The 72089-nt window shown below is 37.9% G+C and overlaps 2 protein-coding genes and 1 pseudogene across 6 annotated transcripts in view; 2 read left to right on the top strand and 1 right to left on the bottom strand.

Annotated features, from left to right (window-relative positions):
• The first annotated feature begins 26613 nt into the window (after positions 1 to 26613).
• LOC132042599 (long-chain-alcohol oxidase FAO2-like) lies at positions 26614 to 30239 on the top strand. The gene is made up of 3 exons (XM_059433125.1): positions 26614 to 26919; positions 27606 to 27878; positions 28409 to 30239. The coding sequence occupies exons 1-3, from the start codon at positions 26722 to 26724 to the stop codon at positions 30161 to 30163; spliced, it is 2226 nt and encodes a 741-aa protein (XP_059289108.1). The 5' UTR covers positions 26614 to 26721; the 3' UTR covers positions 30164 to 30239.
• Positions 30240 to 43290: 13051 nt separating this feature from the next.
• LOC132042605 (succinate--CoA ligase [ADP-forming] subunit beta, mitochondrial-like) lies at positions 43291 to 50849 on the bottom strand (annotated as a pseudogene).
• A 15073-nt stretch (positions 50850 to 65922) lies between these two features.
• LOC132042607 (protein NPGR2-like) overlaps positions 65923 to 72089 on the top strand; it is a 6889-nt gene continuing 722 nt past the window's right edge. The window contains exons 1-6 of one of the 5 annotated variants that reach the window (XM_059433144.1): positions 65923 to 66548; positions 67296 to 67564; positions 68148 to 68400; positions 69090 to 70309; positions 71302 to 71455; positions 71967 to 72089. The exon at positions 71967 to 72089 is cut by the window's right edge and continues 248 nt beyond it. In XM_059433144.1, coding sequence (XP_059289127.1) covers positions 67373 to 67564; positions 68148 to 68400; positions 69090 to 70309; positions 71302 to 71455; positions 71967 to 72089 — 1942 coding nt within the window. In that variant the 5' untranslated portion in view covers positions 65923 to 66548; positions 67296 to 67372. The remainder of the gene's footprint in view (positions 66549 to 67295; positions 67565 to 68147; positions 68401 to 69089; positions 70310 to 71301; positions 71456 to 71966) is intronic. The other 4 variants (XM_059433145.1, XM_059433143.1, XM_059433142.1 and 1 more) reach the window with 4 other exon arrangements.

The following is a 72089-nucleotide window of genomic DNA, read 5'->3' as shown; positions in this document are numbered from 1 at the left end:
TCTCATACTCGGTCACAGACATCCCATGCTGCTTTACCTATCAAACTGCTTACGCCTCACATCCCTCAAGCTACAGGGAACCCACTTATCTAGAAACGCGCGAGAAAACTCAGCCCAAGTAAGTGGGGGCAACCCAGCTGGCCTAGTCTCTATAAAAACCCTCTACCACTACTTGGCAGGGCCATCCATCTGAAATGCTACGAAGTCAACTCCATTGGACTCAACCAACCCCAAATTATTCCATCACTCATGAAAACTAACCAAAAACTCATACACGTTATCATTAGGATGCCCATCATACTGTGGTGGCTTCATCTTCTCAAACTTGTCCCACATCTTCTACTCCTCAATGGTCATAGTGGGTTGGGCAACTGGGCGGATAGCAACATCCGAAACTGGCAACCCCTGAAGTTGAAGAGCCACAACAGCAGCTGGCTATGCCTCTGGGGTCTTATACCCTGCATAAAATATCGGATCGAGAGTCTAAGCTCCAACTCTGGTCTGAGAACCTTCTGGAGTATCTGATAGTACGCCTCCCTGGGCCATACCCTAAAAAAAGCTCAAGATACGCACCAAAGTATCCTGAAGAACATGACTAGCAATGAATCCAGTTGGTGCCTAGGCGGGTCTAAAATCATCCGCCCAAATTGGATCCTCCTTCGAAATTTTCTCTTGGTCCTGAGTCACATCTCTAGCATGGGCCTGAGTAGCAACTGGCGCTCGACTTCTGGATGGTGTAGCAATGCAGGCTCTAGCCCCGCCTCTCCCTCTACTACGTCTCATGCCTCTCCCACGAGCAACAACTGCAAGGAGTACAGGTGCGGGCTCGTAGTCTCCAACTGCAGCCAATCGTGTCGTCACCATCTGTGAGAGAGTGAAGGAAATAAACTCTTAGAATCTATTAGAATTAGGTACGCATGATAAGGAATGGAAGATTAGAGGTTTCCTAGATGTTCTATAGCTTCTCGAAGATAGGTAAGGAGCTCATCGTGCCGATCCGCAAGACTCTTGTTTTTGTACTTGTGAGACTAATGAACCTAAGGGCTTTGATACCAATTTGTCACGACCCAATTTACTAAGTTGTGAAGGCACCAACAACAATCCACAAACCATTTAGGATAGTTCAATAAGGAAATCATTGTGGAAAAGAAATCATACAAGTCATTTTAAAGTCTGATAATCATAAAATTATAGGGAAATTATTACCCACAATCTGGTGTCACTAGTACAAGAACAGACTAAAAGAAGTACAAGTTTGGGATACAACCCGAAATATTGTCTAGGAAGTAAAAGACATAAAGTAAAGGATAGAAGGAAAATTCGATGCTATGGATCCTCATGTATCTCACCTCAAATTCTCCAGATGCCCTCTTCAACTACCAAAGATAATATCAAGATTGACTATGTAACGACAAAACTTATAGTCTTTTTGGCATGTTTGCCCTTTTTCGATCATTGATTAGCTCATTTTTGAGCTGAGAGGACCGTTGGCATGCTTCCCAAGGTGTCTAGATCGGATTCGGGCAACTTTTGTGAAATATAGGCTTAAAGTGAAAAATAATTGACCCAAAGTTGACTTTTGGGTAAACGGACCTTTTTTGAAATTCTGTCAATTTCGAGAGGTCCGGATGGTCGTTTAAAACTTGTGTGTGTATTGGTTCGGTTCCCAATGCACTCGGATGCATTTTGGAACTTGGGTTGGGAAATTGGAATTAAGGCATCGGGGGTTGACTCGGCCAACGAGACCTCTGTTGGGAATTTCGAGGCCACGGACGCGTTCGTAGCATGTTTTTATATGCATCTATCTGTATGGTATGTGAGCAGATGACCTCGGAAACTAGTTGAAAAATCGGATCAATTGGCGAAACTTGGATAAGTTTTTGGTGTATGGTGCCCGCATTGGCGGCACCAGCACCGCTGGAGTGGTAGCCCTGCCGCTGGAGCGGCCCAAGGCTTTTTTCCTTGACCGCTGAAGCGGCACGGCTGGGGCGGTCCCAGCGCCGATAAAACGGGTGACGGGCAGTTTGTAAAATTAATGAAGTGTTAAAAGCTTTTAGACCCTCATTATTTCCCATTTCGAAATTTGAGCTTTGGAGAACAATTCTTGGAGATATTTTAGAGATATTCTTGGAGGTAAATCTTGCTTATTCATTACTCTTCCTTTATTCATAATCATCTTAGATTCCCCCTTCCCTTTAATAAGCCCTTAGTGATGAAAGTTGGAAGAGGGTTTTGATGAACATTGTCCCTAGGCTTATGAATGATAAATTAATGGTATTTATGTTAGATTTTGAGGAATCTAAGCTTGTTAATCATATATCTTCCATTTCTAGTGTTGAATTGTAGAATCAAAGAGTTATGGTTTATACCCAATTTGTGGGTTTTGCTTGAAATCAGAAATTAGGCTAATCCTTGAGTTAAATCAGCAATTAGTGGTTGGTTTATGATCACCTAGTACTTAATTTGGCATTTTGCTTTCGAATTTCCCGTTTTACCTTTGTGGGCCCGTTTTCCTAATTTCTAGGGTTAGAATAGCCCTAAATTGAATAATAGCAATATTAGTATCATTCTTCATGATTTCTAATCTAGAATTCGATTATGCTTAGACTACTTTAGTTCTGAGGTTCAACCGAAAGGCAAAGCAAAGGAGTGAGTTGTTGGTGTTGCGGTTCGGCTATCCAGGTAGGTTTTGGCTTACCTTTAATGAGACTTCGTATAGCGAAGCACATATTTAGATTATATTGTTGGAGATAGCATGTGAACCTTTGGCTATGAAGTCGGGTTAGATATTGCCTTAGGTTGGGCCCTGCTGTGTGTTTGGGGCTAGCCACCCCGTTATGTGTGGTTTGATTGTTCTATTGTGCCGGCTTGATGCCATGAGTCGTTGGTAGATATTGGATTCTATTTTATCCTCTTGATTATATATAGTTGGCATACCCACTGTTGGTATTTATACTTGGATACATTGTATTGGCATACCCACTGTTGGTACTTGTGATTCAGTTGTATTATTGGCATACCCATTGTTGGTATTTGTACTCGGATATATTGTTGTCATACCCATAATTAGTACTTGTGATATTGAGCATGATTATTGATGTTATTCATGAATTGCACGCACTCTCATTTTCATGATACACTGTTGAGGTATTGATGGTATTTGATGAAACACTTGATGAGCTGGGCTCAATTTTACTTGAGTGACGTGAGATGGCCGATGTTCATCTCGGAATCGTTGATTGAGTGAAATTGATACTTGATAAAATTATTTTACTTGAGTGACGTGAGATAGCCGATATCCGATGATTAATTCCGGAATCGTTGATTGCATGGTCGATATTCGATGTTAGTGCCTGAATCATTGATAGTGCATGGACTCCGCGGGTCCCCCAGAGTGGTGCCGGTGAGAACCCCCCGTGGGTAAAGATTCGGGATCCCGTCTGTCTGTTGGGCAAAGATGCGGGACGGGTGGCACTTACACTTCGCGAGTCACACTGGGTTGTACTGCTGAGACGTCAATATTTCCATCCGGAGTACTTGTGTATACCGCATTTGCATGGCATTGCATTGCATTCATACACTATTGCATTGCATTGCCTTATAGCTTGATTATGAGATGTTTGGTGATGTACTTGTGATGTTGGACTTGGACTTGATGTATTCGGACTTGGCACAATTGGGATTAGATGCTTACTTAGGTAATGACATGTACTTGGATTGATTACGTTTGGCTTATACTTGTTGGTTTATATGCTTATCTTCTTTATTATCTGGATTATGTTAGCTATGCTTAGTCGGCCGATGATGCCTACCGATCTTGTTGTTTTGTACCGACAGCATTCCTTTATGAATGCAGAGTATCAGGTCGGATCTACTTCCGTGACGTGTTGCTGATAGTCGCTTCAGCTCTATTCTCGAGTTTCCAGGGTAAGCATGGTCATCCACTGCCTTGAAAACTTTTCTATCTTTATGTCTTATTCTATTTAGAGACATAGACACTTTATGTATTAGTATTCTAGATTTGTATTATTCCCTTTTTAGATGCTCTAGTGTTATTCAGATTAGACCCTGGGGGTGTTGTTATTGTTCCACACTATTCTACTACTTATATATCTATATAGTGAGACTTACGTATTTATTTTTATTCCGTTGCTTTATTTCACTCTTTTATGTATTTATACATTGTTGGGTTGAGGGTTCGCTTATCGAGGTGAGAAGGTAAGTGCCCACACCTCTTAGGCAAAATAGGTCGTGACAAAGTTGGTATCAGAGCCGTAGGTTACCCGGTCTTTAATACAAGAGCGTGTCTAGTAGAGTCTCGTAGATCGGTACAATGAGCTCCGTACTTATCTGCGAGAGGCTACAGGACATTTAGGAAATCTCACTTTCTTTCTTTCTTTCTTTCGTGCCACTTTATTCAAATTAGTATCTGGAAAGATCAAATTGGTATCTGACTTTTATCTCTTCTCTCACACATGGTGAGGACTCGAGCTACTATAGCCCGAGGTTAGGTGCCGGAGCCCGCAGCTACCGCTGGCACCCGAGGGCGAGCGACAGCCAGAGGGCGCGGCAGAGCGAGAGGCAGCGAGGCTACCCTAGCTAGGGGCAGGGATCCTGCGGTAGGACAACGCCGAGAGAGATCGCCGTCTCCCAAACCCGAGGATGTGGCTCCAGCACAGACACAGCTTGAGGTTACTTCCGATCAGGTCATGCATGATACTATGGCCAGGGTCTTACTTTATCTTGGTGCCCAGCAGGTGGCAGCTGGTGTTACTACTCCCGACGGGACTTCACAGACTAGGGTAGGGGCGCAAACCCCTGAGCAGGGACCTACGCGAGTAGCATATCCTGCCACAGCTATGGCTCCTCGCATTGATGCGATACCTGCTCCTGGTGATGATATTAGGCCCATGGAGGGTGCTATTATGATTGCTTCTGATTAGGACCTTGTTGGGAGATTCAGGAAGTTAGAGCCGCCGAGGTTCTCTGGTACTTCGTCTGAGAATGCTTACGAGTTTATTCTTGATATGCATGAGTTGCTGCACCGTATGGGCATAGTGGAGACCCACGGCGTACCTGAGGGTTCCCCTCCTTTGACTTGGACTCAGTTCTACCGGGCCTTCCTTGTGAAGTATGTGCCCTGGTCTTTGCGAGAGGCGCGTGGGGAGGAGTTCTTGTATCTTGAGAAGTGTGTGACCCGTTTCCTTTATCTGGTCCGTTATTCTACTCCGTTGATCCCCACTGAAGCCGATAAAATCGGGCATTTTGTTGGGGGACTAGTGGTCTCTCTACAGATTCCTTGTCTTCAGATGGAGTCAATGGGGGCTTCCTTCTAGTCCATTATCGAGCATTCTTCTATGGTTGAGGGCGCTAAGGCCCGTGCTTTTGGTGGTGGTGATAAGAGGCCACGTCAGACTGGCAGTTTTGGGGGTTCTGGTTTGAGGGGCGGTCAGTTTTCGAGGCGCATCAGCCATATTTTGATCGTCCCGTGCATTCGGCATTACGGGGGATTCCCCAATGAGCCACCCAGGCAGAGAGCTCCTGAGAGTTCGTTCTCCAGACCAGTGGATAGGGGTGCTTCATCCGGGTCTTCAGCTTTCGTGTTTCAGCATTCGACACCTCTTACCTGTTATTTTTGTGGAGAGGTTGGGCATGTTACTAGGAGATATCCGCGACCCAGGCGGGATTATCGGCCGCCGAGGACTCTTATATCATCTAGTGGTCGTGGTGGGACTTCTCAGAAGGGCGGTACTCAGTCAGGCCATGGTACTTCTCATAGTTCTAGAGGTGGTTCCCAGCCAGCAAGAGGTGGTTCCCAGCCATCAAGAGGTAGTTCTCAGAGTACGAAAGGGGGATCCCAGACTAGGCGTGGTGGATCCCATTGTTACTCATTTCCTAGTAGGCCCGAGGTAGAGGCCTCAGATGCTGTGATTTCAGGTACCATTTATGTCCGTCATAGAGCAGCATCTGTGTTATTTGATCCTGGATCCACCTATTCGTATGTATCTGCATTTCATGCCATTGGTTGGGATTTGCCTTGTGATTATATAGATATACCTATTCATATGTCTACTCCGGTCAGAGATTCTGTGATTGTTGGTCGAGTCTACCGGTCTTGTTTGGTTACTTTTATGGGGTATGACACTTGGTAGATTTAATGATTCTTGATATGGTCGACTTTGATATTATATTAGGGATGTCCTAGCTTTCTCTTTATCATGCGATCTTGGACTGTCACGCCAAGACAGTTACCTTAGCCATGCCGGGCATTCCTAGGCTTGAGTGGAGAGGTACTCCTAGTCCCGCTCCGAAGAAGATCATTTTCTTTTTTCGGGCGAAGAAGTTAGTAAGTAAGGGGTGTCTAGCTTACTTGGCTCATGTTCGTGACACGACTATTGCATCTTTACCCCTTCAGTCTATCCCTATTAGGAGAGAGTTCGCGGAGGTATTTTCGTCGGATCTGCCCGGTATGCCACTCGATCGTGACATTGATTTCAGTATCGACGTGGATCCCGGCACTCTTCCTATTTCTATCCCACCGTATCGGATGGCACCTGCTGAGTTGAGGGAGCTTAAGGAACAGTTACAGGATTTATTGAGCAAGGGGTTCATTAGACCGAGTGTCTCCCCTTGGGGTGCTCCTGTGTTATTTGTGAAGAAGAAAAATGGGACCATGAGGATGTGTATTGATTACCGCCAGTTAAACAAGGTCACTATCCGGAATAATTGCCCTATGCCTCGTATTAATGACCTATTTGACCAGCTTCAGGGTGCTTCGGTGTTTTCGAAGATTGATTTGCGTCTCGACTATCACCAGTTAAAGATCAGGGCAAGGATATTCCGAAGACAACATTCGGACGAGTTATGACCACTATGAGTTTCTGGTGATGTTTTTTGGGCTTACCAATGCCCCGGCTGCATTTATGACCTTAATGAATGGCGTCTTTAGGCCATTTCTTGATTCCTTTGTGATTGTGTTCATTGATGACATCTTGGTGTATTTCAAGAGTAGAGAGGAGCATGAGAGCCATCTTCGTTCTGTTCTTGGGTTATTGAAGAAACATAGCCTGTTTGCTAAGTTTTCTAAATGTGAGTTCTGGTTGGAGTCTGTAGCATTCTTGGGCCATGTTGTAGCTAAGGATGGGATTATGGTTGATCTATAGAAGATTAAGGCTGTGAAGGGTTGGGCAAGGCCCACCACAGTTACTGAGATTCGTAGTTTTGTGGGTTTGGCCAGTTATTATCGTCGCTTTATGAAGGGTTTTGCTACTATTGCTTGATCCTTGACCAGATTGACTCAGAAGGATGTTCCCTTCCAGTGGACGGATGATTGTGAGGAGAACTTTCAAAAGCTCAAGCTTCTTTTGACTACAGCCCCGATTTTAGCATTACCCGTGGAAGGTAAGGATTTTGCTGTCTATTGTGATGCCTCCCGTATGGGTTTGGGTGCGGTGTTGATGCAGGAGGGTAGAGTGATAGCTTATGCTTCCCTTCAGTTGAAGGTTCATGAGAAGAATTACCCTACCCATGATTTGGAGTTGTTGGCCGTGGTCTTCGCTTTGAAGATTTTAGAGGCATTATTTGTACGGTGTTCATTGTGATGTTTTAACCAATCACTGTATCCTTCAGCATGTGTTTATCCAAAGAGATCTTAATTCCAGGCAGCGTCGATGGATGGAGCTCCTGAAGGACTATGACATCTCTATTTTGCATCATCCCGGGAAAGCCAATGTAGTGGCTGATGCCTTGAGTCGCAAGGCAGTGAGTATAGGAATTTTAGCTCGATTGATTGTTTCCGAGCGTTCGTTGGCCATGGAGGTTCAGACTCTGGCCAACAGTTTTATTCGTCTTGATATTTCAGTCCCGGGCAGGATTTTGGCTTGCATAGAGACGAGGTCGTCTTTATTAGATAGGATCAGGACTCATCAGTTTGAGGATGCTCAGTTGAGCAAGATTCGAGATAGCGTTTTGAAAGGTGAGGCCAAGGAGGCCATGATTGATTCTGAGGGCATTCTGAGAATTAGAGGACGCGTGTGTATTCCTCGTGTTGGTGATTTGGTTCAATTGATCTTATCCGAGGCTCATAGCTCTCGCTATTCCATTTATCCGAGGGTGACTAAGATGTACCGTAATTTGAGACAGCACTATTGGTGGCGTCGGATGAAGAGAGATATAGTCGATTTTGTGGCTAAGTGTGGGAATTGTCAGCAGGTAAAGTATGAGCACCAACGACCCGATGGGGTGCTTCAGAGGATGCTCATTCCCGAGTGGAAGTGGGAGAGGATTACCATGAATTTTGTCAAGGGTCTTCCGAAGACCCTTGGCAAATTTGATTATATTTGGGTGATAGTGGATCGGTTGACTAAGTCCTCTCACTTTGTTCCAGTTCAGGTTTCCTACACTACGGAGAAGTTAGCTAAGATGTATATTCGGGGTATTGTGAGATTGCATGGGGTCCCTATTTCTATTGTATCTGATCGATGTACTATTTTTACTTTCCGTTTCTGGAGGGCGTTTCACGAGGAGTTGGGTACCCGATTAAATCTTAGTACAGCTTTTCATCCCAGACCGATGGTGGACCATTCAGGTGTTCGAGGACATATTGAGAGCGTGTGTTATTGATTTTGGTGGTCATTGGAACCAACACTTGCCCTTAGTAGAGTTTGCGTACAATAACAGTTATCATTCGAGTATTGGTATGGCGCCTTTTGAGGCTTTGTATGGTAGGAGATGTAGATCTCCGATTGGTTAGTTTGATAGGTTCGAGGCTCGGCCTTGGAGTATAGATTTGTCGAGAGAATCCCTTGATAGAGCGAGAATTATTCAGGCTAAGCTTTTGGCAGCTCAGAGTCGGCAAAAGATGTATGTGGACCCGAAGGTCCGGGATTTGGAGTTTGCTATTGGTGATCATGTTCTATTGAAGGTTTCACCTATAAAGGGTGTTATAAGGTTCGGCAAGAGAGGCAAGTTGAGCCCCAGGTATATTGGTCCGTTTGAGATTGTTGACCGTATGGGTGATGTAGCTTATGAGTTGGCATTGCCGCCAGGCTTGGCGGGAGTTCATCCTGTTTTTCATGTTTCGATGCTGAAGAAGTACCGTGCAGCCGGTACCTACATTATTCGTTGGGATTCTATATTGCTTGATGAGAATTTGACTTATGAGGATGAGCCTATCGCGATCTTGGATTGGCAGGTTCGAAAGTTGAGGTAAAAAGAGATTGCTTCTGTGAAGGTGCAATGGAAGCACTGTCCTGTTGATAAGGCTACTTGAGAGACCGACTACGATATGCGTAGCCGATATCCCCAGTTGTTTACTAATTCAGGTATTTCCCCGCTTTCTTTCTTTTCTTCCCTCGAGGACGATCGACGGTTCAACTGGTATCTGATGTAATGACCTGCTTGGTCGTTATAGTCTTTTTGGCATTTTTATCCTTTTTCGAGCAATGATTAGCTCATTTTTGACCCGAAGGGACCGTTTGCATGCTTCCCAAGGTATCTAGATCGGATTACGGCAACTTTTGTTAAATATAGGCTTAAAGTAAAAAATGGTTGACCCAAAGTTGACTTTTGGGTAAACGGACCTTTTTCGAAATTTCATCAATTTTGAGAGGTCCGGATGGTCGTTTAGAACTTGTGTGTGTATTTGGTTCGGTTCCCAATGCACTCGGATGTATTTTGGGACTTGGGTTGGGAAATTGAAATTAAGGCATCAGGTGCCCGCTTTTGGGACTTGGGTAAGTTTCTAGTGTCTGGTGCCCGCTTTGGCGGCACCATCACCGCGACAGCAGTAGCCCTGCCCCTGGAGAGGCCCAAGGCTTTTTACCTTGACTACTGAAGTGGTCAGGTGACCGCTGAAGAGGCATCGCTGGGGCAGTCCCAGCGCCGCTAAAGCGGGTGACGGGTAGTTTGTAAAATTAATGAAGTGTTAAAAGCCTTTAGACCCTCATTATTTCCCATTTCGAAATTTGAGCTTTGGGAAATAGTTCTTGGAGATATTCTTGGAGGTAAATCTTGCTTATTCCATTCCTCTTCCTTTATTCATAATCATCTTAGATTCCCCCTTCCCTTTAATAAGCCTTAGTGATGAAAGTTGGAAGAGGGTTTTGATGAACATTATCCCTAGGCTTATGAATGATAAATTGACGGTGTTTATGTTAGATTTTGATGAATCTAAGCTTGTTAATCATATATTTTCTATTTCTAGTGTTGAATTTCGGAATCAAAGAGTTAGGATTTATACCCAATTTGGGGGTTTTGCTTGAAATCAGAAATTGAGCTAATCCTTGAGTTAAATCAATAATTAGTGGTTGGGTTATGATCACCTAGTACTTAATTTGGCATTTTGCTTTCGAATTTTCTGTTTTGCCCTTGTGGGCCCGTTTCCCCAATTGCTAGGGCTAGAATTGCCCTAAATTGAATAGTAGCAATATTAGTATCATTCTTCATGATTTCTAATCTAGAATTCGATAATGCTTAGACTACTTTGGTTCTGAGGTTCAGCAGAAAAGCAAAGCAAAAGAGTGAGTTGTTGGTGTTGCGGTTCGGCTATCTAAGTAGGTTATGGCTCACCTTTGGTGAGACTTCATATAGCGAAACACATATTTAGATTATATTGTTGGAGATAGCATGTGAACCTTCGGGTATGAAGTCGGGTTGGATATTTCCTTAGGTTGGGCCTTGCTGTGTGTTTGGGGCTAGCCACCCCGTTATGTGTGGTTTGATTGTTCTATTATGCCGGCTTGATGCCATGAGTCGTTGGTAGATATTGGATTTTGTTTTATCCTCTTGATTATGATATAGTTGGCATACCCACTATTGGTATTTGTACTCGGATATATTGTTGGCATACCCACTATTGGTACTTGTGATTCAGTTGTATTATTGGCATACCCACTGTTGGTACTTGTACTCGGATATATTGTTGGCGTACCCATAGTTGGTACTTGTAATATTGAGCATGATTATTGGTACTTGTAATGTTGGCGTACCCATAGTTGGTACTTGTGTGAATTTTCCAGGAGTGGAGGAAAATGATACGGAATGACAGTTTATCAAAACAGTAACATTTAAACAGTTTATATCAAACAAGCAATTAATAGCACGTAAAAAACAGTCAATAACAATAGACATTAAAATAAGCACACAAAACCTAATTAAAACCAAGTCTGTTATGGTTAGAACCTAAGTAATTCCCCAGCAGAGTCGCCAAGCTGTCATACCCTATTTTAACCGGGGTCAAAATAGTTTACAACATCCGGGTAATTCCGGGGTTTATTTAAAGTTAAGGAGTCGCCACCTAATTATTTACGGTGAATTAGGGCACCTAAGGTTAATTAAAGTAATTATCTAAAGTTGATTTGTTTTTAAAGTCTACGAAACCAAATGATTCTAGGTACGGGTTCAACTAACTTAGTGGGAAGGTATTAGGTATCCTCTAAGTTCCATTAATAATGGTTAACCGACCGAACTTTATTAATTAGGCTAAATGTAAAGTGTTTTGAAAACTTCCAAGAGAAAAACATAAGATTAGTCGTAAATGCTATCAAATGTAGAAGACGTGGATCTTTATTTAGAAAAATTTGGCTCATAGGAAAACAAAGTGTACGAATACTTAGTAAGTTTCAAATCTAAAGCTTGATTAAAGGACTTGAGCTTTCAAAGCGTTTGGCAAAGCATGCAGGAAATGTTTGACTTGAGTTTAAAAATTGGATAAACTACATATTTTAATGTTTCTGGGAACTAATTTGAACTCAACCATAAGTCATTTTAGAGTTAAAAATACTTGGTTAGCAAATCATCCTATGGGTTTTAGTCATTGGTTTTAAATCATTAATTAGAGATAAACACCTATGTGATCAAACAAACTAGTTTTTGACTAAACACGATGTTCAGGAGCATCAAGTAAGATACTAAATAGATAACGCATACAAGGCGTTTAATTAATCGGCAAAAATAAAGTAATGCAGCAACTGTTTGCTGCTCTCTTTTATGCTATTGTTCGGACGATTTAGAAAGAGAGGGTGAGAAAGTGTAAGAGCGAATGAAGGTTCAGGTCTAGCGATGACGTTGAGTCTCAAACAAAACTCCTTACGGCTCCCATGAGCGTTGTCGTTGAGTCTCAAAACGAAACTCTTCGGCTCCAGTGTGTCATGCAAAACAACGAGAAGAAAATAAACATGAGTTAGAAGGGAACATATGCTTTTTAACGAATATTAAAATCTGAGGGTAAATACACAATTTGCAAACTCAGACCGAAACAAATATTTACAAATGTCACGGTAATCAGAATCATAAAAGTCTAATTCTTTGTTAACAGAAGGGTTCTTAAGTTTTGATTCTACTGTAAATAACTTTAAACTTATAATATTCATTATGAACTAATAAGGACTTTCACTTCAGGTCATAAGATCTATAGTGTGATATCCGATCACGTACTTAAGTTAACTAATTTAAAATAGAATGACATACACTACACGGAGCACATGGATATTTCATTTAACACATAATCTAATACATAGTTTTAACAGTGAAAATCTCCTACCAATATAATTTTTAACACATGGAAAAGACTAAAACATTCGGTCCGTGAACCACATTCAGTTTTTAGTGACTAGAGGAAGAAACTCCCAGCATGATTCTTTAACACATTAGACTCCAATCAAGAATGTGATCCAAAATAGGTGTATGTTAGACATAGAACACCAGGAGCCTGTTTTCTATTATATTCAATGCTATAATTTACGGAGATTCAAGACCATAGATGAAACACATTATAACAACTGCCAAATTTGACTACAACAGGGCCTTAAAACATAGTTATTCTTAATAAAAACAGAGCATTTAACAGAGACAATCCAAAATAGCATTGGATTTACATACTAAAGCAGAAAACTAACTAAAACATAGTTAATCTACAGGAATTTGAAAACAGCATAGGATTGAACTAGACTAGAAAGGGAAACAAAACATGATAGTGGCTAAGTTTAGACAGGGACAAGAACTTAAATACCATGACCAACATGGTGACGCTAAACTAAACAAACATCAAAATGCCACAGCCAGCAAGGTATGACTAACCAAACAAGAATGAGAAAAGATAGCAGGAAGAAGCATGACCGCAACGACTGGCATTATCAATGCAACTGTCCTTCATAACGCTTTCGACGAATGCAATCTTTTAGTTCATTCAAGGTCTAGGCTAATGTCGGAGAATGCCTTTATGATTAAGACCCGACCGTACCGTTAATATATTTCATGCATACGGGACTCGACATTCATTAATCGCTTTCGACGAACGCAAAAATAGTCTCATTTGCAAATCCCATTTTAAACTAACACATAGTCCACGCAGTTCACGGAAAATTGAAACCAAACAACACCTAAGCTTATGCTAAAACCGATCGATCGAACAAAATGACAATCACATAACTTCTTACTTGGAATTCCATCTAAAACGTGATCTATAAAAATAGACACACATATACTGGAACGAGGTCATACAACAATAACAAGCGTATAAAATGCGACAGTATCTAAACGAATCCAAACAGTACCAATAAGCCCAGATTTGAGTGAAATGGTAATAATCAAGACATCACAACGTGACTTTCTATGCTAACGGAATTCTTAACAGAATAGTAAGTCGAAATGCATCAAACTTTACCTGGCAGTGGTGCAGTGAACAGGGTGTCGATGACCTCGAATCTACGCTCGAACGCGAACGAACCCGAACTCGATTAAAGTAACTAAAGTGTTAAACCGGAAAGTAAAAAAGAGAGTAATATGTTGGCTGTTCGTTTCCTTTGGAATGAGGCTATCTTTTGATAATAATTTCAGTCCCCCCTTCGATATTTCAGAGGCATATCCAAAAAATAGAAATTTCAAAGTGGCTAAAAAATCCCCCAAATCCCCCTTTTTTTTCTTTTCGGCTATGACTTAAGGCCATATTTATAGGAAAAGACTAGGGTTTCAGTTTTTGAACTCACGATTTTTTGGCTCCAAACAAAACCTAAAAGAGCCGTTTGAATCCTGAGCAAATCACGTGATTTGATTCGGGTGTTACCGAAAACGGTTCAATCATCCTCGATTTTTTGAAGATCAACGTGTCTTGTAGCGAAAAAAGAAGATCTTTCCCTTTCAACCACAGCATAAGCAAGTAGACGCAGGGACGATTTTTGCACGGAAATGGCGAGGTAATGTCTGTTCATGGTGAAAGAGGAACTGTCCTTTGCTAAAAATGGAGGAAGACAACGAGAGAGGAAAGAGAAAGGAAAGAGGAGTGCGTGGTTGTTTCAATCCGGAAATGGGGTGACAAACCTGCCATGGTTGAAAGGGGACTGATTTTCGCCTAAAAATGGATGAGAGAGAGAGAGAGAGATGAAGGGAAAGGGAAAGGGAGAGAGTAGGGAAGAGAGGAAAGAAGAGGGGCTGTGCGGCTCTTTTCTTTCCTTTAGGTTTAGAAAAACGCATGGGCCGGGTCGGGTGAAAAGGTGTGGGCTGGAGCGTTTGGGCCATTTATTTGGTCATGAAATTTCGGATAATGGGCTGGTTGTAGGGACTGGTCCGAAAATAATCAAATATGGACTGGTGGAATTGTGTTTGTATTTTGGGCCATTAATTTGGCTGAAAAATAATGGTCCTTCCTCCCCTATTTAATTATTCCTGGGCTTTTAACTCAATAACTAGTACAATATATATTATGCGAGGACAAATAGTAATTAGTGCATATAAGTAAAATTAATTTAACGAGTGCGAATCCTAAAAACGAAATGATGATGAGCCATTTAAAATCGTGATAAAGTAGTACTCGTAACATTGATAGTAAAACTAATGAAAATGAAAGTAAGGATATTAATAGCGTAATAGAATAAAAAATAGTAGTGAAAATAAAGTACTTAGCTCGTTAATAAATTTAGAAACTCCAGGAAATAAATTGAAATAAAGGAGGGACAAAATTGGGTGTCAACAGTCTCTTCTATGCGCAACCCATGGGTTGGCTACAGACATGCATGTCCCTCGCCTGGCACTGCGCATCGCTCCTGCGCGCACAGTCCTATCCTCAAGCTTGACACTTGCCTTGTGTCGCGCTCGAGTAGGGCAACTTCCAATCCTTGGCCTTCGTCATGTGCGGTCCTCTTCTATGTGCCTATGATTGTCCCATGGCATTGGAAAACATAGCCCTCGCAACGTACTTCCATCCCTCATAGTGCAGTGTCACCCCACGACTGCACGTCTAGGCCAACGGACCCTTGCTTGCAAGGCTGAACCCAAGCCAAGCTTACAAGTCAATACACGAGGCTCTTGAGTGGTGCCTCGAGTACTCAATCGGCACGGAGGTCTTTAACATCCATAAAGATAGCCCGCGGGGCATAATCAGTTCCTACGTCAAGCCTCCAGCACTCGTTGTGCGCCCAACGCGGGCCCGCAGGCACGGCGCCGTCCATAGAGTCCCCTAACTCGTATGGATACCTAGGACACTCCTATGAGGTGCCTAGGCAGGCCCTTGAGGTCCTCCCTCAAGGTTGCTCACTTAGTACGACTGGCCGACAGCACGCACGGGGGAGGCTGGCTGAGCTGTAGACACCTCTGCCCCCCTTATATATGCTTTAAAAAGAAAAACCCAAGTTCTAGCACTGGACATCATTTTGCCAGAGAATCACACTTGGCCTTTCTCACTCTTCCGAACTCCAAATGAGGCGCCGTCTGTTCCTAACTCTTTCTCTTGACTTCCTTCACTCCTCCATGAAGTTTCATCTCATCCCCATACTCGTGGAACGAGATATAGCCTTCGGGAGCTTTATCACTGACACTGCTCCTTGGCTAAGTCAAGCCCTTAGGTAAACGATCTTCAAATGACGCCAAACTTGGTAAGCACATTCCTTAACATCCTAGGAAGGGTCCCCTCACCCTAAATCCCAAGATTTCATCCATAGCTCGGAAACGCACGGGACTGACACTCAGGCTCGCACGTGGCCTCGTCCGCCGACGGCCCATGGGCTCATCCCAGATCCTTGCTAAACTTCCTTGGCACTCTTATAATATGCCATAGAGCATATCTAGATGCTTATTGACTCTCTCCCGTCGGAGCCCCTTGTCAGTACACGTCGCCCGCGCACGACTGACACTGCCTGCGCGGCCGACCCTATCTGCGCGCACGGCTGACACTGCCTTTTGCTTGACACAACAAACGGCAATGTTCTCGAGTTTTAAAAGGCTTGAGCACGATTGCGTGAGGCGAGGCGTTTTGTTAACAGGACGAAGCGTAAAAATTGAAGTACAGGTAAACTCCATGAATTTTTAGCTTTTAATATTCTATAATTTAATAAAATTAATAAGTAAATAATAAAAGAATAAAAAATACATTGAATTTTTTTAAAAAAATAACAAAATTATATATATATCTATATATACTAAGCGCCGTGGGGGGACGAACACGGCTCCCCCCGCTTGTACCAAAAGCTGCACGAAATGTACCCGCATTAAATTCTTGTACCATGAGCTATATAATTTGTACATTTTATCCAGCTATTTTTATATCCCAGGTAGACATGTGTCATAATACTTAATATTTATTCCCTTCTCATGTATAGACGTATGCGCTAAATTTAATTCTCCGACATATTTATTTCCTTTGTACACTTTTACTTGTTCACTTTTGACTTTTCGGGTTCTACTGAATATTTATTCTCTTCTCATATATAGACATATGCAGTTCAATTTTAATTCTCCTACACAAATTTATTTCCTCCGTGCACTTTAATTTATTCACTTTCGACTTTTCACATTCTTTGAGAATTAATAAATCCCGCGTGAATATATGCCATAGTACTAAATATTTATTTTCTTTTCATGTATACACGTGTGCACTTCTATTTTAATTCTCCGACACATAATTATTTCCTCCGTGCACTTTTACTTGTTCACTTTTGACAAGTGCCATGGAAGGACGAACACAAGCAATTCCTCCTTGTACCCATCAAGCTTTCACGAATTGTACCCGCATTAAATTCTTGTACCATGAGCTATATAATTTGTACACTTTATCCAACTATTTTATATCCTATGTAGACATGTGTCATAGTACTTAATATTTATTCCCTTCTCATGTATAGACGTATGCACTTTGAATTTAATTCTCCGACACATTTATTTTCTCTGTGTACTTTTATTTGTTCACTTTTGACTTTTCGTGTTCTTTCTATATATAATAAGTGCCATGGAGGGAAGAACACAGCAGTCCCTCCTTGTACCCACTGTTTCACGAATTGCACCCTCATTAAATTCTTGTACCATGTGTCTATATAATTTATACACTTTATCCAACTATTTTTATATTCCATGTAGACATGTGTCATAGTACTTAATATTTATTACCTTTTCATGTATAAACGTATGCACTTTAAATTTAATTCTCCGACACATTTATTTTCTCCGTGCACTTTTATTTGTTCACTTTTGACTTTTCATGTTCTAGCTGAATATTTATTCTCTTCTCATGTATAGACATATGCAGTTTAATTTTAATTCTCCTACACAAATTTATTTCCTTCATGCACTTTAATTTGTTCACTTTTGACTTTTCACATTCTTTGAGAATTAATAAATCCCACGTGGATATATGTCATAGTACTGAATATTTATTCTCTTCTCATATATACACGTGTGCACTTCTATTTTAATTCTCCGACACATATTTATTTTCTCCGTGCACTTTTACTTGTTCATTTTGACTTTTCACGTTATTTAAGAATTAATAAATGAAGTACTCCTTCCGTCCAATATTACTTGGCACATTACTATACTTGACTTTTCACGTTCTTTAAGAATTAATAAAAATGAAGTACTCCTTCGTCCATATTAACGTAGACATGTGTCATAATACTTAATATTTAATTCCTTCATGCATGTATAGACGTATGCACTTTTAAATTTAATTCTCCGACACATTTATTTCCTCCGTGCACTTTTACTTGTTCACTTTTGATTTCCGTGTTCTAGCTAAATATTTATTCTCTTCTCATGTATAGACATATGCAATTCAATTTTAATTCTCCTACACAAATTTATTTCCTCCGTGCACTTTAATTTTTTCATTTTTGATTTTTCACATTCTTTGACAATTAATAAATCTAACGTGGATATATGCCATAGTACTGAATATTTATTCTCTTCTCATTTAAGAATTAATAAATGAAGTACTCCTTCCGTCCCATATTACTTGGCCACATTACTATACTTGACTTTTTACATTCTTTAAGAATTAATAAAAATGAAGTACTCCCTTCGCCCATATTACTTGGCCACATTACTAAAAATATATGTCTATTTTTCTATTTTATATTTATCTTCTTTTCTATTTCTATTATCCTCGTTTTCCTTCTTTGTCAACACTTTAAACATAAAGAGAGGACGAACAATAGCAATGCAAATTTGCACCAAAAGTTATTTTAATGCTCCTACACATAACTTGTTCACTTTTGACTTTTCACGGTCTTTGAAAATTAATAAATCAAGTATATATTTTATCATAATATCCATATTTATTGGTATATAGTCTCAATAGCCTCAAAAAATAATTTGAAAATGAATAATTAATGTGAAGGATAAAATAAGAAGAAGAATTTTTTTTTTCCTTGATATGTTAACATCAACAAGTAAAAGTAAAGGGAGGGAGTGACATTTATCCCCGTTTTCCTTCATTGTTAATACTTTACTTATTTATTCTCCTTTGCAGTCTCTGATTATTGTTTCTTTACATTTATAAAATTACTTTATATTTTCATTTCAAAATTAAAATTTGGTGATTAATGATATAACATATATCTTTCTAATTTTGATTTCTTTGTAACAATTAATATAAAAAATTATAATATATTTTTTAATTAATTTAATAAAAATATTTTAATCCAATATATACAACAAAATGGTTTTTATGTTTGGATCTGAATAGTTACTTAATTGAAATAGATATCAACCTGTCGGTATACATATAAAATATTAAAGAATTTAAAAGAAAAAATTTAGAATCAAAATATTAATTTTCCCTCATATTCTTACTAATTTTCTTTTACATCAATGAACAACTTTCATTGTCATGATAATGATAAAAAAGTCCGACTCTTTCCATCTCAAAGACTTTTAATTACAACTAAAGTGATGGTACATAAAATACATTTTGTATATATAATAACAATTAGAATATTTTTAAAAGTTATTTTCAAAATACAAACCTTAAAGACTGACTAATTAAAGTGAATAGACATGTTCGGTGCACGGGCATATATTGCTAGTATATATATATATTTGGAAGCTTCTATATTTACTTGGAAAAGTGAAAAGCGTAAAGATGCATTATACCTAAACATCACTATGATGGAACATACTTAAAGTTGTAAGAATGATATTCTAGTTCTTAATAAATTAAAAAATAAAAATGAATATAATATAAAGTTATTATTTGAAAACCTAAAACTAGAAAACAAATATAAAATACTCATTATAATACAAATAGAATGTTTTTCGGAATAGAGACTTCAAAACAATATCTAAACTAGATTGATATCAAAAGATATTCTAAAACCAAGAACTAACTTGAATGAACAAATAGAAGCGAAAAAAAACTTGATGAAAATAAAACTTAAAGAAGAAAACTGCAATGTCGTGCAAGTATTGGAGGCCCAATTTTGTGCTTTTTAGTTTGCACTTTGCAGATAAGAGCTCAATGAGTACTAGTTACTCAATAAACAACAAAAAGAAAAAAAATGTGAAATTTAGGATAAACAATTAGAAGAGTCCTTTGACTTGTTGAGTTTTTTTTTATTTGAGAATTTACTCTGAGTTAATTTTTGAGTATTTAAGTATTAAAAAAAGATTTATTTAGTAATTTTAGCTCTAATTTAGAAAAGTTCTCTAGGCTTACGCCCCAAATGAATGCTCAAAACATTCGGACTTACGCCTAAGCAAACACCTAGAATGGTGAGACTCACGCCCCACAATACTTGTGCCGCGCTTGTACGGCTCAGTGCATTTTTACTACGCCTCACCCTAGGATTCGTCTCGAGACTCGTCCCGAGTACGCCTTTGTGTCTATTTAGATTCAGTTCACGTTCCTATTTCATTTTATCTTCCTTTTAAAAAAAAAAAAACGGTCACTACACTATTTACATATGTCAAATCTTTACATTGAGAGCCAATAATTATAATTTGACTTGATTAATATTTTTTAAGATTATTGACATCGCACGTAAGGGTGTTCATGGTCCGGTTTGACTCGGTTTTTGGTTAAAATCAAACCCAACCAATTAAATCGGATTTTTTTGATATTCAAATCAAACCAAACCATTATAATATAAATTTAATCGGTTTCGGTTTTTTCGGTTTTATCGGGTTGGTTCGGATTTTGCGGTTTTTAATGAAGTATTTTATAATGCAAAGAAATTGATACAAAAGAGGTGCAAAAAATGAAAATGAGATACAACAACTATGATGAAAACAGTATCACATTCACATCAATGCTAAAACATTCATCCCCTATCATTTTTCTTTAAGGACGACTTCTTTTGCTTAAAAGCTTCAAGTTACGTATAAAGGTTTTGTCGAAAATGCAAGCAAATACTACACAAATTTGTCTCATCATCGCTTTGTCACAAAAAATAAAAAAAAACAAAAAAAAAAACTAAGCTTCATTCCCCAAAGAAAGTGGGGGAAACAGAATAAGAACACCACCCAAGAAAATGGGCTAGACCTTTCTTTCTAATTATTTGAATTAGTATTGGACTTGAAATGAACCAAAATTATAAAGAAGATAGATAAAAAAAAAAAAAATAAAAATTAATATGCAAGATATATATATATATATATATATATATATATATATATAGACACACACACAACACAATATTTTAAATATGTATGTATCTATCGGTTTGGTTCGATTTGATTCTTTTTTTTTTTTTTTTTTTTTTGTGTAACAGCAAACCAAAGCAAATGTTAATCGGTTTTTCAAAATTTAAAACCAAATCAAACCAAACCGAGCCGATTTTCGGTTCATTAAATCGGTTTGACTCGATTTACCTATTCGAATCGGTTTTTTGGTCTCATTTGAACGCCCCTATTCGCATGATTACTAATACTAGTTACTAGCTAATGAAAGAGGTCGGCCGGAAACTCTAGCCATTTCCAAAATCAAATCGGCATCATGAACGAAAAATGTTTGATTCACTTGTTAAATTGATTTTTCTTTTCTACGAAAAACAAAATATGCATTAATTAAATACTGTTGTATTTAATTTATAAAAAAACAAAAAGAAAACCTAGTAATAAGTTGTATTATACAGAAAGACGAAGCTTGATAGACAACCCAAACACAGAAAGTGTCAAATTAAGAGACTTTATATGATAAAGCTAACTTAACTAATGGCTATGCGTATTAAATGAGGCTTGGTCGTCAATTTAATTTGTTGCACTTAATTGGAAGTTGAAACTAATAACCCAAAAATCAACTCATGCAATTTCCTTTAAGCTCATCGGTTTAATGCTTTCATTTGGTATACATCAAAGCTTCTTGCAACACATAGTGGTTAGCTTCATATACACAATTTTTACTGCTGAATAAGGGGATGATTGTAGTAAATTAACATTTTATATAAGAAAAAAGTTAAATTATGAGAACCAGTTCTTCCAAACGAAAAATCATCCCCTGTCCCACCCATCCACCCTTGTGTGTCAACCCTTTTTTTTTTTTTTTTTTTGGCTATCATTGTGCGTTGAATTATCATTATGAAATTGCCATCTCTCTTTCCCACTCTCCTTTCCAAGACCAAAAGTTGCAATGCTAACAAAATAAACATATATAGCCAAACTTGTTCTTGAAATGGCAAAACAATATTGCGTGAGAGGAATGTACAATTTCCAAATTTCACTTTCACGATATACTCCATTCGTTCACTTTTACTTGTCCACTATATTAAAAATAAATTTTCACTTTTATTTGTCCACTTTAGTATATCAAGAAAAATATAACAGTTTTTTTTTTCTTTTTCTGTTTAATAGTTGGTGATAGTTTAGATTGAAAATACAAGCACTTGATAGTTCAGGTATGAAACTAAAAAAAAAAAAAATACTAAGGTGTGTTTTTGATCATTATATCCAAAATCTATTATGAACAAGTAAAAGTGCACTGAGCGAGTACAATGCCTTGAGTTCGTTTGAACCTAAAAGTTGTGTTTCGTTCTCTACTTTCACGTCAAGCTTTTCTTAAAAAGCATATACTATACGTATAAATAGATTAGAAACTCATGCCTTTCTTGACATAAAGTGGTATCTTTATTTACCATTATTAGTTAAAGTATTTTATTAGTACTAATTAAAATTGTAATCCACGTTCTAATAACCTCGGTTATTTCCGGGTACTTTATGATATTGTCTAAGTACTAACCAAAATTCGTAAAGTGCTATAGCATATGTTCGACATTATTTATGAGAAGGCTTTGCGTGATTTGACTCGAATTAAATTATACATCCGTATATTAATTATCTATTACAGCTTTGTTTGGGTGGTGTATTAATTATTATTATTGTATTGTATTGCTATTTTAAATACGATGTGTATTTGATAGTTATTTGAATTTTATTATTTTATGTTATTGTTAAATGTATTATCAAGTAACAATGAAAAACTAATTTTATGTAACAATTGAACTTGTGTGATGAGATCGTTATCATATATTTCTGTTTTAACTCCTTCCTTTTACGGTTTTACCTTTTTTTTTTTTTTTTTTTTTTTTTGATTCCACCTAGCATTCGGTACCCGCATTGAAACCCGACTATATCCGAAATCGCGCCGGATAGAGCCTTTTCCGGGGGAAGTGCTCCCTACCAAGGATTTTTCATGGCACCTTATTTTGTCTTCATCATAGTTTAAGTTCCTCCTCCTTAGTACTCTTCCTCTACTTCTTATCACTGACTAGTTTTTCAAGTTCTGAATGGCTTATTAAAAAGTTGTTAATATTATTTGTTTTTGATTACTTTCATAATTAGGAGTTGCATGTATTTAGAGATTTAATAAGTATATTTACAGAGTCTATATAATTGGTGATAAGTAGAAAAAAAAGTCACTTAAATTATTTTCATTAGTAATGGTTGATATCTAATATTTACGATATTCAAGGGCATTACAGTAAACTCAGAGTTATTATACAATATGACACAACCAAATCAAACAATAAAAATGTCATTAAACCATTGCAATACAATATATTCAAACATTTTATCTATAATACAATACAATACGACATAGTATAAAGCAATACACTACGCAATGATAACAAGCATCCAACAAGTTTGAATGGATTTGCTAGATATTGTTTCATACTCCTTATTATATTGTATTGTGTATTGTGATGAATATATACATTGTCCGGATAAATTCTATCGTTTTCCATCATGAAATAATGTCATGCACCAACAATTTGAAGAATAAATTTACAATATTACATAAAAAGTATGATATGAGAAAGTTTTTATAGAAAATGATAGGGTAAAAAGTAAAATAAAATTATTAAATACTATACATAAGTAAGCAAGATGGGAGAAAAGCATAAGGTAATGACGCGATCACACCAAATTAGTCGTTACATAAAATGATCTTTTCATCTTTACATAACATGTTATACAATGGATTTAACAATACAATAAAAAATAATTACAATCAAAATAAACATTATATTTAAAGTAAGAATAGGATATAGTACAACACAAGAAGTAATAACCATCCAAAATAGGTAGATATTTTTCTTTTTTTTTATACGACAGACGTATCATGAATATTTTTCGAGGTATTTTCATTCTTACTCGAACTCTATCTGTCTTATTCCAATCGAACAAAAATAGTGTTAAAGTTTTGTACTGTATAATTTTTGGTTCTACATCTTTTCGTTTGAGAGAAACGTTTCATCATTTTAACGTGAAAGACAGATAGACAAGTTGTTATTACTCTAATTTCTTAAAATGAAAAGAATTTATTTTTCCCATTCTAAGATTCTACCTAATTTTAACTTCTTTTTTTTTTTGTTTGTACGGTAGTCTTTCTTTCCCCAAGGGCAGAAGGAGTTTGGAATGACTATCTCTCTCGTCCAGTCCACGAAAATGCCCCTTCCTTTAAGATGCTCTTTCCTTCTTTGTTCTTTTTTTTTCTCTATCTCTTTCTGTTTGTTGCTTACAATAAGGATTTCGGCGCTGCATATTTCTTTTCTGTTGTTTATGTTTAAATGTATTAGAATGGGCCATGTTAAATAGTCGCCTATCTGGCATGGGGATTTGCGTGAGCGGGACATAGATAGCCTCTTTGGCTTTATCCGGGCATATGTGATCTGCCCGAGGACGAAGAATTTCAAAAGGCCACTCATAAGAATAAGACGTTCAACTCCCTAAAACACGTGTAATTGAGAGAGTTGATTTAATGAAAAGATTAAAATATTTAGAATAAATAGATAGAGAGCGGGTAGCGGGAATCGAACCCGCACCGTTAGCTTGGAAGCAAACAAAAGTAGTAAGCACTAATGATGTATACTTATCTCTTAAATTGAACATATAAGTTATAAGTAATAGTGTAGTAGGGATCCCAAGCCTATATGAAACTAAGTAGGCGTTTGGCCATAGATATCAAAAACAAATTCATTTTTTTTTGGAATTTTTGAAGTTGGAGTTGTGTTTGGCCATAGTTTTTGAAATTGTAGTTTTTGGTGAAATGTAGTTGTAAAAAAGTAAAAAAGTGAAAAATTTTTGAAAAACAAATTTTTTGAGTTTTTGGTATTCCGGAATACAATTTCAAGTTGTATTCGGAATATTTTTGGCCAAACGCCCAAAAGTCAAAAGAGTGAAAAAAAATTCCGGAAAAAAGTGAATAATTTTTATGGCCAAACGGCACCTAAATTATCAACCACATAATTTCGAACGTCAAAGCCAAATATAATTCTAATTCTAAACTTAGAGAAAAAATGTCTCTTTTCCACAGCTGACACTATCACGTGCGTAGGGATCTAGTAGCTCAGTTGGTTAGCTACCTGAATTTTCACCTTGTTGGTGAGGATTAATCCCACATTGAATCCCCTTCCCCTACCCCCTATCTAATAATAATAATAATAATAATAATAATAATAATAATAATAATAATAATAATAATAATAATAATAATAATAATAATAATAATAATAATAATAATAATAATAATAATAATAATAATAATAAAAAAAAATAAAAAAATAATAAAAAAAGACACTATCACATGCATTAATCAGTAAATCACGAGTCGGAATAAATAAAAATTATGTGAGTTTGCCGTTGCTGGTCTTTTTACTTCTAATTTTGTCCTAATGGTATTCTTGGTCTACTTGTATTTTTGCTTGAAAACGTTTTATTTTTCATTTAACGTGAAAGAGTAATTGTAGGATAAGGAAAAAAGAATTTACTCGCAATTGATAATTACATTAACACAGTAAATGAATGACATGCGTTTGAACGTAGAGTTTTATAACCTAATTATGGTTAACTAATAATATTTCACATCAAACACTGATGCTGAGTAATTATTTTCATACCCAGTGTCAAATTTACCTAATTTGATGTTGTTGTGTAGTTCAAAATAACAAAAGAAAAATACTATCTATTTTATCTCATGTAACGATATTATTACTCCTCGGGCAGTCAAATTAAGTTTTTTCTTTGACTACAACTTTTCATTAGAGGTGTCAATATAGGGCGTGATCAACCCAACCCTAAAAAGATCAAAAGAATTAAATGAAATTAGGATGGGTTGATCGCTTTTAATTGAAGAAGCAAAATGGCAGGTAAACCTAATTTCAAAAGCAAGACATATGCAATACGTGCAATAAATTTTTAAGCTTTTTCGTCTTCGAAATAACATTTTCTAAGTGATTTTTGGTATAATTTGAACATGAAACTTTTGCAATATGAAATAGAATCTTCTACCACCGATTCTTGCGCAAATTCATATCATAGAAGGAAAAAAAATTAAGAGAACAAATATAAATTATTATTTTTTATCACTAATTCAGATCACGTTCAAAAGGAATTAAACATAATATAAATTCTAAGACTAAAAAGTATTACTCTAGTTTCTAATTTACAACCCAGTAGTAAGTACATTCTTTTTTTCTCATTACTTTTTATCTTTTTATTTAATTTACTTATATTTTTTTAAAAATTAATTAATTAATTATTCTTTCTCGCACACAAGTTAAAACCTTTAAAAGCGTGGCCAAGAGGCGAGAGCTTTTTACTTACATGTTACTAAAGAAATCCTGCTAATCCTACTTAAATAAAGAAAAAGTTGGATTGGTGATCTCTAATAGTTGCCTATATTAACAGGCTCTCTTTTCATACCTTAAAAGAAAACAGGAGGAGTAAGCGAAAACAGGAGTAAGCACTATAGCTAGATATCTTATACTAGTACTATTTTTAATATTATAATTAATAGTCTAGTAAGAAAGGGTCCCAAGCCTATAGATTAATCAAATTATCGACCACAAGATTTTGGTACGTCAAAACCAATGATAATTCTAATCTGGCTTCCGAGTAATATTTATAATATATATCCTTTTCAGCTCAAACATTATCACAGATACACATAAGTCAGGAACTAGAAAAGGAGCGACTATTAATACAACAAAGCTGAGCTAGTCTTGTTTGTGTGTAATAACAAAGATGAATGGAAAACAGTATCATTCTTCATTGAAAGGAGGAAGAATTAGAAGTCCCTATAGCCATGGCTTCTCTTCTTCTCAAATCCAAACTATTTCTTCCTTTTGTGAAACTCTCATTCCACCACTCCCACCTAGCAATGACAAGGCTCTTGATTCCTTCTTTACTTCTTCTGGCTCTCATCCTCCGCTCCCCAATGAGGTAAATTCTCTCTTTTCCCATGTTTTTTAAAACTTGACCTCCTTTTTTTAATAATCGTGGTGTCCTGGCTAAATTTATGTCCGTCTGGACTAATTTTACAGGATAGCTACTACCTTCCACGCAGGGTGGAGCTAAGTGGGTGGAAGGGTCATCCGAATACTTTTCAGTGAAAAATTACATTGTACTATATATAAGATTAAAATTAATTTTTATGTATATATAATATATGTTGAATCTCCTAACTTCTACGTGTTTTTAATTCTCTATATTTTGAACCCTTTTAAGTGAAATCTTGATTCTGCCACCGCTTCCACCAATAGCAGGTAGCAGGTAACTCTGTGCACCGAGACCTTATGATTATCTTCTCACTTCATTCACCACTAGGCCACGCTCTAGGGGCTAAACTTGACCCCTTTTTCCAAACAAGATTATTCTTTTGTATGATGGTCTTTTTCTGCTTCTTGAAAAGACCCTTTTTGCAAACAAAATTCTTCTTTTAATATAAAGATGGTCTTTTTTTTTTTATAAAGCCTTGTTCTTTGTTATCTTCCACTATTGTTTTGAGCTTTTTTTTTTTTTCTTAATAAAGCATGGGTTTTTGTCTCTTTGATATCTTCTACTATTGGACTGAGTGTATTTTTTTTGTCTTCTCTGTTGATATTCTGTTTTGATTGGTTGGTGAATAGGTTGCAGAACTACTAGTGAAGAGGAGCAAGCCAAAGGCATTATTCATAATAAAGATAGTTGTGTTTTTGTTATCAACAAGATTAGGGACTCTTCTACTTTGTGGTAAAATTTGCTTGGATAGGAGATGGCCCTTTGTTCACAACTTTTCTGAATTATCCTTAAAGCATAGAGAAACTCTTCTGCAAACATGGTCCAGAGAAAGTTTTCTCATTCCACTGAGAATTACTTTCGTATTGATCAAAATTATGTGTTTCTTCATATTCTTCTCTTGGGTAATGCTCCTCGCCGGCCTACATAATTACTCCTATTATACAAGTTTATAAAGTATGTTTAGTATCAGATCATGCTCATCATACGTTTTTTTTTTAAATATAATACCCCCTCCATTTCAATTAATTGCCGTGTTTCTCTTTTACACGCCCCTTAAGAAAATATTAATTAGGAGGGTTTTAAACTATTTACCCTTATTTATGTCTTAAGATATAGTCTCTCTTCATTGAATATTTACTGTCTATGTGCCATCTCCGTAACAATTACTATTAAGGATAAAATGAGAAAAAATAATTAATTTTGTCTTGAACTTCTAAAATGAGACAACTATTTTTAGAATTCACGACAAACAATTTCAGACGGAGCGAGTACTTGAAATTATTTGGCACTAGGAAAGAAAGAGTGTCTAAAAAGGATAAAATTAGTGATAAGCCTCAATTATTGGACTTCTTGTTGTTCATGAATGCATTATTGAATTTTTTATAATATATTGGAACTATTCTTGACTTTGGATATTTGTTGGTATGGACAGACTGAAGAAAATTGTAAAAATCCAACATGGGAAGCAATTGGCTATCATCCAGAGACAAGAGAGACCCCATGTGAAAACAATAAAGAAAGACCACTTGATAAAGGGATTGTGGAAACCATAAATGAGAGTGATGAAACTTTCAAAGAGTCATTATCCAAGAAAGGTCTACCTCTTATTGAGGACACAAAAGACAACACCTTTAGGATTAAATGTGATGTTGTGATTGTTGGTTCTGGATGTGGAGGAGGTGTTGCAGCTGGAATCCTTGCAAAATCAGGTCACAAAGTCGTCGTGCTCGAAAAAGGTCATTACTTTGTACCAGAAGATTATTCTGGTCTTGAAGGTCCTTCATTGAATGAACTATATGAGTCAGGTGCAATGCTTAGTACTCTTGATGGAGAGGTAATGGTTACGGCTGGAAAAACAGTTGGTGGTGGATCTGCTGTAAACTGGTCTGCATCTATTAAAACTCCAAATGATGTTCTCAATGACTGGTCTGCGAATCACAAGATTTCATGGTTTGCAACTTCTGAATATCAGTCTGCTATGGATGCAGTATGCAAACGGATTGGTGTAACAGAGAATTGCTTTGGGGAAGGATTTCAGAACCAAGTATTACGAAAAGGGTGTGAAAATCTTGGTTTGAAAGTGGAGAAAATACCAAGAAATTGTTCGGAGAATCATTATTGTGGTTCTTGTGGTTATGGTTGTAAAACAGGAGACAAGAAAGGGACTGATTCCACTTGGCTTGTTGATGCTGTTAATGCAGGCGCCGTTATCTTGACTGGATGCACTGCAGAAAGGTTCATACTGGAAGATAACATGGATGGGAAGATGAGAAAAAGATGCTTTGGGGTAATTGCTAATACTGAAAGCAAGCAGATCACTAAGAAGCTACATATTGAAGCTCGAACCACGATTTCTTCCTGTGGATCTCTCTTCACACCTCCCTTACTGATTTCCAGTGGACTGCAGAACAAGAACATCGGGACAAACCTCCATCTCCACCCTGTTCTTTTGGCGTGGGGATACTTCCCTGAATCCATGTCTGAAATCAAAGGGAAAAATTATGAGGGAGGAATAATGACATCCCTTCATAAGATGGTACCTGAAGAAACTAATGCACAGGCCATAATAGAAGCTACAGCTCTAGGACCTGCTACTTTCGCCAGCTTTTTTCCATGGACTTCTGGGCAGGATATGAAGGAGATGATGACAAAGTACTCGCGAACAGTCACTCTGTTAGCCTTGATAAGAGATCAAGGTTCAGGAGAAGTAAAGAAGGCAGGGAGGATAAAATACAGATTGGACGGAATTGATAAAGAGAATATCAAAGCTGGTTTAAGAAGGGCATTGAGGATACTGATTGCAGCAGGAGCTGTTGAAGTGGGAACATATCGAAGCGATGGACAGAAATTAAGTTGTAAAGGGATCAAGAATGAAGAGTTAGAAGAGTTTCTGGATACAGTTGGAGCTCCTGGAGGGGCAAGTTCTAAAGGAGAACACTGGGCAATTTATGCCTCTGCACATCAAATGGGAAGCTGTAGGATGGGGACAAATGAGGAAGACGGAGCAGTGGATGAAAATGGCGAATGTTGGGAAGCAAAAGGCTTATATGTATGCGATGGAAGTGTGCTTCCTACTGCAGTTGGTGTCAATCCGATGATCACTATACAGTCCACTGCTTATTGCATTGCCAAGAGAATAGCAGAGGCACTGCACAATGAAAAGCTAGATTCAGACATATGTAAATGAAATAAATGTGTATTTCGTACCTCAGAATAATTCTGTAACCTTACCTCGAAAATAAAAGTTACCATTTCCATTTCAATCAACTAGTCTCTCGGCACGTGCGTTGCGCGTGTACCCTTTTTCTAAGATTACAAAAGCTTTGAGAACACCACATAAAAACATGTCGGACTTGAGAGATCGTACATCTTGTTGCATACTTCTCTAATAAATCAAAGAACTTAATGAAATATTTGACCCGATGGAAGAATCCATTAAATATTTAGTTTTTTTTCTATCCATGAAGAAATTACTAAAAAGAAATACTTATTTTATTTTTCAAAATTGAGAATCTTCTAATTGGTTAATTATGTTCATGTATTTACATCTACATTGATACATATACCAGAGAGGAAGCGATACAATAACATAATCATAGCTAGAGAAGATTGGGCCAATTATATTAGGATCATAACTCAAGTAGAAGTAGGAATAAATTGCTAGCATGCTTTTTTGCAATTCAACTTTTGTCTCTCGACGTGGTATATGCATACATCAAATCAAATACTCAAAAATTTGAATTTTGTCAACAAATGGTGAAATATCGAACGAACATCATTTTGAGGCAACCGTATTTATATGCTATGAAATATGGCCCAGATATCATCTGGAATTCTGCAAATCAAATTTAGACGAAATAAAATGTTGGAAAAATATAAAGACTAATAAATATATGTACAATCTTAGGGTGTGTTCGGTATGGAGGAAAACATTTTTCAGAAAATGTTTTTCAATTTTCCCATGTTCGTTTGGTCAAAAATTTTGAAAAACATTTTCTTTAGGAAAACAAGTTCCTCAAAAATGGGGAAAATGACTTCCCTAATAAAAGTAGGGAAAACAAGTCTATAAGTGCATTCCACCAACCACCCAGCCCACCCCCAACCACTCCCACCACCCCACCCCTTCTCCCACACCACCCCCACGCCTACCCCTTCCACCCACGCCTGCCCCACCACTTGGCCAAAAAAAAAAAAAAAAATTTGATTTGAAAAAAAAGTTTTGATTTTTTTTTTATTTTTTGCACCACCCCACCCCACCCCCACCCGCATCGGACCCTAACCACCCTTGCCCCCGCCCCACCCCCCCAACCCCCACCCAAAAAAATTAATTTTGTTTTGAAAAAAAAGTTTTGAATTTTTTTGTTTTTTTGTTTTTTGCACCACCCCAACCCACTCCCCGCCCCACCCCCACGCCACCCACCCCGCCCCCCCCACCCCCACCCCAAAAAAAACTAATTTTGTTTTGAAAAAAAGTTTTGAATTTTTTTTTGTTTTTTGCACCACCCCACCCCCAGCCCTGCCCTACCCACCCTGCTCCCCCACCCCCCCCCCCAAAAAAATTAATTTTGTTTTGAAAAAAAAGTTTTGAATTTTTTTGTTTTTTGCACCACCCTGCCCCACCGCCACCCCACCCCCTCACAAAAAAAAATTAATTTTGTTTTGAAAAAAAGTTTTGAATTTTTTTTTTGTTTTGTTTTTTGCACCACCTCACCTCACCCCCCCCCCCCCCCCCCCCATAAAAAATTAATTTTGTTCTGAAAAAAAGGTTTTGAATTTTTGTACCACCCCACCCTTGCCCCACCTCCACCTCACCCACCCTGCCCCCACCCCTGCCCCAACCCTCCAAAAAAAAAAATTAATTTTGTTTTGAAAAAAAAATTTTGAATTTTTTTTTTTTTTGGGGTTTTTTGCCCCACCCCACCCCTCTTTCCTGACACCCTATCACCCCGTCCAAAAAAAATTGAGGGTGGGGGGTGGGTGGTTGTGGGGGTCGGTGTGGTATGGGTCCACACCCGGAGGGAGGGGGGATGTAGTGGTTTAGAAAATCCAAAAAAAAATTAAATACTTCAAAAAAAAAAAATTGGGCGTGGGGTGGGGTTGGGGGTGGGGGTGGAGTTGTGGGGCTTGGGTGGGTATTTTCCTGAAAATGTTTTCTACCAACCAAACGAACATGAGAAAATAAGTAAGAAATTCACTTATTTTCCGCTACCCAAACGAACATGAGAAAATCAGTAGAAATTTACTTATTTTCCAAGAACACATTTTCCAGGAAAACATTTTCCTTCATACCGAACACACCCTTAGTTATCATTGCTCTGCATATAACTTCCCCCGCGTCATGAATTTTCCTTGACTTTGAGCTTCGCCTTAGCTGATTCTAACTCCATCGCATTTTTGTGAAGCAAAGCTTGTTCCCCTCCGCTTCTTTCCTCTCATGAACTAACAACTTTATAATACAGAGAAGTGCATCTGTTGGTTTTCTTGGATTGATGAGATAATTCATTAACATGATTGCCGTTATAATTTGTTTGAATAATAATAGCTCTACTCATTACACTTTGAAAGGTTACAATTTTTAATATGGCAAAATACATCAAATCACCCCAAAACTATACCCAAGATGTCGATATCACACTTAAACTATACAAGCGACCTATTACACACCTAAACATCTTAAAAGTGAATTAAATTACCCTTCCACAGACCAAAACCCCTAATTACTGAAGGGCGTCGGCAACACTCGCCCTTGGGTGATGCCACATATTAAATGAACTGATTTATTTTCTAATCACACCATTATAATATATTTAATATAATAAATCCATTTTAATACCCAAACCCATTTTTAACACCCCATACCCATTTTTAATACCCCAAACCCGTTTCAATCACCCAAACCCACATCAGACGTCCAAATCGTAATTGAAGAAAACCAAACGACACCACAAACAACAAATCGTTCAATATTGGTCCTAAATCATTTTTTTTTAGTTTACCTGCTCAATATTGTCAGATTTCATAGAGTTTTTTAGTTTTTCTTCATCTTAAATCTATAATCGAAGTGTTGCTAATTTTTTGAACTTGGACGATTCGAAGTTGGCTTTTTTGTTGACGTTTGGAGGACAACCATCGTCTGTGTTACTAAAAGGTTAGTCCCTTGTCTCATTTTGTTTCTATATTGTGCGATTAGAACTAGGGTTTTTTTGCGTCTTTAATTATTCTGCAAATTTACAGTGTAATTGATTGGGTAAATGCTTGAATATGTAAAAATTAATTGTTGTGGCATGTGTTGTTGTCGATTTGGTTGTTGTCAAGTGTTTGACTATGAAATTGAAGTATTTGTACTGTTTTCAGGTTGAAATATGTCTTATGAACTGATTACTTTGCGATTTTACCATGGTGGGAATTTAACGACTGGCAAAAATCCCTACGTTGGTGGACAAGTAACTGAACTTACACGTATGGATTTATATAGGTTTTGTTACTTTGAATTGCTTGATTGTGTGAAAGAATTAGGGTATGACCCTGGTAAATGCACCATTTATCTTAAATTTGTTGATAGTGTGGTATTGGTAGAAATCAAATGTGATAGGGATATAACCCTAGTTGCTACATGTTTGGGGGATGAGGATATTTTGGAGGCTTTTGTGTGTCACATAGTTGAAGAGCCCCTAGTGGTCCCACCCATATTAGAATATGTAACCCATGTGGAGGGGGAAAGTGGTGTTTTCTTTGATAAAGTGACTGGTCAAGACATTGGGGGTAGTGGTGTTGCATCTTTTAATGCCTTTGATGCTGATTTAGAGCCATTTAATGAACCTCCTTTTGAACCAACTCAAAATACTGCCCCTCTCCAACCTAATCCTCCAACTTCTGCCCCTTGTACTCCTCCAACTGTTGACAATACTGAATCAAATCCTGCTCCTAATACTAATGCTGCTGCATCAAATCCTTCCCCTAATACTACTACTGAACCAAATCCTACCCCCAACACTACTGCTACTGCATCAAATCCTGTCCCTACTACTACTAATGAACCTATTCCTGTCCCTCATACCACTGCTGAATCAAATCATGCCCCTCATACTACTGCTGAATCAGATTATGCCCCTCATACTACTGTTGAATCTTCACAAACTAGGGTTGTCCCTGATTTTTTTAAAACTGGTAGTGATTTAGATTCATACCTAGATAGATTGTTTAATGAAGGAGAAGTACATAGTGAGAGTGATGTAGATGAGAAGCTAAGGGGTTTTAGGGAGGAAAAGAGAGCTGGAAAAAGAAAAAGAAGGAAGAGGGGTGAAAGAGCTCCTGTCCCTGAACATGTTAAGTTAGGTTCAGGACCAAAAGGGCCAGATGTGGGGTATGATGAATGCGAAGGTGGTAATAGAGACACCATCGAAGGTAAGTTGGCTGGTGATGAGCCTTATTACCCCTCAGATGAAGGCGCCGATTTTGAGGCGATCCGGATGACATATCGATGATGATGAAGGAGTAGTTGAACAGAGAGTAAAAGCAAAAAGAAGGAAGGTGACAAACAGAGTTGTGTTTGATAAAACCTCCAAGAAAATAATGTGGGAAACAGGCCTCCAATTTGAAATTGTTAATGAATTTAGAACTGCAGTTACCAAGTATGCAATCCATGAGCATGTTGCCATTGAAAAATATATTAATGAACCTACAAGGGTAAGGGTTTGGTGTGTAGAGGGTTGTCCTTGGCTTTTATTTGCTAGTCTTGACTCTAGGACTAACAACTTTGTGGTGAAGAACTATAATCCAATTCACAAGTGTGACCCTACCAATAGGAACAAGCTTTGCAATACCAAATTCTTATCTAGTCACTATAATGAGAGAATAAAGGAACAACCAAACATTAGGATTTTTGAGTTTCAGCAGCTCATTAAGAAGGAGTTGGATCTGTATTTTGGTAGAACTGTGTGTAGAAGAGAAAGAAACATGGTTTTAGCTGAGTTGATGGGTGACCATGTTTTGGAGTTGGGGAGGATTTTAGATTATAGGGATGAGTCGTTAAGATCAAATCCAGGTAGTACATGTGTAGTTAGGCTTAGTGATGAGACATTTGAAGATGGAAAAAAATGTTTAGAGGATTCTACATATGTTTTGATGCAATGAAGAAGTCATACTTAGGCGGTTGTAGGAAGTGCATTGGTTTGGATGGTTGCTTTTTAAAGGGAATCTCAAAAGGTCAATTACTTGTTCTTTTTTGTAAAGATGGAAACAATCGAGATGATGCCACGCGCTCCGGCGGTAGTTGAGGTTGAGAACAAGCACAATTGGACTTGGTTTATTAGAATTTTAAAGGAAGATCTTCAGCTGGGAGATGGGACAGACATTGTTGTTATAACAGATATCCAAAAGGTAAGATTTAAGTGTTGAATTCACTCCATTTCATAACTCTTTACACTGATGTTCTTTTACTTTACTAACTACCTATTTTTTATTCCTCACAGGGTCTTGAAAGTGCCATAAAAGAGCAGCTGCCCAATGTTGAACATAGAATGTGCGCTAGGCATGTTTTAGCCAATTGGTCCTAAAAATATAGAGGCCTTGAGAGGAAGAATTGCTTCTGGAGTTGTGCAAAGTCAACTTTTGAGTCTCGGTTGAATGAGAACTTAGACTACATGAAACTGTTAGGAGAAGAATGTCTTGATAAGTTGATGTACTACAACCCTGAAACGTGAGGCAAGGTTTACATGAAATATACCATAAAGTGTGACATTATAGACAACAACATGGCTGAATGTTTCAGACTTTTGAATCTTGGGCCGCAAGGCATAAAAAAGCGTAATAACTATACTTGAAGAAATAAGAGTCAAAATGATGAAGAGAGCAGGACAGATGAGGGAGTTTTGTGACAGTTGGATACATGACATTTCTCCAATGGCATTGAAAGTTCTGACAGATCACACTGCGAGGTCTATGAAATGCAGTATTGAGTGGAATTCTGATACAGGGTATGAGGTTCTTAAAGGTCATTCAGACATGTTGTGGATCTGCCTAGACAAACTTGTTCTTGTAGAGCATGGATGTTCAAAGGCATCCCATGTCCTCATGCAATTCTTTGCTTTCACCACAAGAGGTTGAACCCAATGGATTACATTTCTCAGTGGTATTCTAGAGATACCTATATGAAGACATATAGCTACTTTATTCAACCAGTTCTGAACTTGAAGATGTGGCCACCATCTACAAATCCTACTGTTATACCACCTGAAGTGAGAAAGATGCTAGGCAGGCCTAAGACAACAAGGAGGAAAGAGGCAAGTGAACTTAAAAAAAACAGGAACTCTCCAAAAGGGGGGTTGAAATGACATGCAGCAAGTGCCAAACCCCAGGTCACAATAAAAGGAGATGTTTTAGAGAGCCTACAACTGCTGGCCCAAGTGCAAGTGCTTCTGCTGGCCCAAGTTCAATTGCTAGCCCAAGTTCAACTTTTGGCCCAAGAAAGGCACCTGCTCCAACTGGTAGAGGAAGGGGTAGGCCAAAGGGATCAACTGAAAAGGTAAATAATTTCACCTACTTCATGTATAATTTAGTGCTGAATTAGTTGCCAATATTTTGGTATAATTTGTAGAGTGTTGCTACTAATAGGCCAAAGATGGTTGGAATGGGAGTGTTGCACACACAAAGTGGAGCAACTATCATCAATGTAAGACTGTTCTATGTTTAACAATTAAATATCATTTTCTGAAATTTAGTAACAAGTAGTTCTATTCATTTGAGCAGCCTGGATTGCCTACTCAAAGGTTTAGAAACATCAAGTCAAGTGCGATTGTCAACGGAGAACTAAGACAGACAAAGCAAGTGGTGGTGTGAAATGGCAAGGAAGACAAGCTATGACCTCCGGGCAGGCTTCAACAAAGAAGGGACAAAAAGCGAGAGTCAAACCGGGGCCCAAGGCCGTACAAATGAGCCAAGGAAGTACCACTGCCTTGTGAAATTGTCTAAGTAGTGACTGTATTGTGAATTTGACTATTCTGGCTTTAGTTTATGTATCTACTGGTATAGTTTAAGACTATGTTTTAGGCAGCTATGACTGCTTTGTGAATTTCTCTATCTATTTGTTTTTTTAATACTTTGTTGTGGCAGCTGTGACTGCATTTGGTTGGGGTTAACTATAGGCAAAATACATCAAATCTACTTTTTGGGTACAATTTAAGGGTGATTTGATGTATTTTGCCTTAACTATATGTGGTGGTTCGGTAGATATGACTACATTTAAGTCTGTTTTGGGCAGCTGTGATTGCACTTGAATTGGCAACTGTGACTGCATTTAACATTAGTTCTTGTCTATGTAAAGTCACTCTCTTTTAATCAATGGTTATGCAGCTGTGACTGCATTTAACGTTAGTTCTAATCTGTTTTGCAATGTCTAATATGTTTTGAATTTATGTCCAGCCTCGTATCTTTATGGCAATTTTGTTAGATTTTATTGTTGGCAGTTTTGTTAGCCTTTATTATTGGGTTGAATGGCACTGATTTTGTCCAGTTTTGGTCAAGTCTTGGTACACTTTTTGAAGTCCTTGTAATCTGTTTTTCGAATTCATTTCTGGTTAAGTTTTTGACCACTTCCATTGGCTTCTTTAAGTAAGGTGGTTGGTGATTAATGCTTCACCCATTCACTACTCAATTCTTATTAAATCATAGTTCTTTCACTACTTCTCATTGCAACCCCTCAAACCAAAAATGACTACCATCCTAACAACATTTGAGAAGTAGTTAACGAAATCATACGTTGACAAGAATGACTTCATATTTCCTTCCCATACTTTCCAATTCCTTCCAAAACATGACTGTGAAGCGGTTGTTCTTCACAATGCTCACGCCTACTATATGCAATATAAAGTGAGTGCATATAAGAGTCTTTTCCAAGGATGGAAGGCGTTTGTTGATGACAACGGACCACAAAGAGGAGATGTTTTGGAATTTCAAGCTTGCGAGGTCGATGGGCGCATATGCTTCTTCGTTAATAAGTAGGCACCAGAGATCGTAATTATAGAATAGGTCTCTTTATTTCTTTTCATGTTTTATGCCTTCGATTAATGAAAGTTCTTTCAATGTTAAATGAAATTTCTTATTGTTTTATGCCTTATACTTACTAATTTTGCAAAGCAATTGCACAAGACTAAGAATTGCACAACAACAACATTACAGCCAACATTGCCAATTCATTACACAAAATAAGAGTAGGGGGTCCATTTCAAAAGTGCAATTGCCAATTCATTCCACAAAATGCCAACACTAACAAGTTCTTTACAACACTAACAAGTGTAACTCCCTTAACAATATGCCAAAAGCACCAAAACTTACCACTACAAAATAACCCCTAATAAAATGCCAAACTACAAGAAGTGCTTAGGGCAACTTCATTGAAACACCTCTAAAAAACATGTTTTGAAACAAAAAACTTACTACTACAATACAAATACACAATAAGGAAATCGAAAGAACTTTCTCCCTTTTCTTGGACTTAGCCAACTTGCTCTTCCACTTCTTCTCTTTTTCCTTCATCTTCTTAATGTCTTCTCCAAAATTTTCTAGTTGAATCTCTATGTTGTTCATATCAATTTTGCTTTCCACAGAGTTTGTTGACGGAGAAGGCTTGTAATCATCTTTTCCAAAAGCCTCCAATGATGCTTCAAGTTCACCAATTCTTCCCACCAATTTAGGAATAACAAATTTGGATCTTCGATCAATGTCAGCATCCTTCCAAAGATAAAAATCACATGATCTAACACCCTAAAATGTAATAAAATCAAGAAAAAAAATCAGTCTTTCAACTCTTCAAAATTCAATATTTGAAATCAAATTCACTTCTTCAAAGTTCAAATTTTGAAATAAATTTCACTTACACCATAATATGGACAACTCCAATATCTTCTACCAGGGTTCCTTGGGGTCCAAGAAGTCAATAATGACAAAAGAAATCCATGTTTGCATCGCACATCCTTCAACTCATGATCATCCTCTTGCTTACAAAACTTACTCAAGCCTATTTTAGCCATTGTATAACAATCTTTACCAGAAAGAAGAAAAAAAAACAAAAAGCAAATTAAGTAGTGCTCCATACGAAAGATTACAGACAAATGCAAAAAAAATGTGAATCCAAGCGATTCTTACAACTGAGAAATACAACAATACTTGAGCTTATACAGTAGAACAAGCTAAATAAAGTTGAATTTAGTTACCTTTGATTCAAAACAACTTGGGTTGAGCTTCGATTTGGGCTTGTTCTTCATCAATTTAGGAGAGTTAGGGTTCTAAATGTTTAGGTCAGGTATGGGTAAATGTGGGTGGGTGAAAATTTGGACTTAACCGTTGGGATTATTAATTGGAGTTGTTTAATTGATTTTCCCTTTTTTTTTAAAAAAAATTTAACGGCCCTTTTTTTTCCAGCTCCAACGCGCTCAAAAATGTGGACAAATACGCGCCTTGGTTTTGGTCTGTGGAGGGGTAATTTAATTCACTTTTAAGATGTTAAGGTGTGTAATAGGTCGCCTGTATAGTTTAGGTGTAATATCGATATTTTGGGTATAGTTTAAGGGTGATTTGATGTATTTTGCCTTTTTAATATAGTAAAAGCTAAACATCATTAGTATCCATTACTCAAAAGAAATAAATTGCTTTAATTATATAAGCTTAGTGCTTAGATACATTGTACTCGAGAAAATCAAAAGCCTCTCCAGCTGACTATCTTAATATCTCAGGTTTGATTTTTTTTATTTAACTTTTTATTTTCGAAACTTTTTATTAGGATGTATATTTACATTTTTATACAAAGATGTTTTTGGAGTTGTAGTTGATTCAAGGACAAAAATGACTTCTAAGTTTTATATGGATGTTCTTATATGATTGAGCACTCCCTTTTTGTGGCAGATATAATTTAAACAATGAATAAATATTTGACACAAAGAAGGTACTCTAGAAGTGATATGAAATGGCAATATATTATGCATTTATCAATACATAGAATATGAAAAGATTGTGAAACAATGACTTTAATAGCCAATGGAAGCTCAAAAGAGCAATCAGATCAAAAACGTGGAATTCAATTATAGAAAATGAATAGAAATTTATTTCTGATTTGATTCAATGCAGTTTAAAATTCATTACTGCTCCAGAAAAGTTTGATTCAACTTTCATGTAATTGAAATATTACTTCTTAATATTTAATGAATTAGATATTTTATTGCATTGCACGTGTATTCCATGCTAATTAGTACAAACTTCGTAAAATATTAGAAATAATATTTGAATAAGTGTGATGAATTGCACTAAATTAGAAAGGGAAGAATGCATGCTCAAATTGACGAATAGTGAGCTTATACAATTGGTATTCATTACTGTCGCAAAGTACTATCTTACCAGAAGTTAGTATCAAGTGAAGTTGAAATGATACCCTTCAAGAGAGAAAAGAAAAAATTCTTAGCATTGTTTTTTCTATTACTTCGGTCACTAATACTATAGTCTGTTGTTGTACACAGTCAACAAATTGTATAATTTTTTCTTATGCAGTTTTTTTAATATATCAGATATTCAGTTTATCTGAGATTTCAACAACATATAATTTAAATGTGAATATGAGAAACACCACCTATGGTCACAAATTCTTCACGTCTTAAAGTTTTTGCCTTGTCTTTAAGAAATTGTAATCTCCTTCTTTTTACAACAGCATACATATTAAGAAGTTCTCGTCGAATGAAAGTAGTATTTCGTAGAAGTTGTACGGAAATTCGATTAACATTTGTCTTTATTATGATGGCTAGTAGATTATTGTCCGATTATTGTCCTAAATTTCATGGTGTACACCTACAAAAAAAGGTAATAGTTATTTGTTATAGATATACTTAATAATTATCGACATAAGTTGCAGGTATACGTACCCTTGATTTATCCGATTTAAACTTGTGAGTCTTTTCATCTATAAATTTGATTGAAAATATTAATTGAGTTGTGTGTGTGTGTGTATATAATCGTATTGTAAAACATAATACAATAATAAGTCAATATCGATGTGTTTTGTGCGAGCATGCAACACCAAATTAGAGAAATTAAATTCAAATTTTAAATCAAGCCTTCTAAAATGTATCACCTTCTCAAGTTCTTCTTCTCCACGCAGTCCATCCACCATTTTCTTCTCGACTTCTTATTCTTCGCCACGCAGTCCATCCACCATTTTTGGTTCCATTTTTCTGATCGTTCACTCTTTTATAGAAAATAGTCTTGAAAGGTGTGTCAAATTGTGGTAATAACTTATAAGAGAAGGTGAAAAAATTGTAGAAAAGTAAAGGGAAAATACATAAAAACCCCCCAACGTATACTCGGATTAATTATGACACACCCAATCTTTACGGGCGACCTATTACCCCCCTAGCCTTATTTTTCTGTATTTTTGTACTTTTTTCGGCTGACATGGCACAATCAAAATTTAAATCCCAGTTGTACAGTGGAGAGTGTTGCACACTCTCCGCCACATTGGCGCCACGTCAGTGCCATGTCATTGCCACGTCTTCTTCTTCTTGTTCTTCTTCTTCATCATCATTTCAAGAAATCAATCAACCCATTTTCCTCCATTAACACACACATATTCAATTTCATCATCAATCATAAAAAGCTTATTTTCAAGAAATCAACCCACTCATATTCTTCCTCCATTAACAAAATCAACAAAACCATTTTCTTCCTCCATTAACACACACACATTCAACCCATTTTCTTCCTCCATTAACACACACACATTCAATTTCATCATCAATCATAAATATCATTCAAGAAATCAACCAACATTTTCTTCCTCCATTAACACACACATTCAACCCATTTTCTTCCTCCATTAACACAGACACATTGAAGGGCAACCAGTCCACGCTATTAATAACAAACTTTCTCAGATTCGTAACTTGTCTCTCCATTTTCAGTTGTTATCAAGTTAAAGCAATTTCCATTTTTTTTTCGATAGCTTATATATAGATCTGCAACAATTTTCGTCCTTCATTATCTCTGTTTCATTTCCATTTACGAATTTTTGAAATTTTTTATTTGCTGTATCATAGATAATATCTCGTCTAATTTAGCTGGATTTTTTGTTGCCAAAATTTGGGTTCCATTTCTTGTGACTCTGTTCATCCATATAAAGGTTTGTTTTTTCATAACCACCTTTTTTTTCTCTTTAATTTCAAGTATGTTTCTTGATGGGTAGAATTGGTCTTGTTAAAGAAAAAAGAGCTAGAAATTTAAGTTCTTTACATTTCATATTGTTGCAGTGAATAACATATTGTAACAAAAAGAGCTGGTTCCGTTCGAGTTCGAATAATTTTGTGGAGGAAGAAAATGGGTTAAATGTGTGTGTGTTAATGGAGGAAGAAAATGAGTTGGTTGATTTCTTGAAAAGATATGTATGATTGATGATGAAATTGAATGTGTGTGTGTTAATGGAGGAAGAAAATGGGTTGAATATGTGTGTGTTAATGGAGGAAGAAAATGGGTTGGTTGATTTTGTTAATGGAGGAAGAATATGGTTGGTTGATTTCTTGAAAATAAGCTTTTTATGATTGATGATGAAATTGAATATGTGTGTGTTAATGGAGGAAAATGGGTTGATTGATTTCTTGAAATGATGATGATGATGAAGAAGAAGAAGACGTGGCAGTGACGTGGCACTGACGTGGCTCCAATGTGGCGGAGAGTGTGCAACACTCTCCACTGTGCAACTGGGCTTCGAATTTTAATTGTGCCATGTCAGCCGAAAAAAGTATAAAAATACAGAAAAAATAAGGCCAGGGGGTAATAGGTCGCCCGCAAAGGTTGGGTGCGTCATAATTAATCCGAGTATACATTGGTTGGGGGGGGGGGTGTTTATGTATTTTCCCGAAAGTAAATTACCTCAAATTGTTGCAGAAAGTGGTGAGAGGAAGAAAATTATTAGTAGATAATGATTTGACAAAAGACAAAAGGATATACTAATTGAGTAACTTGAAGTGTGTGCAATTTGTACAATTTGATACAGAATATCAAAGGGTATCTAACGGATGGAAGCTAAAAGAAGCAAAGAATGAGAAAGGCATAAGAAGCATATTATTTCTGCAGTTATAAGATTTAATGCCTACAATAAATTCAAAACCCCCGACTCAAATTTATTTAAATTAACATACACAGACTTTAAATTGCATCCTTAGTGCGTGAGGAGAGAGGTTTTGGTTATTTGGGTTAAGCTAAAATAGTAGTATATCAACTTTTAAAGGACATTTTGGTAATCTAACTTTTAACTTAGAAGCTTCCACTTTTAATAATATATGATACATATAGAAATGAAATACAACTGAAATACAGTGTTACTACTATTTTTCATTCAATGATAGCTATTCAACTCCATGCAAATTCAACCACTGCCTAGCACATATACGAAACTCGATTATGAATGCTTGCCCTACACATAAAGTATGTGAAGCAATTAACAAAGACACATCAAATAGAATTCTTGGATAAGGAACAAATCGATTTGTACAACTTTAATCATCGGTGTAATTACTGTTCCCATGTTTTCTGGCAGATATTAAAAGGCGTATTCTAAGTTTATGGACAAGACCACAAAGAAATATGGTGCCAAGGGCTAGAGCCTAGAAGGGAACTCTCAAGTTGGAAACAACACAACCATCAACAACAAAAAAAAGGGTAAATAAGAGCGGGAAAGATCACTAGGACCATAGGTCACAGCTGAATTAACTCCAAAGCTTATTCTAAGTCTTAACAAGAAGAACGTGATCCCTATATTTTCCTCTTGTACACTTGAAACTAGAACGCTCAGATATTTCCTAACAAAAAGGGAGCCAACAGAAGGCTAAGAAATAAAACTATAACAGTCGTTTTCACTCAACTAGCTGCTGCTTTGACTGCTTTCTCAGCCGCATCATCTAAATCTTCAGCAGTTACCAAGTTCATACCACTTTCCTGCACAGATATACGGGGCAGAAGGCAATTACCTCTTGAAACTGAGTTCTCCAATGGAATAAAGATTTGCAGCTGCAAAGTTCCAGTAAAATAAGTTCCTGCCTAGAGGATGAAGTTCAGAATTTACCTTTAGAATTCTCTTCCCTTGGTCAACATTGGTACCCTCAAGACGTACAACCACAGGCACTTTCAGTCGAACCTTAAGACAAAATGGAAGAATCAGCATATATGCATGAAGCTTCATTGCAGGCTTGAGATCATAGATGGAGTTATACATTTTAGTCCTCTCCTCCTCTTTCCCTTTTTTTTCATTGGGGGAGGGGGGGGGGGTGGTGGGATGGTGAGTCAAAGGAACTTCAGAAAGGACAAATCATTAACAGGAAAGAGGATTAGAAAAAGGAAAAATAAAATGAGCCTTCCGTTATCATGTCCAGTGAGGAATATGCCAGACATCAAAAGCTGGTTTCGAAAGAGAACGCATCTTTGACCCAAAGAAACCCTGATCAATCACCAAAACCAAAACAGACTAACCTGTTTGGCCGCATTGACAATACCACTGGCTATCACATCACACTTCATTATTCCGCCGAAGATGTTAACCAGAATTGCTTTTACCTCCTCATCTGAAGTCAAAATTTTAAAAGCCTCCACAACCTACTCCAAATACAAGAGGAGAAGTTAAAGGCATCTAGGAATTTAAACTTTTGAAAGAAAATTACACATTGACGTCAAAAACTGAAACTCAGCTCTGAACAAGTTTTGGTTTATTATCTTTATTTTTTATAAAGACAAGAGTTGATTTGTTATTATTAAGAATAATATCTGGAAAACATGACTGACCAAAAGCATTTTTCATGATGTACTACCAAGAAATCAGACATACTTGTCCTTCAGAGGCGTTACCACCAACATCAAGAAAGTTGGCTGGAGTCCCTCCATGGAGCTTAATTATGTCCATGGTAGCCATTGCCAACCCAGCACCATTCACCATGCAACCAAATTCTCCATCTAAGCCAATATAATTCAAATCAGCCTTTGCAGCAGCAACCTGAGTTAAATAATGGCCAGCCCAAAATGAGAACTTGTATATACTTGCATAGGATAAAAGAAGCATGTTACCATTCAAAAGAAAGTCTAAGGAATGCCTCACGGGGATCCTCTTGTGATGAATCATGGAGGGCAAAAATTTCTTTTTTGGCGGTAAGCAGCATTATCATCAAAATTGAGCTTAGCATCAGCAGCTACCAACTTGTTATCAGATGTTTCTACAAGAGGGTTGATCTGCCCAGTACGCAATAAAGACCAGTATAGAACATAGGGAGAAAAGAAAATCTTTTAATGGCATGTTTTATACAACCCCTAAATGTGTAGAAGTGGAACAGTAGGGTCTAGGAAAGAGCTAAATAATTGATAAAATGCTCACCTCTAACATTCTGCAGTCAGATTCACAGAACATGTTATATAACTTTTTCACTTGTTCAATTGAATCACTTCTGTCAGCTACTTTAGAAGACAGACCATCGACCACCTTCGTAGCATCTTTGTCGGTGATTCCTCTAAACACATCAATGGGAACCTGCAAATATAGAAAGAATAACTTTTATAACTTGAGAAAAATAGTACGAAAACAAAATTGCTACAGTTTGGATTTGAAGGTTGAAGCAAAAGCAACCTTTATAATCATGTGAGGAAATTTTCCAGTCAAGTCTTCAATACTGGTACCTCCCTTTGAACAGGCAATTATGAGCTGCAGCACAGAAAGCAAGAGCAGCTTAGTGAAATGGTGCACTCAAAGGCAATTTTACAGTATCTATTTTTTCAACTTCATAACTAAAAGCAGTATAACTTAGACTTTTGGAGATAACTGCGCCACAAAACCATTTAACTAAAAAAGAACTTAAAGTGAAAAGGGCTGTATCCAGTAATTTCTAATTATTGGCAATCAAATCCATTTTGCTCTTGAAGTGGAATGGAACCAATTTATCTGCTTTTCTCCTTTTGCTTGACCACCCTAAAAGATAAGCAGTTAAGAATTGTCAATTACGATTGGATGCTTTAGAAAGTCGTCCAAAGGGCCAAGGCAAATAGCAAGCATGACTCGATCTTCAATTAGAGATGAGAGTGAATTGGACGAATAGAAACCTACTCATAAATGACCAGATATGAAGTAAGATAACACATCTCTGCCATAGTTGATATTTAACAATAAATATGCAATCAATTACCAAGCAAGACTAAAGCTACTACATTCTTAGGATGGAAGATATACAGTGCAGACATGTTTCTAAATCAGTTTTAGTTCATCTTCCAGTCAAAATCTTATTGCAATTACTATTCGCTTTTAGATTGAATGTCTTCATCTGCCTTCACATGATTAACAAAAGCAAAGTTGAAAAAGCACCATGTTTGGTGCTTAATAAAGGGAAAATATGCCAGATGAAACTCTGTTATCTAATAATATGACAGAGAAAAAAGTATAAATAGCAAGCATGCACCATCTACATATGACTATTCTGTAAAATATAATATGTTTGGAGGTTACCCTTCTAATAGAGTGGACATTTTTTTGGCACCGACTGAGAAAGATGGACAAACATTCATATCGAAATAAGGTGTTTAAGAAAAATCTTTTTCCCTCATTTTTGACTATTTCATACTTTCTAACTTTCGACTTTTAATTTCTTTAGGCAGCCACCATTGTCTTGGGCGAATATGAAGTGATGCATTTATGAATTTTGAACTAACTCAAACATTAACATTATTCAACGCGTATGTTAAACTAACCAAGCAAGTTTTAGAACTTATAGGCCCAACAGTTGCACGATCAAGTGTAATAGAAAAGTACATTTCATTCACAAGGGACATCTTCTCACAATGATAAACCTGCAATCAATTTGTGCAAAAGAACATTAGAAATCCCAGCTGCTAGTAGTTTAGTACTAGCAGTGGCCCAGCTGGTGTTAATGGCACTGTAGCAATACTATAGTAGTGTTGTTTAATAAGAAAATTACACCTACTGCCAATATAAGATGAATGTTTTTGTCTAACGATAATAATATCTAGCAGTGACATCAAGCAACATATTATTCAACTGTGGCATTGTTGATGTTAATCACTAATCTGTATTCCACAAGGGCTGAAATTTGAGTCAACTTATGAAACATAAAACTTGAAGTAAAACAAAATTTCTCTCTACCAACTCAAAAACTTTTTGTTAGCAAATATATTTCTACCTCTTCGAAAACAAAATTTTGCTTTTTTATATATCGAAAAGGACAAAATATTGTTTGCGGAATGCATGATTGTTACAGAATTCTTTATAGGTTGTATCTTTTTTCTGCCACAAAAAAAAACTTAAGTAAAATAGAACTTGCAAGCAAATCCTCTCTGAAAGAAACTTCATTTGAATATAATCTAATAAAATAGAAGAGGGTTTAAGGAGCTGATCATGGAAGGGCTTAAACTGTAAATCAAACAAGGGAGTGAACTGACAAAGTCAAGTGAGGACATCCTTAACGATCTTAGATTTTATGAGTTATCATGCTATATGTTTGACGAGTAAATGGGGATAAAGATAGCAAACCTTGCTGACAATTTTTCCTTGAGCTCCAGTTTGTTTAGTAACAAGTATCTGTCTGAGCATCTTACCTAAGACCAAAAGCATGCACAAAATGGTAAATTTTTTAAAAGTACTTTAACAGTGACATCCTAAAGTTACCAATGCAAACAATGCTCATGCTTGTAAGACTACAAGTTATGATAAGAGTTCTCCAGGACACTATTGAAATAGCCCATGATAAACAGGTCCAGCGTATTCTTTGACTATGGACATGTAGAATTCAATCTTAACAGTTTCAAACCACTTTCTTCCAGGCTCCATTTCAGGAACAATGTTATAATTTTTTACCAGCTCACATTTCAGCCAAAAATGCCTCTGCAATCAGTTTCAATTGCAAGGATGCGACACACACCACAATAACTTTAAAGATCATTACAATTTCTATTTCCTTAATAAAAAAAAAAAACAAAAAAGTTAACATGGGAAAGAATCGCTTGAGACAACAAAAACAACAACATAGTTTCCTTGTCAATAGAGAAAATATCTGCACTCACAGTTGCAGTGCAAAAACACTTAATAAAGTCCAAAAGAATCCCAAGATGCCAAAGGTAAAATAACACTATGCTTTGTGTTTGGGCCTCTTATGATCTTAAAAATGATTTATGTTGCAGCCTTCACAGGACGAAAATGATACCAGAAAAAGCACAGTTATCTTCTTTTTCCAGGAAAGCTAACAAGCAAGATACTAATGATTCAGTAAAGTCTATCAACTAGAAGTCACACAAACTAAGCTCTGTTCGTCTTTCTTTTACCTTTTATCTGGATAAAGATAAAATAAGCTCTTTTCAATGCCACCTTTGTTGAACACCTAGAGTCATTAGTGCGGAAACAGACCAAAATAAGAAGAGATAGAGAAGATCAGCATGGAGGGAGTGAAGTTGGTCAAATAAAGAAAATCAAATAGCGTACGTACCCTATCGGAACAGGGATAGCACAATTCTTGGTTAGTAGAGGAATCAAAATATACTATTGGGACCAAAAGGCTTTCCTCAGAACCTAAAACAACATAAGGTCTATTAGTTAGCATGATGATCCCGTCATACAACAATTCTAGTAGAGGCAGATCTCCAATACCAGCTATGTCTTCAGACTGTTCAGCCTTGACAATATGAACACCACCCTTAAACCCATTTTTGAAAGTTCCCAGGCCACGTCCACCAGCAAGGACTTGTGCTTTAACAACCACCTGGATCACCCAAAAGAGAAAACAGAAATCATTTACACTGTCCTCAGCTGTAAATTAAACTCATACATTAGATAATACTAATTAAAGGAAGCATTGTTTGCATTTTGAACTACCTCATTTTGGTCGGGTAATACTTCTTGCATTGCTTTTTTCACTTCTCCAAGGGAAGTAACAGCAACACCTCTTGGAACATTAATCCCATATTTGCCCATCAACTCAGCTCCCTAGTTTGATAAATAAGCAAAAATTAACCATCATTCAACATCACAAATTTCACAACATGCCAGATGATTGCTTTAGATTTAGCAGCCACATATCAGCACAAATGTTCCATTCCAAAAAATCTTTCTGAACCTTCTTTGTCACACACTGTTCCTTCATTTACAAAAAATATCTCCTTCATATATTCAAATTTTGAAAAGTCAGAATAGATCAAAATTGATAATTTGATTGTTATTTTCTACTATTAGTTTCCAGATATACCAGATTGAGATCCTAAGCAATGGAGATATACACCGCATCAGCAGCATATTATAAACAAGCCAAAACTGTTGTTGAAATGTGTGACCATCTCATCTAAAAGCTTAAGCTATTAGAGAGAGCGGACTTTTATTTATCTAGTTATATTCTCAACACGTCTCCTATTCTTTTTTTCATGGCCAAGCACGTGGAAATTCTTTTTGATAATGGCTGGCTGTGAGATTCGATCCCCGGACCTCTGCTTGCTCTGATACCATTGTAAAGTGTGTGACCATCCTGTCTAAAAGCTTAACTTATCAGAGAGAGTAGACTTTTATTTTCTTAATTATGTTCTCGGCAACTTCACAAATAATATACATCACAAACTTTGCAAATAGCAAATGATTGCTTAATAGTTAGCAGTCATACAACAACTCAAATGATCCATTCATGCAAATAGTCAATCTGATTCTTTTATCATATCGTGTTCCTTTACATGCAACATATCTCTCCTTTGTACTCCCGATATTGAAAAGTTGGTTGGATAGTTGTTACATATTGTATTGTATTATGCTGCTACTTTAAATACAATTTTTGTTTTGATTGTTACTTAAAATTTATTGTATCGTATCGAATCCATCGTTATGCAACGACGAGTCGACGAATAGTCCCATTTTGTGTAACAATCAGTTTGATGTGATCGCGTCGTTACCTTATTTTTTTCTAATTTTTTTCTTTACTTATTATCTAAAATCTTATTTTATCCTTTATCCTATCTTTTTTATAGTAGCTTACCCCGTACCCTACTTTGCTTGTAGGTTTATCCCATGTGTGACACTATGTAATGACAGAAAACGATAGAATATTAAATACGATACATTATGAAATGATATGTAACAACCATGCAAACAGAGTGCTAAATCAAAATTGACATTTAGATAGATGCGGACCCAGGATTTTAAAACAGAAGGGGCATTATTATCTTAACATAAATGCCAACCAAAATTTTAATGATGACTAAGGGATAATACTATGTTGGACCGGTCACTAATAGCATAGCAGTGGCGAAAATACAAGTATATAGGTCAAATATGTGTAATAAATAAAATTTAAGCAGTGAAGCAAATGAAAGAGATAGCTCAGTGGCTAAGGGTCATGTAACACGTGGTGACAAGTTCAAATTTGGGCGAGCTCATTTAATGCTTATTGTTTTTCTAAAAATAGGCTCACAAAAATAATTAAAGTTGACATTCGGATTCGATCCGAGGTGACATGTAAGAGAAGCAACAGTTGCAATCAGCGAGTCCCAAAGACACTTTCGTTTATGAGAGTGCACAATTAAATATATAATAATTTCTCAAGGTATATACACATATATATACATTATTTTTTCCGAAGGGTGGGAGTGCACGTGCACTCCCACCCTTCCACGTAGGTCCGCCTCTGCATTTAGATATTATTTTCTTTTTTAGAGCGTACGTAATAAAGACATATGCAGCATCAATAACAAGATATTAGGACGGAAAAAGTATATATAAACTGAAACTCGTGGATGTTAAGGCGGCGGAGCTGTTGTTGCTGCCATTTACCGGCAAGGGTGAGTGACTGAGCGCCAAGTTTACGAAGCAATCCTTTAACCATTGTTCATATCCTTTATAAACTTTCGACAAATCGAAACCTTAAAAGCATGCAGTGAGAGAGAAAGGGGCAGTGGAATTGGGCCGGAAGCTGAGATTACATGAATGTTAGTTTTTACAATGTATCGTGTTGTTCTGTAGGCTATTGTTTTCATGAATACAATATTAGGATAGATTGTAGTTAAAATAGGGTATGGAATAGAGTTATTATAATAAAGCAGTAAATAATAAAATGGAGTCATTAGATAATAAATAAAGACAAAAATGAGAAAAATAATAATAAGGTACCATACAATAACATACTCACCGTATTCCCACAAATAGAATTTGGGGAGGGTAGGATATACACAGACTTGCCCATAACTTTGTTGGGTCGAGAGGTTGTTTCCCTAATAAGATATGATACAATTACACCAAATTGGTTGTTACATAAAATGAGACTTTTATTGTTACATAACTGTTTACCTGGAAAACAGTTTAGTTGAATTTGTGTTGGTGGTCAAGGACACGTGTATTAAAGTAACTAGTAAAGCAACTTAATATGCAAGTAAAGTTGATATAAAATGAAATGTAAACACAACAAAGTTAAGAAATAGCTTGAGCCTTGTTAGAATCCGTTGTTAACTCCTCCGGTCAAGCTTGTGATCGGGGACGTAATAAATCAAAGAAGTACTTAAAATATAACGATTGTATGTTGTATGTTGTGTATTGCGCTTGAATTCCGTGTGTTACAATGAAAATGTCAATCCCTATTTATATTAAGAGCTAGCGACACATATTCCATGTATTGCGCCCCTGCCAATAATGAGCATTAACTACGCAATAATAACAAGCAATAAAGAGGACCATTAAGACACCACACTGATAACCTTAAGCTTGATTTATAATGGCAGTCCATTGAGCTTTTATCCGGAGCTATTCCAACGGTCTTCCGGTCCTAACGGTATCTCCGGTACAATGAAGCCACCTCTGGTGAACGTGTGTGCTGACTCATTCTTGACTTATTCATTTTGCCATGTGTCGCAATGGCATTGGTCCAGCTGTATTATACGAATTTAGCACAATACAGATAGTCCCCCCACTTTTCGGGATTTCAACAGTCGTGACCGGGAAGTGGAAGAGGTTCGAACTTGATATGATTGCGTGGGAAACAAAGACTTGAAATTACCTCAATCGTCACGCAAATCACTAGAAATGTCACTATTCATGGAAGGCGGCGACTGACTCTTCGAAATGACCGGTGACGCCTCGTTTAAAGGGAATTCAAAGATCTCCCTTCCTTATATAAACTCAAATCCTTTACCATGTTTACCTCATTCATGCAAATTATTACCTTCCTTTTACGCATCAACCCTTCCTTACAGAAGCCATAAACTTTTTCCTAAGAAAAACACACCAAATTCCTATCATGGCATTATCACTGAACAACCCTATGCATTCACTTCCTTCCTCCTCTCATTCCTCTGAGAGTTCTCCTATCAAAAGGCAAGGGAAAGTTCCCGAGATTTGTACCACCATGGAAATCGACATGGGGTCCCTCGCTGCAGAGATTCCACCCCTGGACTGTGCATAGCTGGGTGACATCCGGATTGATACAAGCCACGAATCAGTAGGCGAGATCAGTTCGTTAATAACCAATGAAAATCTCCCTCAAGTATTTGAGGATTGTGGGGACCCGAGGTTGTGGTCCTCCCAGTTGGCATGGAAGAGTCATCCACGTTGAGAGATACTCCATGGTCCACACTTATTCTTTCACCACCGGATCCTTGGTTGATTGAGACCTGCTGGCGAAGGTATCAGGTCTGCCTAGGCGAGCTTCCCCCCTCCCCTCCAACTATGAAGGACTGTTTATTGCATGCAGAACCTTGCTAATCGCCGGGCTCGCCTTTACCATCGACCACTTGATGCAACTTTATTCCCTACGTTTGGTCCAGGGCAGAATGATCCATTTATTCCCTCAGCGATCCTGTGGGCTGATATCCAGTGCCGAGGACGACTTCGACCAGGGCTGGTGTGACCGATTTGTTATGATTCAAATAGATTTTCTCTACCGTGCTTCCTCAAAACCCTTCCCGGAAGCCTGGAACCATACTCGTAAGTCTGAATCCGCGCTGTTTTTCCTTACCCGTACTTTTTATGGGCGTGCTCAACAACTTGCTTCTATTTACAGCCATGTTTGATTGCGTGATGGACCTGCTGCGTGCTACTTTGGAGATAGTCAAGACTTGGAGAAGTCTTACAGCCAAATGGTGAAAAGGAAAAAACCATGGTAAGATAATGTACCCCCCGCCACGAATCTTCCGTGTATACTTCTCCTCCTTTCCTCATGACCTTCCTTTGATCTCGTACAGGTATCCCCACGAGGCGGTCATCAGCCCAAAAAATCCCCTCGAGTGAAACCCCGCTTTCTCCAACATCATGACTGCCACCACTCGAAACTCAGGTGACCGGAAGCGCAGGGCTGGTAACCCTACGCAACTTGCTGGGACTTCGGCCGAAGAAATAGGTTCCTGAGTGAGGACTTGGCACCGACTTCTCGAGGCATGGAGGGAAGTACAGCCAGTCACTGTGTGGTGGATATTGATGAAGAGAATGAGAACCCCCTGCCCCCGGGGAGCGGAGCCTTCTGAGTTTAGCGGGGCACAGCCTGGTCCCAACCCCGACTAACGCCTTGGTAGCATATCTCAAAGTCACTGATCCCGGGGAGAGTTCTGTTAAGCCCGAGTCCCTCGGTCTTAACTTGAAAACATTACTGGCCCAGCTCGCTGACCAAATCCTCAAGAGCCATACCACCGCCACCACTGCTATAGCTGAAGAGGGGAAGTTGCCGATGGAAAACTTGATAGCAGCGGAGAATCGCCAACTGCCCGTGAGGTAGAGATGCTCCGGATAAGGTGCCGTGATTCGGAGTCCTTGAAGCATTCACTGCGGCTAAGTTATGATGAGGTTAAACAAAGGCTGGACGAGCGAGAGGAGTCCCTTCTGGTCAAGAGCTCTGATCAACAAAACCTTCAAGTAAGGATCGGTTTCCTGGAAAGCAACTTAGAGACCGCTAGGGGGGAAACTAAGGTGTTCAGAGGCTTTCTGAGCCCAGCTCCGAGCATGATGGAAAGGACTGCAATGGTGCCGAGCTGCCAAAGAGCACCAGGCCAGCTTGGTTCGTGACCTTTCCATTTTGAAGTCTCGTAGAGACTCCTTTCATGAAGCTTTGGACAAGAAACTGGATCTCACCAAGGTTATATTGGATGCCGACATGGACTTTATGGCCACTGAATCTGTAATGGCGAACTTCCGGTCATTCGAGGACTGCAGCTCCGTTAGTGAGAAACCGGGGATCACTCCTCATGACGGGGGCGATTTGCATCTTTAAGACTTTTCAATTTCTCGGGCATGCGTGCCCATGTTTATCTTTTTGTTTCATACAAACACTTTTAGCTTCGATTGGTCCTTCACGAAGTCGAGCCTACCGGTCGACTTCCGTAACTTTTTTTTAATTTTGTCTTCCGGTGTTATAAGCCCGGAGAGACTTTAATAAAATACACTTATCTTCATGAATTGTTCTTTATTTAGCCTTTGCATTTTTTTAATTCTCCGAATAAGGCTTATTAACCCTCGATTTTGAATGATAAGATAACCGAACCAGTGACTCTAAAGTCTTGGGATTTCGGTCCGAAAGGTTTTAACCTCGCGATCTCAGAATTCTAGCCATTTGGTTTTTCTCTTATACTCCCAAACTGCCAGCCCCCTGTGAGGTTTATATTTAGCCTTTCTGGTTAGCATGCCGGGAAAATTTTCGTTCGGTTGCTATTATATCTGAACTTAACCTTCTTTCCTCCTTTATTTTTGGAAGAAGTTTTATTAACATAAGAGAGGGCCCTTATTTTTCGGTGCTTTAGAAAAGGACGTCTCTAATTCATTTTGTCACAAGTTTTTGGTATGACATAAATTGCATCCGTTTAATGTACTTGCTTTCCATGGCAAAGATTTTTCATAAAAAGGAAAATTTTATTTGATTCCCTTAACTTTCACTTAAGTTACAAAACTGAAATACGGCTACCATCTATTGTGGTCAGTCTAATTACATGTATTTATTCCTTTTTCGAGGCAGTCCCCGGTTCTGATTGATTTCGACTTTTGCTTTGGTTTTTGGCTAGATTTTTGCTTGTGGCCAAGTCATACAGCCTCACACGAGTATATGTGTATATATAGCCCCTCTCCTGTTACACCCGGCACTTTCAGAGTATGAGCATGCCACGTACTTCACCGTTGTAATGGAGTATCGGAGACGTCCTATGAAGTTTTAAAAGGTACAAGCCATGGGAAGTATGTAACAATGAAGTAAAGGATGAACTACGATCTCGTAAGTCGTAATCGGGAAAGACTATTTTGAAACACAAGAACATGGCCATTATCAAGTATAATAAATGATAAATATCATGCAGGGGGAGTAGTACGACTTTGGAGAAAGGATGGGTAAAGTTTCGTATGAAAACTTTGGTCCAAATTAAGGGACGAATATCTCTTAGCATATGAAGTGTTTTGGAGTGAAACAAAAGCCTAAAATGAAGTTCGTCGAGTCTAGTTTCCAACGCAATAAACCGCTCGTCGATACGACATCGGAGTAGAGAATTATGGACGTTACAAATTCAGCTGACAGAGCAGAAACGGCGGCGTTACGGTGCTACGATCTTTGCCCGACTTTGGCAGCCTATATAAGGGGCAAAACCCCTTTTTTTTTTTGTCATAAAATCTCCCAAATATTCCAGAAAATTCAGCCAAGCAAGAGAGCATATTTACCTCACAAAAGTGAGGATTTTGAGTAATTTCAAGTGACGGAATATTAATCGAGGTCCAGGCAACGTGTAGTCGCGCTTATAGTATCGTTTTGCGGTGTATTTTGGCTTGGATTCAAGGTGGATATTGGAGATATTATTGTTCTAACAAAGAAAAGGTATGAATCTCTCCTTATTGGTATTAATTTCGGCTTCCTTACGGAAATAAAGTTATTAAATAGTTGTATCACAAGTTGGTTAGTTGAGAAATTTGAAAAACATCGTGTGGGATGTTTTAGGAAATGTATTGGTATGGATAATGGTGTTGATGATGTTGGTATTGTTATTGTTGATTGGTTGTTGATATTATGATTTCGGGCTAGGCATATAAATAGGGGAGGTGCTGCCCGAATTTCGGCAGATTCTAAATCGATTTAAATTAAGGGTTTAAGACGAGCGTATGACGATGAGCCTAACAATAGTATGAATGGTCATATATGTAGATTACGAGGCTACGAATGATCTTAAGTGAATTGCGAACGGAAGTAAGTTGGAAGTCGAGAAATTATCTTCCGGGTATGTTAAGGCTAGTCCGCTCGCCACAAGGCATGATTAAACTTTCTTATGAATCCAATAGGTGTTTTCCAAATGTCCCATGATCCCTGTGTGAATCCATAAATGTTTTCCAAGAATATTCTTACTAGAGATTCATGATTCATGGAGTTAACTTATGATGCTAAAGATAAACGTGTTTTATGATGACGATGATCCTATTTCTAGAAACTCACATGTTATAATTCCTTACATGTGTTTCATAACCTTCTTACTTCCAAAAGTTAGAGTTCATGATTCAAAGGCATGACTTTTTTCTTGATAATCCATAAATATTTTCCAAAATGTTCCTATTTTTAAAATTCAAAGATTTATGATTCTATAAGCTTTTATGACAACAACAACGGACATGTTTTTACAATACGAATGACGATGTTAAAGATGAGAATATTTCTATGATGATTATGATTTTAATTCTAGAAATTCCAAAGCTTATGATGTTAATACTATTATGAGATTATTGAGCTTATTTCATGATTGTCTCGATTTTATTCATTGTTGTTGATCTCTCCTTATAATAATTGTTCCTTCAGGTGGGATAAACGATAATGATTGATCCAATAATATAATCGGAGGCTACGACCTTACGTCGCTCCGATATAGTTGTGGCTTTGATTGGCTCTCATGCGTGCTTTATATATATGTATGTATTTTCTCACAGAGCGCGCTATAGTCGGCCGGGTACGGCTTTATTGTGCAACCGATCAATTGGTATTACACACGAGTCACGAAAGGGCGTGGTTACCGAGTCCCGAAAGGCGGGTACGTTACACGCGAGTCCCGAAAGGGCGGGTGCGTTACACTTAGGTCTAGAAAGGGGGTGCGTTACCTACCGAGTCTGAAAAGGCGGGTACGTTATGATGATGATATTATATATATGTATGTAAGAAAAAGTTTTTTTTTTTAAAGGTTAAGCATGCGTGACACGCACTTATGAGGCATCCGGATGTACGAGTTATCTCATTTATTCCATGTTCCCTTTCATATCTATATTATGTTGTTATTCATGTCTTACATACTCGGTACATTATTCGTGCGCGTCCGCTTGTGGACGGCGCGCTCGTGCCGCCGAGGTGGGCGGGGAGACGGATCGGACCGTAGGTCTTGTGATTCTCGGGGAGCACTCCACTTTCTTCGGAGCTGCAGTCTATTTGGTATTGTCCTTATGATCATTTGTATTCCATGTAGAGGCTCGTAGACGTGTGTGTACAGTTAGATGTTTTGTAGCTCCACCGGTTCATATTATGGTATAATATATTAGTGGCACTTGTCGGCCTTATTTTGAGCTACTAATGCTTTCTTTATTAGCCTTGCCGGCTTTATGATATACGCTGTGTCGTGGCGACCTTATCGGTCCGCATATGTACATATGTGCTGAATGATCGGATATTCCTATGTTGGGCCTTTTCTGCGTGCAGGTGTTCCTTGAGTTATGGTTTATAATGTTCAAAGTAACGGATAAGTCAGGTGGTTCCCGGTCTACGGGTCGGAGCCCGTCATACTCCTGGTAGGGGTGTGACATCTCCCCAGTGTTTGGGAGTAAAGAATGAAGTTCCAAGCACTGTGGAATGGCCCCAGAGAAACGTTTGAACAATTGTTAGGCGCTGTCCCAGCTGGGAAAACCCAATTAAGACAAAAATCAAATGAAGGGAAAAAGAGTTTTGGGAGCTTATTGCTATCCCCATCTTCTTGTTGGTACGACCCTTTCCCGGCAATGCCAATTACTTTAAAGGGGCTTTCCCAATTTGGCCTGAGCTTTTCGATGCTAGCATCTCGGGTATTGTGCGTCACCTTCCGAAGGACCAAGTCCCTAACTTTAAAGTGTCGGAGGTTAGCCCAACGATTGTAGTAATGTTCCATCCGCTGCTTTTGGGTGACCATCTGGACGTATGCTAGATATATGTGTCTTACATAAGTCCAATTGTACCAGCATCGCCTCCGTATTGGGTTGCTCTTGTGCCCGAATATACCTTGAACTGGGACTACCGACTTCTACCGGGATTAACGCTTCTGCCACATATACTAAGGAGAATTTAGTTTCTCCGGTGCTAGACTTTGTTGTGGTTCTATAAGCCCACAACACCTCCAGTAACTTTGATAGCCAAGCTCCTTTGACGTCCTCTAATTTCTCCTTCAAATTCTGAATGACAGTTTTGTTTGTTGGTTCTGGTCACCATTGGGGTGATATGGAGAAGAGGTTATGCGTTTGATGTTCAAATCCTCAAGGAACTTGGTGACCTTGGACCCTATGAACTATAGGCCATTATCACAAGTTATTTCCTTCGGGACGCAAAAGCGACAGATTGTGTGCTGCCAAATAAAGTTGATCACCTCCTTCTCTCGGACCTTCCGTTATCTGCAGCCGCACACGGTGGAGAAATAATCGGTTACCATCGGTACGAACCGCGTTGACCGGGTCCTACGACGTGATAGTCAACTATGTCCCGTCCCCGTTTGAGGAATGGCGAGGGTAAATCACGTCTGACTCACTACTTTGGTTGATGTAGCATTTGAGCATACCGCTGACACTTGTCACTTACGGATGAATGCCTTTCACTTACGGATGAATGCCTTCGTATCCTCCTCTATTCTAGGACAGTAATATCCAGCCCTGAAGTATTTCTTAGTAAGTGACTCCGCGTTTGAATGATTGCCGCAAATCCCCTCATGGACCTCTTGCATTACATAGTCAGACTCTCCAGGACTTATACATCTCGCCATTGGATAGAAGAAACATCTCCGGTGAAGCAGGCTGTCCACGATGCAATATCGAGCTGCTTTAGCTCGTAAAGCCCGTGACTCCGTCGAGTCCTCCGGTAGCATCCTGTGATTGAGGTAGTCTAGAAATTCATTCTGCCAATCCCAAACCAGGCTTTTGGAATTGATCTCATTATAACCTGCTTGATCTAATGTTGAGTGTAATAACTGGACCACTGATTCAGAACTTAAGCCTAAAGACTTCGTTGAGGAGCCCAGATTGGCAAGTGCGTCCACTTCCATATTCACCGATCCATTCTTGAAATAGGGCAACTAATTCAGGTACCTTCTCAAGGTACCGCAATATGCGCTCCTCTTTGGCCTCGAATACTCCATGTATTTGATTCACTACCAGCAAGGAATCACACTTAGCCTCAATGACTTTTGTACCTAGTCCCCGAGCTAGCTCGAGACCTCCAATCAAAGCTTCGTACTTTGCTTCATGATTAGTTAGGGGCACTCTATTAATTGCCTACCTCAGGATTTCCCCCTTAGGGGTATGGAGGACTACGCCTAGCCCTGTCCTTTTTACGTTGGATGCTCTATCAGTGTAAATCAGCCATACCTCGGGTGCAGCCCTAAGCACCAGAGAGGCTTCCTTTTTGGTATGGGGAGCCACACCCAGACTGAAATCAGCCACGAAGTCCTTGAGGACTTGATCGTAGTATGAGGCTTATATTCAATATCAAATTCACTCAACTCAACTGCCCACTTTGCCAATCGTCCCGAAAATTCAGTCTTGTGAAGCACATTCCTTAAAGGGAACGTGGTCACAACAACAATCGGGTGGCACTAGAAATATGGCCAGAGCTTTCGCGAAGCCATCACTAGTGCGAAGGCCAATCTTTCCAGGAGAGGGTACCGTGTTTCGGCCCCGAGTTACGACCTTGCCGCATAATAGACGAGAAGCGTGTACTTTACTCTTCTCGTACCGGGACGTGACTTACCTACAAAAACGACCAGGTAAACCAATAAAAGCTCACTGTCTTTTGGCTTTGACATGAGTGGAGAAGAAGACAGGTATACCTTGAGATGTCGAAGCGTCTGCTGGCATTCCGAAGTCAATTCAAAGTCGTTCTTCTTTTGAGAAAAGAGAAAAACTTATGGCACTTCTATGAAGATCGGGATATAAACCTGCTGAGCGCGACTATGCGGCCGTTAACCGCTACACCTCCTTTACATCCTTCAGGGTATCTGGAATATTCTCGATAGCTTTTATCTTCTCCGGGGTTTATTTCTATCCCTCTTTGAGAGACAAGAAAAACCAAAAAGTTTTCGAATCCAACCCCGAATGCACATTTGTTTGGATTTAGCTTCATGTTGTATAGCCTCAGGACCTCAAACGTTTCCTGCAAATGACTAAGATGGTCCCTTGTACGGAGACTCTTAACTAAAATGTCATCAATGTATACTTCCATTGTTTTGCCTATTTGTTGCACAAACATTTTGTTTATGAGCCTCTGGAAAATGGCTCTATCATTCTTTAACCCAAAGTGCATTACATTGTAGCAATAAGTTTCAAAATTAGTGATGAAAGATGTTTTCTCTTGGTCTTCTGGGTGCATCTTGATTTGGTTATACCCAGAGTAGGCATCGAGAAAACTCATTGCTTCATGACCGGCAGTGGCGACGATCATTTGATTAATGCTCGGCAGCAGAAATGAATCCTTCGAGCATGCTTTATTGAGGTCTTTTAAATATATATTTATTACCTTTTTTCGAAACTACAACTACATTTTCCAACCATTCCGGGTATTTAACTTTCCGAATGGATCTTATATTTAACAAGTGATATACCTCTTCTTTGACAAACTTGTTGTGGACTTCGGTAATGGGTCGCTTCTTCTGAAGCACAGACGGAACACTGAGGTCCACCCGGAGCTTGTGGGTTGCCATATCTCAGGGAATACATGTCATATCCTTATGGGACCAGGCAAAACAATCACTGTTATTTCTTAAATAATTGTGTATTATTTCCCTAAGCTTCGGGGTTAACCCCATGCCCAGGTATACCTTTTGTTCCTGTAGATCCGGATGCAAGACGATCTGCTCGAGTTCCTTAGCCGTAGACTTAGTGGCGTCTGAATCATTAGGTGGCCCAAGATACCTCGGGACTCCGTATTTGTCTTCAACCTCTTTCGGTCCTATATCGCTCTTGTTCTCTAATGGGATCTAGTGAACTACGTTTGATGTGGGCCCCGGGTTATGTGATTGCTATTGATCAGGCACAGCTAAACTTCCAACTACTTCAGCCTCCTCGATCGTGAACATCTCTTTCGATACATTTTTTCCCTGTCTGCTGATCCCGCCGGAGTAAGAAACTTAAGCAACAAATTGAGAGTTGAGCTTTCATGTCGTAGAGCCAAGGCCTCCCGAAGATTGCATTGTAACTCATATCATCGTCGATTAAATAGAATTTTGTTATTTTGATAACCCGCCGGCGTCTACTAGCAAATCGATCTCTCCCTTGGTAACTTCACTAGACATATTAAAGACAGCAAGGGTCCTTGCTGCTGGTCTGATTTTCTCCAGAAGTCCCATTTCTTACACTACTTTCCAACGAAGAATGTTACCCGAACTCCCCGGATCAATCATTACCCACTTCACCCGACAGCTGCTAATGAGCACAGTGATAACTAAGGCGTCGTTGTGGGGTAAAGTAACGCCTGCCGCATCCTCGTCGGAGAAGGTAATCAAATCCTCATCTGAGAAGTCCTGAGTTTTTTTTTTTTTTCCGGTGTTACCGAGATCTTCATCTTCCTGGAGACGGTAAAGCTGGTCCTGGAGATCATGGATCAACCATCATATTGATGACATGTGGAGGAACATCGGGTGCCCCTTTCTCTTCAGGTGGTCCGTCTCTATCATAGTTATTCCTCGCCCTTTCACTCAGATACTCCCGTAGATATCCCCTGGCGAGCATGTTAGCCACTTTCTCCCGGAGGTGCCTGCAGTCTGTAGTTTTGTGCCCAGGGGTTCCATGGAACTCGCACCAAACCATCTGATCTCGAGGACTGGGATCCAATCGCAATGGTCTAGGAGGGCGTGATGACTGATGGGTCTTCAAAATGGCCACCATTTGAGATTTGTTGATGGTGAAGTTGTAATCTATGAGTTTAGGATACTCTGTCCCCTTTAAAGCGGTCCCGAAAGGATTGCTTTTAGGCTGTAGCCCGCGACCGTTCTTCCTGGGGTTCTCTTTCTTGCTTGGATTCAATTTTTCCAATGATCGGTAGCTTGACCCGCCACTGGCCGTTTTCGGAGGTGGGTAAGGTTGGAAATGATTCTTCGATGAATTTCGATCCAGCCCAAAACCTTTGTTCGCCTTTGCTAGGAAATCTACCGAGGGAGCCCCCAGCAAGTCGTCCTCGGCCGGATCTTCGACTCATATCAGTTATGTACATCTTCCCAAGTAGTAGCGTGGAAATCCGGAAGGTTCTCCTTGAGCTTTCGGGAAGCATCTGAACTTTAGGTGTTCAAACTCTTGGTGAAAGCTTCGGTTGCCTACTCGTCCGGTACGGCAAGCAATAATATGCGTTCCTTGTGGTACTGTGTGATGAAGTCTCGGAGACATTCTGATTCTCCCTGCGCGATATGGAAAATATCTGCCTTTCTAGTTTTTACCTTTCTTGCACCGGTGTGAGCTTTGATGAATGTCTCAGCCAACATGGCAAAAGAAGTGATTGCGTGCTCTGACAGTTGTGAGTACCACATCAAAGCCCCCAGGCGAGAGTCTCGCTGAATTTTTTGATTAGCACCGACTCGATCTCCTTCTTCTTTAAGTTATTGCCTTTTACGCTAATGTGTAAGCCATAATGTGCTCATATGGATCTGTCGTCCCATCGTATTTGGGAATGTCAGGCATCTTGAATCTCTTCGAGATCAACTTTGGAGCGGCTTCTGGTTTATATGCCCTCTGAATATACTTCTTTGCATCGGAGCCCTCTATAACCGGGGGAGCCCCAAGAATTTGATTTAAGCGCTTTCGGAATTCCTTAGTATTCTTTTCGGCTTCCTTGGCGGTTTCATTGTTTTCCCTGTGATTTCCCTCATGAATTGCTTGACTTCAGCTTGGAAGGGATCGACGGGGGCAGACTCACTGCTGGAGGTATCTCCGTTCCTCCCTACATTTTGTCCGCTACAGACGGTGACATTTCCATTGGTAGGAGTCATGGGGGTGATGCCGGGAGGCGCAACTCCGGCCTGAGGAACAGACGTAAGGGAAGCGACGACTTGCCTCAACTGTTCTAGTTCCTTTCTCATCGCATGACTTTGTTCCCTCAGGATCTGGATTGACTCACCAGGAGTTTCATCGGTGGGAACTTCGTAGTGCGATGGTCCTGTTCTTCTCTGGTTGCCTCCTCACATGTATTCAGGGGCTGCAAACCTCCTAGTGGTACTTGGAGGGGCAAACCGTCCGGACCTAGCGGAGTGTTGCCTGACTTGCTTCCAGTGTTCGCGTCGTCACTTGCTCCTATCATACCTAAAACGGATACTTAAGCAAAACACGGAACTTAAGAAAAGGTAGTAAGACAAACAATTGTCACAGTGACAACCACAACTGTCCTGGCCCCACGGTGGGAGCCAAACTGTTTACTTGGAAAATGGTTTAGTTTTATTTGTGTTCGTGGTCAAGGATACTTGGATCAAAGTAACCAGTAAAGCAACGTAATATGCAAGTAAAGTTGATATAAAACGAAATGTAAACAAAGAAAAGTTAAGAAATAGCCTGAGGCTTGTTAGAATCCAGTGTTAACTCCTCTGGTCAAATTTGTGATCGGGGACGTAATAAATCAAAGAAGAACTTAAAATATAACGACTGTATGTTGTATGTTGTGTATTGCACTGGAATTTCGTGTGTTACAATAGGAATGCCAATCCCTATTTATACTAAGAGCTAGGGCCACATATTCCATGTATTGCGCCCCTGTCAATAATGAGCATTAAATACGCAATAATGACCATTAAGACCCCACACGGATAACGTTAAGCTTGATTTGTAACGGCAGTCTATTGAGCTCTCCTCCGGAGCTATTCCAACAGTCTTCCCGTCCTAGCGGTATCTCCGGTACAATGAAGCCACCTCCGGTGAAAGTGTGTCTTGACTTATTCATTTTGCCACGTGTCGCAATGGCATTAGTCCAGCTGTATTATACGAATTTAGCCCAATACAATAATAATGGATTACACGGTACAATAAAATTTAAGTATAAATCAAAAAACATTGTATTTAAACTAACAAAACAATATAATATTGCAATACAATAGGTAACTACCATCCAAACAAGGTGTTAATTTATTCTTTTAAAATTCTTTTTTTTCTAACCTAATTTGGTCATCTTACTTTCTATTGTTCCATATTCATGCTGCAATTGTTTTTTCAATTTTTGAGTTTTTGAAAAAAGTGTTTGTTGAGGTGAGTGGAATTCCGTAGTATTTTTTATGAAATGTTTGGAGGTGAACGCTCAATTATAAATGAATTTTTCAATGAGCAAGTTGTTGCTGAATGATAATTTTCAGAGGAAGGAAACCCTTAAAAAAAAAGGGAATAAAAAACTAAATTCATTCTAATATTGTTAATGCTAATTACATTTGGTATTGTGGTTGGGAAATTAGATTATTACAGTAGTAGTTTTTGGGGGGTCGTTAGTGTTAGATTGTATATCGTGTATAAAATATTTTATTTGTATGTTAGTTGAGTAATTAAACCCTTCAAATCTTTTCTTTTTTAATTTTTCCTCGTTCCAACAGGCATGCAAACACTCGTCAAGAAATGAAATATAAATTAATCAAGAGATGTTCATATTTAGGTAAATTGGAAAACTATAACGCTCAAAACTTTCCCAATTGACTTGTAGTTGCAATTAAACTCTAGTTATACTTGCGTTAAGTTTTAAAGTAGCAATAGAAGCTTGTTATTAAGAGGTGACAAATTGAAGATCATGAAAGTGATGTAAGTTTGAGTCATGTTTAAGTTGATTTGTCCCACCGAGCGTCGGTCATGACCTGTCTTTTTTATTTTTCATTATCTGAAAATGGAAAACTTTTTTTGGTGTAACCCCTAACTTGGGTCTTGATACATTTCTGGCTATCTTTCCACTTTAGCATCCCTTTGGAATGGATAGATTAAATTTATTATTCATGTGCTTAAAACTAAATAAATTAAAACTAAACTTAATTGAGATAATATGCTTTATTCATTTGCTTGGGAGTTCATCTTTAAACGGTAAACGACCGTTTTCTTGAACATTGAATAAGGGCATCACCCAACTTTTTGTTATCAATTTTATATTACCTCTCTACATCTTTTCGCCTTTTTAAATTTTTTATAAACTATAATAAATTAATAAAGTTTGATATAAGTACGATTTGCAGGTAAGTTTTAAGTGTCGAAAAACAGTTTTAAGTGATGAAACTGATTTTATAATTAAGCAACTACGTATTTGGATAGAAGTGTTAAAATTGCTAATATGTTGTTAGTGTGTTCGATAATAAGTGTCAATAAACTGCGTTTCATTTTTGTTAAAATACGCTTAATTTTTTTAATAAAATTATGAATTTAAAAATAGTATACAGGAACGATAAATACCGAGTGAAGAGAAAGTTACAAGTTTTGTGAAGAGAAAGGTATTTTGAGAATCACAAAATTTTATTCAGAATAAAAATAAAAACCTTGGTCAAACAATATAATAAATGTTTATAACCATAAAAGTTATAAGTTGAGTCAGAAACTGAAGATAACTAACTTATGATTTTTGTTAAGACAATTTAATCAGCTTATAAATTTAGCCACAAAAACAAGAAAAAAAAAATATAATTGTATGGAGGACAAATGGCAAATTGATGAAGGACCAGCATGATTAGGTGAACAGTTACTCCATAAAAGGACAACATTCATTATGTCATTACCTTCAGGCTTCAGCTTCCAGAATTGATGAAATTGAGATTTGACTTTGTCAGTTACTTACTGCTGTACAAAATTGTAGTGAAAAGACTGTTTTCTTCATTCTATAACATTGTCAGTTGACAAAGTAAATTCCAAACTTTATATTATTTCAAGAATTGTCTGCCCACACAATTCCCACTACTGTCTTTTTACTAAACTTTGTAACAATAAATCTTCTTGTTTTGTACAGATACCACCCACGCACCCCTTCAAAGTACCCCTGCCCACAACCCCATATCATCATTGGTTTCTCAGACAGTTCTTGGAACTGTGTTATTACTAGTAACTAATAATTATTTACACAAAGTGGATAAATTTGCCTTTTGGGTGGATTCCACCCACCCACCTACCTATTAAAAGGGTCCCTACACCACAACCCCAAATCATTATTGGATTGTGAGACTCTTCTTGAACTGTGTTTGTTGTGGACTAGTGGTAATTTACACACAAAAAAGTGGAGAAATTTCACTAGAAAAAGAAAAGAAAAGTTTGAAGCTTTGTTATATTCTTTGTTTGATCAAGAAAGAATGGAGTTTTGATTGGAGATAAAAGAATGGAAACTGCTGTGTTTGGCTTGTTTTCAATGTCTCTTCCTTTATTCACCTAATGGTGAAAGGTATAATTCCTTTTCCCTGTTCTAATTTCTTCTTTTCTTTGCTTATTATCATTGTTCTTTTTTGGTATATGATGGGTCCATCATTCTATTAGGCCTCTAATTATCTCACTTATTGGTCATTTAGTTGGTTTATGGTGTTTTTCAAATACTGGAGCATAATTCCTTTCTGATTGAATTAAGTATACTTGGTATTTAAAGATGTTTTTGTCTTCCCCCTACGTTCTATGTGTCATAGGAAAAGGAAAAAGAAAAACCATTTGGCATTGAGGGACAGAATATAAATATGGAGATGGATGTATACAATATGGGAATTTTGTCACTGTGCTTTAACTTGTTCACTTTTTGGTTCAAAGATGGTGATCAAACTAAATGGTGTCACTTTAATTGGGTCAAAGGGATTATAATAACAATAATTTATTATTTAGAAGAGTTTGTGGTTTTGTGTTTACAACAGTGGGATGTTGAGTTTAGACATAAACTGTCAATTGACTGCAATCTGCCCCACTTAAAGAAAGATAAAGATGCAAGGGAAAGAAAGGAAATAAATATTTGGCTGGTAAAGCAGTAAATTTATTGAGGGGAGGCAGTAATATGGTTTATCATCTTGCTGTGATTCCTCGTCCTTTTCTTTTTATTATCCCATGATTGTGATTATTAATAAGTATTAAAACTCAGCAGTACTTGTAGTTCTAGCTATTTTCCTTGAGAAATGAGCTTAATTCCTTGTTGATGTTGCTGACATTGAAGGATTGTAGAATATGTAGAATGTTAATTGGGTCGACAAAAGGGGAAGACCTTGGACTATTTTGAAAGTGCGCAAGAGAATGAGTTGCCTACGTTCGTCTGAACAAATTATGATGGATGAAATGGTTCCATCTCCTGAGTCCCTTGCAACTAAGGATTACACATCAAGTGTCCATTCATCACGAACTGGAGTAGCTGGACAAACGCCTGATACTGGCAATATTGAAGAAGCCGAATCATCTTTGCGTGAGAGTGGTTGTTTGAATTATGAGGTGACTTCCCTGTTTATTACATGTCAATCTTTTCCTTTCTCTCTTTTGTCCTATTGCATCTCAATGTGAATCTGCCTTTCGTGTAGGGGTGCCAAAGTAGCCCATTTAAACATAACCCCCCACCAAAGTTTGGGCTGGTCATTTACCAGGCCATTTATTCGCTCAGCCATTTCAGCTCATTAAAAAATGGGCTGATATGTAGGCCAAATTGTCTCATGAGAAATCTTGTCAAAATATTTTCAAAAAGATAGTTTTTATCCGGTAAATTATATGCAGCAATAATAAAGACTAAAAACAGTTTTATCAATACTAAAAAAATATAAAAGAACAAACCAAGAAATTAAAACTTAGTGAAAAATTGGGCAGGTTGGATTATGACCCGCTTTTAACCCATTTCAGCCCAAGTAACTTTTGGGCGGGTCATTAACCAACCCATTTTGACCCGCCCAAATTCTGCCGCACTTGCCCATTTGGCACCCCTACTTTGGTGGATCATCTCATCCTTAACAGCTTCAAGGTTTAATTTGCATGTAGCACAATTTCCATTTGGTGGAAGTTTAACTAAGTTATCACTATTTTCTAGGAAGCAAGAGCATTACTAGGAAGATATGAATACCAAAAGGGGAATATAGAGGCTGCTCTACATGTTTTTGAAGGGATAGATATTGCCTCAGTGACTCCTAAGCTGAAAATCTCCCTTGCCGAAAGAGTGCAAACTCAAAAGAGACGTTCAAAGAGTTTTTCTACACCGCCATTGTCCATACACGCTGCCAGTTTGCTCCTTGAAGCAGTCTTTCTCAAAGCGAAATCATTGCAGGCGCTTCAGAGGTACAAAGGTAGAGTATATGTCGCAGTCAATATTTTTATGAGCTTGTCTTTTTGTACTAGTCATCTTCAATAATGGAAAAGTTTGTTCAGTTTGCTTCATTTATTATTTTATTTTATCAGTCAGGTACAAGCGCAAAATAAAATATATTTCCTCTTTTTACTAGCTTCCGTAATGTTTCCTTTTTCTGGAAAGTGGTTGCTTTTTCATCAGTTTAACATGATATATTCATGTTGACATTCTGAAGTGTTTGCACTTGCTGTCTGTACTTTTGTTAATAAATTATCCTGAAAACCTTTGGATTACCTTGTTTTTACATACTTTTGGATTTCCGACAATGTACTTAATTCATACTTGATACTTTTGATGAATACTGAAAACTAAAAAATGTCATCTGCAACTCTGCTACACCCATCCCAAGTGTATCAGGTTATCTTAAAATTTTTACTATGTCAATGCTTGGACTGTAATTTAGCATTATGCTCAGTCACTCTTTGTTGGTTTTCATGAATGGGCGTGCTTAAGGCTTTTGATTAGGCATTCTGCTTTTTTAAATACTTTCTAACCTTTTCAAATGATATGGCTTTGGCCGTACCTTGGATTTTTAGTTAAATTTTCCGCTAGACTTGTAAGAGAGGATTGTCCTTTGTCTACCTGAAAGCTATATTCAGCTAATGAATTTCTAATATCTTTTTGCAGAAGCTGCTCAATCATGTACAGTACTTGTGGACATTCTTGAATCTTCATTACCAGCAGGCTTGCCTGAAACCTTTGCTACTACTGACTGTAAATTGCAGGAGACTCTCAGCAAGGCTGTTGAGCTGCTTCCTGAATTATGCAAACTTGCAGATGCTCCTCGAGAAGCAATTATGTCATACCGCCGAGCTCTTCTGCATCATTGGAACCTTGACATCCAAACTACTGCAAAGATTCAGAAAGAATTTGCCATCTTTCTTCTCTATAGTGGAGCTGAATCGTGTCCCCCTAATCTCCGATCCCAAATGGACGGTACTTCATTTGTCCCCAGAAACAATATTGAAGAAGCTATTCTTCTCTTGATGATTTTATTGAGAAAGATTTCTCTAGAAAGGATAGAGTGGGACCCTTCGATTCTTGACCATCTCTCGTATGCATTATCTATCTCAGGGGGTTTAAAGACTTTGGCTAGCAAAGTAGAAGAGTTGCTTCCCAGAACTATAGATCGGCAAGAGATGTATCTTATTTTAGCTCTCTGCTATTATGGAGGAGAAGATGAATTCACTGCATTGAACTTGTTACGGAAACTGCTGAGTAGTACAGAAGATAACATCTGTGTTCCAGGTTTGTTATTGGCTTCAAAAGTATGTGCTGAAAACCCAGATTATGCAAGCGAGGGGATAATTTATGCTAACAGAGCCAGTGAAAGCCTGCAAGAAAGATGTAGTCATTTGCTGGGTGTTGCCAATTGTGTATTAGGGCTCTCACTTTCAGCTCATTCAAGAGCAATACTGACAGATTCCGAGAGAGTTAAGATACATTCAGATGCACTTAAGTCCTTTGAATCTGCTGGAAAGCTGACAAAGATGAGTGATGCTAATGTCATTTACCATCTTTGTCTGGAAAATGCCGAGCACAGGAAGTTGGATGCCGCAATCCATTACGCAAACTGGTTGCTTAAACTGGAAGGTGGTTCTACTCTGAAAGGATGGATGCTTTTGGCTCGGGTGTTATCAGCTCAGAAACGGTTTCTGGATGCTGAAACTGTAATTAATGTTGCCCTAGAACAGAGTGGAAAGTGGGATCATGGAGAACTGTTGAGGACCAAAGCTAAGCTGCAACTCGCGCAGGGTCAAGTGAAAAATGCTATAGAAACATATACTCAGCTTCTTGCTATTCTTCAGGTTCAGAGAAAAAGCTTCAGATTGGGAGAAGATCTCAAGGTAAGCGAGTCTTGTCCTTATAAGCTGAAATGGAGCTTTTCAAGAAAGCTTTTTTTTTTTTTTTTCATCTGTCTTATATAACGCTTTTAAAGGTTGTAAGGGGCTTGCAAGTGAACTGACTATAAAGCTTTCTATACATTAAACTCTATAGAGCTTGAACTCCTTATGAACTATGTATCAATTAACCAGCTGTTTAGCTAGTCAGGCTGTGTCTGCTAATACGAAAATTCCATGTCTATCAAATGTGGTTAGATAGAATCGGGAGAACTAAGTGAGGGACTGAACACATTAGCATGCCTTATTGCTTCCTAAAATGAATCTCTGAGAAAGGCTTCTAGGTGTCTCAATTAAACCAAGCTTCTCATACAAACACACCGAATTGGGATATTGGCAGGGCCAAACACACCGATTTCGGCTACGGGTTCATATGAACCCATAACTTTCGATATGGTGTATAAATATACATATACACACACAAACACACACCGTATATATATATATATAATAGATCTGAACCTATAAGTTAACAGTACAATCATGAGTACAATAGTAAGATTCTTAAAAGTTGAACCCATTCAATATAAATCCTGGATTTGCCTCTGGGTAGGAGAGGGGAACGTGTTTCCTTTATCAGTATCTCTCTGACCTTTACAAGTGTGATTGTTGTAAGTGTTAGACTTTTACTTCTGGTATTACTAACTAGCATTGGCTTTGGGGATGGAGGAGAAGTCTTGAGTTTCTTAGCACATTAGTGGTTTGCTTGACATAATTGGAGGTGAATGAAAACTGAGATTAAAGCCTCATTTTAAACTTTAGGCAGATGAATATGTTGTGCTTCTCTTGCTTCTGTTGATGTGCAACCTTGCAGACTTTGACTTTTCCACTTGTCCTTCTTAGGGATAAATACTTCTCTGGTGTAGCCCGTTTTGCTTGCCTTAAATAACATTTTTTGTGGAGGAAGAAGTAAAAATTTGATTTTATGTACATAACAGGAGTTTGGAGACCATTGCAGAACATTGGAGCTGGAAACCTGGCTGGATCTTGCTTCCATCTACATTAAACTATCGCAGTGGCGAGACGCAGAGAAGTGTCTTTTCAAAACTGAGGCCATTAGTTCATATTCAGCTTGTAGATTATATACTGCTGGTATATATATCTCACTCATATTCTCCCCTGGCTGTGCTCATTATTCTAAACATATGCATGTAACTCAAAATGTTCACTCCTGTTGACTTTTTATTCATGAGAAAACCAACAAAAACGCAATTACAAGTCCCTGTTGGTTATAGTCAATTTAACTATTCTGGATGATGTAATGTTGGATCAGTGATTCATAGAATTCGGATCATTTATCCAGTGTTATGAACAAATTCATCTGTGTTAAGGAGTTCTTATCAACTCTGTTAAAAGTTCATAACGTCTCTATGTGATTATTTGGGACATGCTTCTATTTGGAATGCCTTTAAATGATCCACTTAATTTTTAAAAAGTCCCCATGTTACCGATAGCCAAGCTTCAACGACTAATTTCAACCTTTGTTTTATTTTTCCCCATTGGACCTACTTTATTCAAAACTTGAAAGTCATACAATTCCTTGAATTCCATTAAACCTTCTCTCTTATATCCTAAGATGTTGAAATTGGCTATTATCTTGTAGGCCTTTTAGTGTTACCAGCAGAGAATCCCATAGATATCTGGTGCTTCAAGCTATATATGAGTAAAGGGTCCGGAAAATTAATTGATTTGACAATATCATATCTGTGGGCTGTGCGTCGATGTG

This window comes from Lycium ferocissimum, unplaced genomic scaffold (assembly GCF_029784015.1).
Source record: "Lycium ferocissimum isolate CSIRO_LF1 unplaced genomic scaffold, AGI_CSIRO_Lferr_CH_V1 ctg1649, whole genome shotgun sequence".
NCBI lineage: Eukaryota > Viridiplantae > Streptophyta > Magnoliopsida > Solanales > Solanaceae > Lycium > Lycium ferocissimum.
This window is presented reverse-complemented; position numbering and strand designations above follow the sequence as displayed.

What these genes read in the sequence shown, in the direction of transcription:
- LOC132042599 (XM_059433125.1), top strand. Translation starts at nt 26,722, where the DNA reads ATGAATGGAAAACAGTATCATTCTTCATTGAAAGGAGGAAGAATTAGA. An exon ending in ATCCTCCGCTCCCCAATGAG is followed by an intron (nt 26,920 to 27,605) that starts GTAAATTCTCTC and finishes GTTGGTGAATAG; the next exon opens with GTTGCAGAACTACTAGTGAA. An exon ending in TCTTCATATTCTTCTCTTGG is followed by an intron (nt 27,879 to 28,408) that starts GTAATGCTCCTC and finishes TGGTATGGACAG; the next exon opens with ACTGAAGAAAATTGTAAAAA.